Here is a 71,346-nt window from a genome sequence, read left to right on the forward strand (position 1 = left end):
CATGACAATATGGCAACATTCATCGAATACAATATTATTCTTGATCGATTTAGACCCGTTGAACTCTAAAGATAGATAGAACAATAAACAAAGACGTATTCATGATTTTAAAATCAGTACGTTGTGATATAGGTACACGTGAATTTAATAACTTATATATTTTTAAAATTTTACTAAATATCTATAAGTTTGATGATGAATCCAATTATTATTATAATATTAATATGAGATTCAAATCGTAATATTACAATTGATCTCTCAGTCATTAAATTGTTCTCTTTAAGATATTTCTATTCTGATGGTCTTTAATCATTTCGCCTGATCTAATCAAATTAAATTAATTAGATCACTGTTTATAACCACGTTGGTTTCCATACCATAAATTCACTCATCGATAATTAATTAACTGTAAACATGCTAATTTCAAATAATAGTACTAGATTCTAAAATTGCTAATTCTTTATGCTTCAACAAAAAGACATAGGATCTTTTATATACTGTTTCGCAAAATAATATGGTGTTTCTACTACTAGAAAAGATGTCCATATCAGTGTAGAAAGCATTTATTCTTTTATTTCGTCTTTATTTGGTATTTTAGTTGAACTTTTTCCCTGTCTCTTTTCCACATCCCATCGTAACATACTTAATATTCTTATTTCCTTTTTCTAAAATAAAGAATTTTTTCCCTAACAGATCTTTCCCACATCCCATCGCAACATACTTAATATTCTTATTTCCTTTTTCTTTTCATACCCCTTTGTCCCTTTTGAGTTTGGTAGATGTTCGCTTACGATCTTTGAGTCTCCGGGAAGCCTGTTGAGATACAAGAAGAAAGTGTTGTTACTTAGTTAGTTTTAATTGGGCTGTTACTTAGTTTTGGGTCATTTTTCTCTACATTTCATATTGGGCCTAGATTGTAGTTATTTATATCTGTATGTAGTGGACCAGCCCAATACATTTTATACAGAAGGGGATTATATTTTGTAACAGACGGTTGATTTTTTGATTCTCTCTCTAATGGAAAATATCTAGAAGTTTCCTCCTTTCTTCCTCTCTATTACTCTTTCTTCGATCTCATCGTTAATGGAGTTTTATCATGGTATCAGAGCCTAGCTCTGGATAGATTACGAGGTTATCCATCTTCTGAGGCTACAATCGTTTAGTTGTATCGGAGTTTTGTCGAGATTCCGCTGTTCTCTCCGATTTGGTTTTGGGTTTCTTCATTCCGGCGAATCTTCATCGGTATTTTGGGCTTCCTTCTTCCTTATTGATGAACATGATGGACAGCAAACATCTCCTGGCAATTGACCAATTTTTGGAGTTATTTGAGGTGCCGATTTCGACCTAGGGTTTTGCTGGTTCCGGTGACTTTTCTTTACAAGGCCGTTGTTCCTTCCGGTCGCGAAGGAAACTTGGTAACCCTAGATATCTTTGTTCTCTTGTTTCATTGTGAGTGTAGTTTTTTTTTCCTGATTAATTGCATGCAAAATGCCGAACAATGATGGTTCTGAACCTGTATTACCAACTGCTTCTTCTGTTTCTCGATCTGCTTTTCATGAGGACGATTATACGCATCCATGTCATCCTTTTTATGTTTATCCGTCCGATATTTTAGGATCTTCTTTAGTTTCTGTGCATTTTGATGGTACTGGGTACGAGAGTTGGAGACGAACCATTCTTGTGACTTTATCTGTTAGAAACAAACTGGATTTCATTAATGGAATCTCAGTTAAACCTCCTGATAGCTCTCCTTTAGCGAGACAATGGCAGAGGTGTAATGATTTGGTTGTCTCTTGGTTGATTAACTCCCTATCCAAAGATATTGCTCGTAGTGTTGAGTACTCTGAACTTGCCAAAGATATTTGGAGTGAGTTGGAGGAAAGATATGGTCAGGCAGATGTTGCAAGGGTTTTTGAACTCAAAAAGGAACTTGCTCACATCTCACAATGATCGCTTGATATTGCTTCTTATTTCAACAAAATCAAGCAATTGTGGGATGAAATTGATGCCTTGTCAATTAGTAGGGTCAGGTCCTGTAGTAACTGTGGTTTCAAATCTGACTATCAAAGGGATAATGATGTTCAAAAGGTGTACCAATTTTTGATGGGTCTCAATGATATATATGTGCAAACCAGAAGCAATATTTTCATGATTAAACCATTTCCATCTGTGAGTACTGTCTACAGCATATTATTGTCAGATGAGAAGCAGAGGCAGGTCTCTACCTCTCCTCAGTTTCTCCCTACATCTGCATCTTTCAATGCTGGAGTCTCTAAACAAGGTTTTCCTTCCAAAGTCAATTTTGACACACAAAGACCCCTTACATGCAAATATTGTAAGAAACCTGGTCACACTATTGACAAGTGCTACAAGTTACATGGGTATCCTTCAAATTTCAAGTTCACAAAAGGGACTGCCAGTAGGAAAGTTGCAGCTCATGTTGAACTAAGTTCTCCCTCTCCTCCTGTTAGTGTGATTTCTGATTCTGACAAGCCATCTGAGTCTAGTAATGCTCCAATGATTTCTGGTTTAACACAAGATCAAGTTTCCCAACTGATGATGTTACTGCAACATTCTCATGTATCTGTTGATTCCTCCTCCACTCCCACTCTTATGGCTTCTGCCAACTTTGCTGGTAAGCTGTTGTCAGAAAGTATTTCTCTCAAGTCATGCATGCTTTCACAAGTAGATAGTTTTATTTGGATAATAGATTCTGGAGCTTCTGATCATATGACTTCTCATAAAGAACTTCTATTCAATCTAAGGACACCGCCTATACCTTGTCTAGTTTCTCTTCCAAATGGTTACAAAGTAAAGGTCCATTTAATAGGATCCTTAAATTTGTTTCCAAATTTCACAATTCATCATGTTTTGTATGTTCCTTCTTTTCAATACAATCTTATTTCTATTCATAAGTTGTTGGAACAATACAATGGGGTTATCTTGTTTACCAGAACACTTTGTGCTATACAGGCCCCTTCTCTGAAGATGCCTTTGGTTCTTGGTAAATTGCACGACAATCTCTACAAGCTACTTCTTCCACCTGTTGTTTCTTCTAGTGCTGCCTCCAGCTATTCTTCTAGTGCTATTTCTCATGTTTCCTTTCCTGTTAATTCTCCTGCTTGTGTTTTTCCTGAGATACAAAATGATGCAAAAAATGTAAATGTTGCTGATGCTGGTGTAACACATGTTAGTACTGATGCAAATCTGAATAATATCAATAAAATGGATGTTGTTTGGCATTATAGACTTGGACATATTCCTTTTTCTAAAATGAAACATATATATGCTTGGGTCACATTTATCCTCCAAACAATCTTTTTCTTGTCCAATATGTCCTTTAGCCAGGCAAACTAGATTACCATTCCCTGATAGTAGCATACAATCCACAAAACCTTTTCAATTGATCCATTTTGACACCTAGGGTCCATATCATTCTCCCACTTATTCTGGCTCAAAATATTTTATGACTATTGTTGATGACTATTCAAGAGCCACTTGGACACACCTTATGGGAGCCAAAAGCAATGCTTTTGACCTCCTAAAAGCTTTTATTGCTATGACTGAAACTCAATTCTAGCTGAAAGTCCAGCAAGTCAGAAGTGACAATGCTTTAGAATTGGGGTCCAATATACTTGGTTCCAAGTTCTTTTCTGAAAAAGGAATATTGCATCAGACAACATGTCCTCACACTCCACAACAAAATGGAGCTGTAGAAAGAAAACACAGGCATCTTTTGAAAACTGCTAGGGCCCTACTTTTCCAATCTGGTCTCCCTATTAGATTTTGGGGAGACTGCATACTCACAGCCACCTACTTGATTAACAGATTTCCTTCTAGTGTCTTAAACAACAAAAGCCCTTATGAGATCTGTACAATAAGCACCCCACCTACTCCAATCTTAGAGCTTTTGGATGTTTGTGCTACTCTACTGTTCCAAAACCTCATAGGGACAAACTTCAGCCTAGGGCTACTCCTTGTGTATTCATTGGTTATCCCTTTGGAAAGAAGGGTTACAAGCTGTATGACTTACAAAACAAAACATGTCTTACCTCTGGAGATGTTGTATTTCATGAACATATTTTTCCCTTTGTCAAGTCTGGATCTTCTCCCTATTATGTCAAATTTGCCTTTTTCTACTTGCTTTGATCATTCTGTTCCACACATNGGATCAACGGATGATAGAGCAACAAAACGAAGAATCGAGTAGGCATATTACGCACTGTTCAGTAAAAGGCACATAACATTTTGCTCAGAACTCCATTTGGGCTTCACAATATTTCACACTTCAAGTGTAGACCAGCTTGCTGACATGTTTACTAAGCCCTTGGGAGGTGCTCTTCATCACTTGCATCTTCGCAAGTTAGGAGTTATCTCACCCTCCAACTTGCCGGGGGGTGTTGAGATACAAGAAGAAAGTGATGTTACTTAGTTAGTTTTAATTGGGCTGTTACTTAGTTTTGGGTCATTTTTCTCTACATGTCATATTGAGCCTAGATTGTAGTTATTTATATCTGTATGTAGTGGACCAGCCCAATACATTTTGTACAGAAGGGGATTATATTTTGTAACAGACGGTTGATTTTTTGATTCTCTCTCTAATGGAAAATATCTAGAAGTTTCCTCCTTTCTTCCTCTCTATTACTCTTTCTTCGATCTCATCGTTAATGGAGTTTTATCAAAGCCAAAGTTAATTCATACTATCCTAGTATGTTGTTTGCTACAACAAACATAAAAAATGGTACTTAATTAAATAATGAGTACTCCACATTCATAAATCATACTCCTTAAAAATTTTAAACAATAATCCCAACTTAAAGTGTTTCAGTTTCTTCAGAAAGATAGAAAGAACTTCAAAAATTTGGATGCTTCCTAGTGTTAACTACAATCTCTTCATCTTTGGGATGTGTCCTGTAGCGGTGGCGAAGTCAGAATTCGCGAAGGTGNGTTTGTGCTACTCTACTGTTCCAAAACCTCATAGGGACAAACTTCAGCCTAGGGCTACTCCTTGTGTATTCATTGGTTATCCCTTTGGAAAGAAGGGCTACAAGCTGTATGACTTACAAAATAAAACATGTCTTACCTCTAGAGATGTTGTATTTCATGAACATGTTTTTCCCTTTGTCAAGTCTGGATCTTCTTCCCCTATTATGTCAAATTTGCCTTTTTCTACTTGCTTTAATCATTCTGTTCCACAACATTCTTCAATGTATCGTGATTTATTTTTCCCTATTTCATCAGATCCTTCTTCTTCTTCTAATCCATCTCTTTCTACTTCTGAATTTCCTTCTCACAATGATCCTTCTGCTTCCCCTAGTCTCCCACTTCCTCTTCACTCTGAATCTAATTCTCCTCATCTCTTCTCTGAATCTGATTTTCCATCTTTAAGGAGGTCCTCTAGACCTCACAATCCTCCCTCCTATTTGCAGAATTATGTTTGTAACTTGCCAACTTCTAGCTCCAGATCTGCTAATTCAACAGTTATGTATACTTCTAGTGAACATGTTTTTGAGCCTAATCTTACTCTCAGGCAGCAGCTAACCCTGAGTGGCAGGCTGCTATGAGAAAGGAGTTTGAGGCATTGGAGACTAATGGTACTTGGGATATAGTTGAGTTACCCAAAGGCAAAAGGCCAATTGGCTGCAAATGGGTATACAAAATTAAGTACAAAGCTGATGGGAATATAGAAAGATATAAAGCTAGGCTTGTAATTAGAGGTGATACACAGGTTGAGGGAATAGATTTTCATGAAACTTTCTCTCCGGTGGTCAAACTTTCCACTGTTAAAGCTTTAATTGTTGTCACTGTTAAAAGACACTGGTCACTATTTCAATTAGATGTTAATAACGCTTTTTTGCATGGGGATTTAGATGAGGAAGTTTATATGAAAATTCTACCTGGTCTTTCTGTTTCCAATGCATCTGCTGATTCTGTTTCCCACAATTTGGTATGTCGATTGAAAAAATCTTTATATGGTCTACGCCAAGCTTCAAGGCAATGGTATGCAAAATTGTCCCAGTCCTTGGCATCTAGACGTTATTCACATTCATTCAATGATTATTCACTTTTTATGAAGGGTTCTGGTGATAACCTGGTACTCTTAGTTGTCTATGTTGACGGTATTATCATCACTGGGACAGATATGGTTGAAATTGATGCTGTAAAACATTTTCTTCATGATCAATTTAAGATTAAAGATCTAGGCCATCTTAACTACTTCTTGGGTATTGAAGTTCTGTACTCAAAGCATGGGGTGTTGTTACATCAGAAGAAATTTGTGAAAGATCTTCTCAAGGAGTTCCATTCTTTTGATTGCTCATCAGTTGTATCCCCCCTTGAAATGCATGACAAGTTACTGGCTGATCAGGGTGATCCTCTGCCTAATCCTGAGACTTATAGGTTCTTGGTGGGTAAGCTCAATTTTCTGACCCATACAAGACCTGATATTTGCTTTGCAGTCCAGCACTTGAGCCAATTCATGCAAAGGCCTTGCTCCCTCATATGCAAGCTGCCTTGCGACTGCTCAGGTATCTTAAGGGTACTCTTGATTTTGGGATTTTCTACAACAATTCTCCTGATCTTTCTCTTAGTGTATAATGTGATAGTGATTGGGGTTCATGCCCAGATAGTAGGAAGTCCATCAGTGGGTTCTGCATCTTGTTAGGGGGTTGTTTAATTGGTTGGAAATCCAAGAAACAATCTGTCGTTTCTTTATCATCTGCTGAAGCTGAATATAGATCCATGAGTAAGGCCACTGCTGAAATAACTTGGGTTTGCCGACTTTTATCTAATTTTGGTGTTGTTTCTTCTTCTCCTGTTACTTTGTTTTATGATAACCAGGCTGCCATCCATATTGCCAAGAACCCCGTCTTTCATGAACGCACCAAGCACATTGAACTGGATTGTCATTTTGTTCGCACAAAGCTGAATGAAGGATTGCTTCAGTTGCTTCACACTTCAAGTGTAGACCAGCTTGCTGACATGTTTACTAAGCCCTTGGGAGGTGCTCTTCATCACTTGCATCTTCGCAAGTTAGGAGTTATCTCACCCTCCAACTTGCCGGGGGGTGTTGAGATACAAGAAGAAAGTGATGTTACTTAGTTAGTTTTAATTGGGCTGTTACTTAGTTTTGGGTCATTTTTCTCTACATGTCATATTGAGCCTAGATTGTAGTTATTTATATCTGTATGTAGTGGACCAGCCCAATACATTTTGTACAGAAGGGGATTATATTTTGTAACAGACGGTTGATTTTTTGATTCTCTCTCTAATGGAAAATATCTAGAAGTTTCCTCCTTTCTTCCTCTCTATTACTCTTTCTTCGATCTCATCGTTAATGGAGTTTTATCAAAGCCAAAGTTAATTCATACTATCCTAGTATGTTGTTTGCTACAACAAACATAAAAAATGGTACTTAATTAAATAATGAGTACTCCACATTCATAAATCATACTCCTTAAAAATTTTAAACAATAATCCCAACTTAAAGTGTTTCAGTTTCTTCAGAAAGATAGAAAGAACTTCAAAATTTGGATGCTTCCTAGTGTTAACTACAATCTCTTCATCTTTGGGATGTGTCCCTGTAGCGGTGGCGAAGTCAGAAATTTCGCGAAGGGTGTTCAAAATTTAATATACACATATAAAAGATAATATTTGACCTATATACACAATATAAATTTCTATATATACAATAGAATTTTTCGATGAAGGGTGTTTGATTGACCACCCTTCAATATATGTTTTTACGCCACCGCCTTGTAGAAAAATTCAATATTGTAATGGTGGTGCCTGACCAACTTGCATGCATCTAAACCATTTCAACGGACACCTGCTACCTCTCACTATTATAAATATTAAGATAACTATGTCAATCAAAGCTTGGTCCTAATTTCAAAGGTCGTAATTTCATTATAGGAGCTCCTCATCTACCTCCGCTTTTATTATTAAGAGAAATACTAATCACGTACAGAGAGACGAGACCAGATTGATTAAATCTAGAATATAGAAGTTGAAGCATTATTGAAATCATCTTTAATCCGACAAAAGGTAATTAAAGACCTCTGCATCTTATCTACTCTTTAAGATCTACAACAAATAGTTGGCGATGAAAATCAGACGGCACACGTTCACTTCCATTCCCAACTACAAGTAGAATGAACATTCAACAATTCAAAACAGCACTACTCTTTGATATTTCATCGGGACTTATTAGTTATTACCAGCAAGTTGTAAGCGAACAGAGTAGACACGCTCATCTTTGTAACTCTCCAATTTCCGATAACGTTAATTGGTATTCCAAAAGTGTAAGAGACAATAGTGAAGCGACCTCATCAGTCTCAAGTCAGAGGAACTTCAGCGTAAGCACTTTGACTAAACACAAAAAATAACCATTATAAAAGATGTAATCTGTAGCCATTGATTATTGAACTGTGCATTTGAAGAAACTGGGTCTAGATTTCCAGTAGACCAAGCCATGTCTAGTGTATAAAATATTAAAGCAAAAAATATTCAACTTCACAGCTGCCACAGCAGCAACAATAAGAACAATTATCCAGTAAAGGCAAGGAAAGAACACAGAATTTTGAGTCACATCGTCTTAACCAAATTTATTCCGGCAAAAATTGTAAGAGACTTAGTGATGACCCTCGTCATCACTGCCATGTCCATCAGGAGGTCCTCCAGGTCCAACCACTTCCAACTGCAATAGAAGAAACCACTCCAGTATGAGAATAAGTACTTCACTAATGCATTTTTTTGACATATACAACAGCAAGGACAACTTCACATCTACAAACTTCCCTAACAGCCTCCAAATTAACCTAAATTTAGAAAAACTGGGAGTATGGGTTCACGTCTAGCTATTCTTCAACAGCCTACAAATTAACCTAGATTTAGTCAATAACATATCATACAGCTAACTCTGAGTTAAAGGCTATTCTGTACTTACTTCAAAATACTGTGAGCATACTGGGCATTCATGTGGCTTGCCCTTCTCAAGCCAGAACCAAACAACATCATGCTCATCTTCTGTAAAATTAGAAAAAGAAAACACGGGGGGACATTAATACAAACCAACTTAATAGACTGAAGACAACTGGCTAGAACAATGAATGTCTGATGGAGACACTATCAACTAATAATATATAATGGAGACTTGCCTCCTTCACCTCCCGGGCATCCAACAATTCTTCTGTCATAGTAAGATTTGACAACAGCTGGTGCTTCCTATAATACAACATATAGAATGATTTGATCAGGCTCGTATGCATCAAATTTGTAATAGAACTGATAACAAATAAGCAATCACAGAAACTAGATTTATTTAAAGAGTTGTAACTAGCAATTCATCATTAGGAGATAAACAATAGTGTGTACCAAGGTCAAAAAGAAACACAGAATTGAAGAGAAGATTACTGATCACATGAAAAAAAAATCGGCCAGTGGAGACTTAATAATTTGTTATATTAGTGATCTAAACCACCCGAAACAAGTTAAAATACTAAGATTAAATTAAGTTGCACATTCACAGTACTTAGATACACATAAGTACACTTCTTTTCATTGGCAGAGAATTACAAGATAATATTTTAAAGAGAAAAGAAGACGTCAATACTAATCAACTGCATTGATGAACGTTTACCAAAGAGACCATATGTTATATAAATGTACAAGTTAATTACAGAAGCAGATAAGACTGCTTTTTTAACAGCATTTCAAAGAGCATCAAAATATATGCTATGACCTGAACTACATCAATATTTGAAAGGAAATGGCCTCCATCATATAAGTGATAAGACCACCATTAGTTCAATGATCATCAAATGAGCAACAAACAAACCATTAAGCAACTGACTATACTCCACAGAATGAGCTAAAGAAGAATAGGCCCCAACAACTCAGAATTTCCATACTATGATATGGTGAAGTAACTAGGCACACAGTACACATCAAATTAAACAGGACGAAACTAGAACCTCATACATATTTACTCGTATCATATTCACAACGCATTTTCATAGAGTAAACCAAAAGCTTGAATTATGAAGAAACATTCTAGAAAGTATGAGGTCGCTTGGTTCAGACGCTACTTATAAGGGAATTATATAGCCCAGATTGTTTATGTGGTAAACGATAATGAAGGGAATGTTATACGAAGAATAATAATGTAGAGATTATTATGTAGTGAATAATAATATAGAGAATGTTAAGTAGGGTTTACCTACTTTAGCGGCATTTTCGTCTTAAAATTCTTTTATCTTTGTATTACTAATTATTGTATTCTTATTCCACTTTTATTCCTGTATAAAATAATACATAAAGTCCCGTATAACTCAGTGTAGGTACTATTTAATACGGCCAACCAATACCGCAGACCCAAAGATGATTATTTTATCTTATACAGACAACCAACCGCCACATTAGTTAGGAGGGGATAATCTTTTTCTAATCCCACCAACCAGATATTGGATTATTTTATGCAGGATTTTGTGTTGAGATTATTTTGTTAATCCCTCCAATTAAACGACTCTAGAGGTTTTAGGACAACTAGAAATAAGAACTGCAGGTTCAGCCCCATAAAATAATGAGATTGAAATAAGATTAAACAAGACCATGGTGCCCAAGTACAGACAATTGAGATATCTAGGCTCAGTATTCCACGAGAATGCTATGATACATATAAAATTAAAGTAGGATCTCTCAAAATGATAAGTGCTGCAAAAGTACTATAAATATAAAGATGCCTGCCAAAGTAAAAGGGTAGTGTGTTATAAAACGAGTATGAAACCAGCAATATCATAAAAGAGAGTTGAACTTATCCACAAGAAGGAAGTGTGCCTCACTCAAGATAATCTTTGCAAAAGGAGTATTCCCATAGTTAATAGATGCTACATGTGCCAGCAGGATTTTGAAACAAACAGACATCTATTTTTGCATTGTCCAGTTGCTACGGATATTTGGAATATGTTCCTTTCAGTTTTAGCACTCAATTGGGTGATGCCAGAGAGTATTGAAGATGCTTATAGTAGCTGGAGTCTATGGAAAGTTGGTAAATCCATGAGCAAGATCTGGAAAATGATTCCTGGATGTATTTTTTGGGCTATTTGGACAGAAAGGAATAGAAGATGTTTTGAGGGTTTAGCAACTCCAAATTACTCCTTGAAAGCTAATTGTATAGTTTTGTTATATAGCTAGAGTAACCTCTCCCCTATAAGCTCCTCCGAATTATTTTTGGATTTTTTTAGCTCCCTAACACTAGCATAGGACCATCTGTACAGAGCTAACATATCATCTTTTGTATTAGCACCTGGGCAGTGCTCTTTTGCATCTTCTTGATGCTTTTTATAATATTTCTTACTTCATCAAAAACAAACTTATCCACAAGAAGATTGTTAAAAATTTCAGATGTTGACATGGCCGTACAGTCATTTAAGATGAGATAAGGTTAATAAATGATTACATTGCACAGCAGGTATAAATGACACACACAGAATAAAATAAGTGAATGTTGCATATGATGATATGACATCTATATACACCAATCCTTAGGTGCGACACTATGATTTTGAGGTGTTAAAAGAGAAAGAGGTAGACCTAAAATCAATGGAGAAGGTTATCAAAATGGTCTACAATCTCTTGACTAGCATAGCGCATAACAGAACACGATAAACAGAACATAATGGTAGCAAAAGATCCATAACCAATAATAATTCCTTAGTCATGTTACACTAATGTTAGATTTGGTGCTAGGGGACTTTTTCATTGTTAGTGTAAAGATAAGTGTAAAATTTAGAGAACCTTTAGGTTTGGAGAACCCTTAATTTGCTATTCATTAGGTATCCTTATTAACTCGTCCCAATTGAGGAAACATTTATAGAAGGTTCATATAACTGACTCAATTAGTTTGGATTTAGGCATAGTTATTGTAATTCAAAACAAAGTTCACTAAGTTGTTGAAGCATGAAAAGGAAGGACCAGAAGGGATAAGGTCCTTTTTCCCTATTACATTAGGAATTGCAAATGGGGGGACTTTGCAGTTCCCGCTAATCTTTTTTAAAGCCTATCAACTTAAACTGAGAAGAGAGGTAAATCTCATTTACTTCTCTTGCACTCGTACAACCAACATGAATGGAAGTAAAAATAGTAAAATCAAGCATCCATCATACCACTTTCTCTTCTTAGTCCTCCCCTTCGTTGAAGGACACACATATTATGACTAGGAAGGAAGTGTGAAAAAGCAACATTGATCCAGCCCCCCCCCCCCCCCTCCGCCCTAATTCTTTTGGATAAAGGATACAGACGCCGTAAAGTTCAGTAAATAATGGGCCACCCTCTACCTTTCTCTTCTTAAACAAACTTAGTTTACCAGTAGAATTCAAAATTGTGACGAGTGCTTATAACACATCCCTTGTTGGGTTACATTTTATATTGAATTTGAACCAAAGCCCTGGGGCTAGATTGATCCAGGTTGTCTTTAGCTTAGTAAAACTCAATAATCCTTCTGGAGCAGTAGTTTCAAACTAAAACACATTCTCAGCATCAGATGTTAATATAAGAGAATAAACAGTAGGCTGCTCATTTTTATCTTCTTTGCTTTTGTCTTAAATTGGATTATCAGAAGAACCATAAACTCACAAGAAAACCTAAAAACAAGGGCTATTTCCAACATTTCCTACTCTAAATGCATGTTACCCATGTTAATAAGAGAACAATGAATTATGCCATATAATCATTATGCATCAGACGAGAATAACTAATCTGGATATAAGATAAAACAATTTTATTGATCAACAATACATTGCGACAAAAGCAACAAGCAATAACGAGTGTGTATTAGCACCAATCAGTAGTTGAAAATCCACACTGACCTTTGTACCAAAAGGACCCTCAGGAAAGTTAATGTCAAGAAGCTCTCTTCCCTAAAGCACACATCAAATGTAAATTTCAGTCACACGTAGTAACATCTATCAAAGACAATTGAATTAATATACCTAAATATCTCGGCTAAAAATGCTATAAATATGTAGAACATGGTAGATAACTCACTTGGAGTTCAGCTTCAAGCTCTTCGCGCTCATGGCCAGTTGCAATCGGCATTACATCCTCCACACTCTTCTTAACAACATTCTCTGTTCCAGACAACAAATCCAGCAAATTACATAAGGCACGTATATTAATCAATCAATCCATTAAGTATCCTCTATATCCATTCGACTTTATTTAAACACATAATTTTGTGTAAAAATGCGTGAGATCTGATGAAATCAGGGTTCAGAGTAGAGAGAAGTGTGAAAGTATACCGGATGCGGTAGTGAATTGGCGAGAGAAGGACGTGACCGATGACCGGAACGCCGCCGGAGACGGAGAAGAAGAAATCGACGTGGCGGCGAAGGCGGTTGGATTGGACTTAGGAGTGGATCGAATTAGGCGTAGGGTACGGAGCTGCGAAGAGAGTTTTCTCCACATAGTGTGTGTTCTTTCGTCAGGTCAGCCCCTTTTGCGTCTGCAGATCGAGAGACGAGAGCTTTTCTTTTCTTATCACTCTCTTTGTTTCGCTTCTGTTGTCTCCACAACTTTTTTGGAAAAGAAAATGGCAAATAAGGGTGGCACTGGCCGAAGGGCGACGGCTTCGGCCAAGGTTGACTCGCTCGTGCGAGAATTTCTCCCACGTGTCTATGATTTTTCTCTTTTTTCTTTAACTTTTTTGTAATCATATGGTTAAAATAAACGGAAAAGGGTCAAATATGCCCTTAGACTATTGAAAAAGGTTTAATATTACCCTCTGTTATACTATCAGTCCAAATATATCCCTAACGCCATACTATCGGTCCAAATATATCCCTGACATCATGAAAGTGGTACAAACCTACCCTTCCTCCGTTAACTGCCTTCCCTATGAACACATTTTATTGCTACCTCACCATTTCACCCTGTTTGCAGCTACCAAGTTCAATTACTTTGAAGTTCTATCATTATTTTGAAGACTTCACTGCCTCTACTTCCTCTTGCTTTTCAAAATACCTGTTGCTTCTCCGGCCGATACTGGAATTATACGTACCTTTCACTTGACCTTACAATTTTGTGTTTTGTTTTGCTTTTCCTTGTGTTGTCGCTGAATCTGTAAGACATATTTAGGGAAAATTTAGTAGCACTTTTATTTTAATATAAAACATAAAGAGAGAAAAAATGGTAGCCTTCCAGAAATGTGGTTGAAGAGAAAGAAACAAAAATGTTAAATTTACTCTCGTGTCTAGGTTGTTTTTCTTTCTTACCATGGTCAATTTTAAAACTTTAAACTAGTTTGTCTGTATCTTTGCTTAGTTTGTTATATAAAACAAAATGTATTTTTGTCTGTATAAGCATTAATTTTGAATAGCAAAATCAGAATTTTCTCGGTTCACATTGCTTCATATTATCTTTAGTTGTTAGCATTTCGTTTGATATAGTTTGTTTGTATATCTATGATCTGTGATTTTTTTTTCAAATGAACGGGAAAGAAAGGTTGTGGGGAAGGGATGAAAATGGGAGTATAATGTTGAGGTGGCAATGAAATGTTGCAATAGGGAGGCAGCTAACGGAGGAAGGGTAGGTTTGTACCACTTTTATGATGTCAGGGATATATTTGGACCGATAGTATGACGTTAGAGATATTTTTGGACTGATAGTATAACGGAGGGCAATATTAGACCTTTTTCAATAGTATAGGAGTGTATTTGACCCTTTTCCGTAAAATAAAACACTCTTTTATGGATATTAAAATTCAAAACATACTGATATGATAATTAAACTTTTTTGTTGAAAATATATATATCTACTAATAGTTTATAGGATTGGGATCAAGAGATTCAATTTGACTTAATGGTATAGCCCAAAGAAGGAAATAGGAGTATCAATTATTGAGCATTTATGGGAGTGAAAGCTAAACGAGTATAATTCGGATGAAACATGCTACACTTCATATAGGGATATAAAACGTAAATTCTTCCACAAAATAGAAGACGAAAAAGAGCTGGACTTATTCTCTGCTTAAAGTGGCATTAAGCAAAGATATATAGCGGTGTCCAGGCCTCGTTTGTGCGAACATCGACTAATTCCACGGGATACTTGCCACCTCCTACCAGTAACATATACGATATAATTCTATCTACCAGAGGTATGCCCCTTTCTCAATAATGTTAACTGATATTAGGCTATATAGATGATATTTACACCTTAATATTGCCATGCTTTATTGTTGTTTTATAGGCAAATTGCCAACAAAATGCTCTAAATGGTATTCTTTTGTTTCACAGGGAATATTCTAAGTGGGGAAGCACCACGGAGTGTTTTGGAGGCAATAATGTGAAGAAAAACGCCCACTCAAGAAGTACCCGAGCACAAAGAAGCAAGAAAATGGACTGAGCAAATTCCACCGCGACCGCGGTGGATCCGCAGCAGATCAAGCGTCGAGGCAGAATGCTCAACGTGCACCGCGGTCGATCCACGGACTTGCCGCGACCGCGGTGCACTGTTCACTCGCCAGGAATTTGGGGACCAAAGTGTAAATTCGAAAAAACTTGTTCCAAACCCTTATAAGCTTTAGAAACTCGCCCAAGATTGGTTTAAGCTTGTTTTTAGACTACTTTGGAGGCAAGAACACGGGTAACAAGAGTAACAAAACATTAGAATTCTTCTATCTTCTTTTGATTATTTTCAATTACCCGTTATAAATAATTTAGTAGTTTTATCTTGTTTTGTCATGAGTAGCTAATTTCCTAGTATCGGGTGTTGATGGAACCTATTGAAGGATGAACTTCTTGTTATGTTAATATAGTTTGCCAGTTTAATCTCTATTTGTTCAACTATGTGCTTGTTGTAGTTAATTGACAGGATCCTCAATTAGATGTGCCTATTTAGTGTGCATAACTCGGGAGAGAGTGCATATTTAGGTAATTGTTGAACAACATCACTCCCAAAGTATATGAGGGATCAATAACTGAGGGTTTAAAGGCGGGATTAGGGATAACGAAGCCTTGGGTGCAATCTAAAGTGAGCTGCAATAAATAAAGTCAGCTAGCGTAACTCGGGAGAGTGCGTCTAGTAAATTGTCGTGATTACTCGGGAGAGATTTACGGTAATAAGAGTGCTCATGATTGATAGAGAATATTTGGTGAATCTATGTGAAATATAACCGGAAGGGATTCCATCAATAGGGGAAATCATAACCTTAGAACCTTCTCTTAATTGTTTACAACTTAATCATAGTTAGTTTTCAGTTGCTTATTTACATTCATTCTTAGTTAGTAGAAACATCTTCAATTGTTATTCAAATGTTTGGGAAGTTGATTCCGTAGAATTTAGTAATTCCAACAAGAGTAATTGATAGGTTAATTCCTTGTGGGTTCGACTCTGGGCTAAATACTCAGATTATATTTGCAACGTCCGCGTGTCCTTTTATTAAGGCATAGTTGGGCGTGATCAAATTTTGGCGCCGTTGCCGGGGAATTAACGGTGTTATCAATTACAATTGAAAGAAATACAGAAATTTCTTAGTGTAGTCAGTTTTCTCTATACCCAATCTATACATTGAAATTTTAACGTTTGTTGACTTGGTTGTACAGGTGCATGCCTAGAAACTCAACGAGAACTGGTGAAGTATTCGAAGCTTTATCTGATCCCGAGAAAGTTTTTAAGGCCTTGAACCGGGCCAACCGGAAAAGCAAACAGTAACAAATAATTGAACAAATCAAACCGAACATGGGAGATCACGAAGAAAACCCACCGGTACCTCTTGTGCCAGAGGCTGCTCTCTATGACTGGGCACAACCCACAGCTGAAAATCTGGCCACAGCGATTGTAGTCCCGCAGATACAGGCTGAATCATTCCAAATCACGAATAACATGATGCACTTGTTGCAAAACAAGGGACTATTTTCGGGGTCACAAGTCGAAGATCCTCAACAGCACTTGAAGAATTTCCTGTCAATCTGCAAAACCCAAAGGCAGCCCAACGTAACTCCAGAAGCAATCAAGTTGTTATTGTTTCCATTCTCAGTGACAAGAGCTGCCCAGACCTGGCTAAACTCACTCCCCATAAATTCCATAACAACTTGGGAGGAGTTAGTCAAGCAATTCCATAACAAGTTCCACCCACCCAACAAGACTGCTCAACAAATTGATGAAATTTTAAGTTTTAAACAGAGACCAATGGAGACACTGCATGAAACATGGGAACGCTTCAAAGGGATGCTGGTTATATGTCCGCACCATGGTATTCCAGATCTGATGTTGGGACAACGGTTTTACATGGGATAGTCAGATAGCGTGAAGAACATAGTTGATGCTTCAGCTGGTGGAGCATTTTTGAGCAAAACATGGAGAGAAGGCCAGAGTCTGCTTGACAAGATGGCACAGAATTCGGGATGGACAACCAGGAATGCACCTATCACCCTAGTGGTTCACTCAGTGCCCTTAGATCCATCCANGATATTAGGTAGCCCTATCACCAAGTCTTTAGAGATTAATTTGTTGAGCTGATTTAGATTTGCATGACCAAGTCTTTTGTGCCACAAGAGGGGATCATTAACCAACACACTTAAACAAGTGAGTTCATTTTCTGAAAGAGTGGACAAATCTACAATGTAAATATTGTTAACTCTTTTTACCTGCAAAACAATCTTGTCAGTGATAAGGTTAATCACAAAGCATTTGGTGGAGGTAAAAGCCACAAGGTTACCTCTGTCACACAATTGTGACACACTTATTAGGCTATATTTCAAGCCATCTATCAGGTAGACATTCTCTATGGAATGAGAATCTGTTTTGCCTACCTTTCCAACCCCAATGACCTCACCTTTCTTCCCATTTCCAAAGGAGACATTACCTCCTTTGAAGTCCTCAAGTGAAAGGAACTGGTTCTTGCTTCCTGTCATATGCTTTGAGCAGCCACTATCAATGTACCATATTAGGCTGCTCCCCTTCACTTGAACCCGCAAAAGGAAATCAGGGGTTAGTCTTAGGAACCCAAACTAGTTTAGGTCCCTTTCTATAGGCAAAAGGGTAAATCAGATTCTTTTTAGCCCAACCTGGCAGCCTATTTTTCCCTTGAACAAATTCTTTGTTCTTTTGACTAGCCTTTTCTTTTGCAATACATTCACTTTTATAGTGACCAGTTTTACCACAGTGTGTGCAAATTTTGTTCTCAAGAAGTGTGAGGTACTTGCTTTGGGATCCCACTTAGGTGCAGGGGTCCCGTAGCCAAGTCCTCTCTTGTTGCTACTATGGTGTTCGTGTATCCATGAAAGTGCATCAAAGGACCTATTCCATTTACAGGTTCTGTCTAGCTCGTGCTTAACCTTGTTTAGATCCTCCTTAAAGACTCTTATTTGCTCATCTCTTTTGTACAACTCATCTTTCATTTTTCCTGCATTTTCTTCTAAAGTGAGTTGTGTGTGATCAACTTTCTTTTTACCTGTTCCTAATTTCAGTTTTAGATTTTCAGATCTTAGCTCTAGGACAGTGGTGTTAAGTTCATGGACCTGGTTCTTTAACTCAGCATTTTTACTATCACTTTCACTAGCCCTAAGTTCCAGATTTTTGCACTTAGCTTTCAAAATCACACTCCTTAGACAACTGTTTGTTTTCATTGTTTAGATCCTCAGATTCATCAATAAAATCCAGGAGTAACTCAGATAGCCTTTCTTTAGACAAAAATTTAATCTTGTCTTTGAGATGAATTATACTTACCTCAGATTCCTCATCGGATTCTCCAATTGCCATAAGTGCTTGTTCATCTCCATCTTCATCCTCTCAGTCCTCATTTGAGCTTTTTCCCCAGGCAGCAACCATAGCCTTTGTTGATCCTTTTTTCTTCTTGGGTTGAACCTGTTCCTTCTTCCTGTTCCTTCGTTCAGCTCTTTCCTTCTTCCGTTCAATTTCCCATTGAGGGCAATTTTTGATGCGGTGATCAGTCTTCCCACACTTGTAACAACCCTCATTGGTCTGTTTCTCAGGAGCTCTTGTCTTGTTGAAGATTGTACCTCTTGAAGAACCCTTTCCTCTCATCAGGTACTTTTTGAAATCTCTAGTGATCATAGCCATCTCATCATCTTCCAGATCTAAACCTTCAGCAATTCTGAGAGCTAAGCTTCTCTCCTTCTTGGGGGTATCCATCTTCATGGTTTGCCTTCTCATTTCATAAGCAGTCAGATTTCCAATCAGTTCATCCAGTCCGAGAGTAGCAATATTCTTGGATTCCTGAATAGCAGTGATTTTGCTTTCCCATGTGACTGGCAGAACCCTTGTCAGAATTTTCTCAACCTTGTCTTCTTCAAGAATAACCCTTCCAAGAGACTTAAGCTCATTTGTCAGTGTAGTGAACCTAGTATACATCTCCTGGATAGTTTCTCCTTCCTTCATAGTAAAATTCTCATATTGAGAATACAGTAGTGTTCTTCTTAATCTTTTCACTTGAGGTGTTCCTTCATGGGCCACTTGCAAGGTGTCCCATATCTCCTTAGCAGTAGTACAACTTTGGATCCTACTGTATTCATCTGGACCTAGTCCACACACAAGCCATTTCTTGGCCTTGGCATTTTTCTCCCACTTCCTCAGGTCTTCAGCAGTACAGTCAGCCCTTGTCTTTGGCACATCATATCCTTCAGCATTCTTCTTTGTGGTTGCTAGGGGACCATCAGTGACTATGTCCCAGAGTTCATAGTCTTCCCCTATGATGTGATCTCTCATCCTGTTCTTCCACCAAGAATAGTACTGACCATTGAAAAGTGGAGGCCTAGCAGTGGATTGCCCTTCCCAGTTCCCAGGTGGTGCACTCATGTTGATCTTCTCCTAAGGTGTTAGCCTCTTCAAGGATAACCTGCTCTGATACCAATTGATGTTCTAAACGTCAATACCACACAAGAGGGGGGGGGGTGATTTGTGTGGTACCCAATTTTCGCTCTAGAAGAACCTGGTTCTTCTAGGTGTACTTACTACTACTGTTTGCGGAATTAAGAGTACATAAAATAAAGAACACAGAGATTTTTACGTGGAAAACACTTGGCTCAAAAGGTGAAAAAACCACGACCTACTACTAAGTAGGATTTTCCCAAACTTCCACTAAAATCACTGAGCCAAAACAGCATTTACAAAACTCTTGTAAACCTAAGGATTAAACTCTAATCCCAGTGTGGCACACAACCTCAACTGTTGCGACACCTTCAAGTTAGCCTATAACTTGAATACTCAAAGTACCTATTAAAATTGCTTCTACAAAAGCTGGAAAGGTACAACTTTAAACCGCCTACTACAATTGAACTAGAATAAGAATAAACACAATGGAATTGGTTCCTCTATCTTGTCCAAGTAGCTTCAGGAATGCACACTTGAATCTCACATAAATTGCTTGCAAAATTGCCTCGCTCTTTTTCTCTCAATTTAGTTTCACTTCTGCGTTTGTGCAATGCCTGTAAAAGAGAACAATCACTGTTATTTAATGAGTTAGTAATCAGAGTTTGATTGAGACGCAATTACTGATCTTCCATCGAAGTTGAGTCCTTGAACAATACAAACTCCAACCCTATCCTTTATCCGGATTGTGTCCTCTTCCCATGAGGATACTTTCTTTCCTCATCCAATATGCAACCTTTTCGATCAGTTTAGGAGATATTGCTACTTTATCCTTGAGACTTATCTCATTCACGTGTATCTCACATGTATAGGCTGATAAACACTGTGTCTCACATGATGGACCTAGTCCATGACTGAGTTCATTTGTCATTTTTCAAAACTTCACTTGAACTTGGGCCAACAGGTATGCTACTCACCTCTCCCCTCTCTTTTCTTTTTGTATTTTGTTATAGTATATGCTCGCCTAGTGTTTGTTATGTTGTAGTAATTTTCAGTAGATTGTAGCTAGTTTTCTTCTTGTTTTTCTTTTGAAATTCGTTTTTTGTAGACTTGTTGGTGAAGGGGCTGTGTGTATAATGTGGTGGAAAGGTGTATGTTGTGGGTGTTGAATGAAGTGTTGTGGGGTGGGATGGTGTACTGGAGTTTTTGATTTGGGGGAGGAATTGACGTGTCCATGAGGGCTATATGTGTTAGGATAGTGCCTTGCCCACAAGGTGTTTGGGAAATTGCCCTAATGGAGTTATAAGGGCTAATGTGACATGGTTGTGGTGAAGTCTGAGTAACCACCCATAGTCACACATTTCACACACTCACTAATAGGCGTTTCTCTGTTTGCCAGGTAAAATGAGTTCATCTAGGAAGAGACGCAACACCGGATCCTCCGCGAGTGGACCAGGAAGCTCCTCGAGAGCTAGGAGCCAAGCCAGTGCGCCCCAGTTTGACAGCACTAGGTTTGTATCCAAACCGGCGGAGGACAGGTACAATGCAAAGGCAGCTAAGAAATTGCTACATGAGGTGCATATTGACCGGGCAACCTTAGAGGTGGAGTGCCCGAATATCTTCAATGAGTTGAGGAGGTGTCAGCTGGACATCTTCTTCGAGGTACCGGAGGAGGCCAATGTTCAGATGGTGAGGGAGTTCTATGCAAACTTGCCGGAACATGAGCATGGGTTTGTTACTGTGCGCAATACCCGGGTAAATGCCTCCCTCGAGACCATCCGCCGGGTGTATCGCCTCCCAGTATTCACGGGAGAGATGGATGCTTATATAGCTTATCATCGCCCGAAGGTTCAATGGGCACCAATTCTTGATGTCATCTATATCCCTGACAAGTCGTTTATATAGATAAAGCATCTAATAACATTGAACTCACAGTCTCTTAATTGGGAGGCGAAGTGCTGGCTCACCATTATCAACACCCGCTTTCTACCCTCCAGCAACACGATTGATGTCAATGGGCCACGAACAGCGGCTATCTACTGTCTTATGACACACCAAAATTTTGATGTCGCTCGGCTCATCCACGATGAGATGTTCATTCGCTCCCCTGAGATACTCAAAGGCTTTTACTTCCCTTCTCTGGTCACCAAACTGTGCCGTCTGGCTAGAGACCCTGCGAACCTTAGAGTTGACGGGAAATTACCCCTGAAATCCCCGTTCCTGGCTAGAAAAATTGGAATTGGAAGAGAGTCGGTGGTGAATGTTGATGAATCAGATGATGAATCTGATGATGATGATGCTGAGGCAGCTGAGGTCCCACCACCTCCAAGAGTGGAAGAGGCAGGCCCATCACAGCCCCGCCGGAGCACCCGCATGACAGCTTTGGAGCAGGAGATGGCTGGGTTGCGTACCTCAGTCACTAATTTGGGTGCCCGTGTAGACGCGGTGGCTGACATGCAGGTGAAGTCAGAGAAGAAATTCTTAGGATGGCTGAGAGCTCTGGGTCGTGCTTGCAATGTGAACCCAGACACTGTCTCCGATCAGGAGTGATCTTTCAGGGGAGTTCCTTTACCTCACTGTTCTTTAAATTTTTATGCCATGAGGACATGTCTACATTTTAAGTGTAGGGTGGGGGATACTTTAGTGTATGTATGTATTTGTAACAATTGACCGTTTGATTTTGTTTTTGTTGCTTTGCTTTGCTTGTTTTTGGTGTTTTGAGTAATAGTTCATTAGGTAAGTTAAAGTAGGCAAGTGACTTGTCCCAACAACGGAACTCTTTCGGCGGGGTTCTTGAGGGACTAAGTCGAGAAAAAAAAAAGGAATATGGAGACTCTTCCTGATGACGGATCCTTTAGACAACTTTCTTGAGGGAAGTAAGTCTAGAGAAAAGACAAAAAAAAGATTTTTTTTGTTATTTTTAGGTAGTGTAGTAACGCCCCCTTGGTTTTTCTTTGGGCCATCTTTTCCAAGGGTTTAGCTTGAACCGGGTGTAGGTAGTTTTTGTTTATTTTGTTTTTCTTGTAGTTAGGACTAATGGGCTACGAGCTAAAATGGAAGGAGAAACCCTTAGCGTGGATACACCTGAATACAATAGACACTAGAGTGTAACGCTTAGTCTCAGTGGTTGATTCTTGCTGAAGTGCCTTAAATTGCATGTTTGTCACTGACTTGAATACTCAGAAGAGAATGTCTTGATAAGCCAATCTGGAATGAGTCATATGCCATGTGGGTGCGAGTTTTACTGTATTCCATGATTCACATTTGATGCCTAGAACTTGCCCTGTGTGTTTGCAAAGCGAAATAGTAGTTTCATTCAGTTCTAGAAGTGATATAGGCATTTCTTTGTTGAGCCAGACATATAAAGTAAACCCACCTGAATGTAATACATCTTAGTTAACCCCATCGAGCCTATGAGCCTGATTCTTTGGCAACCACATTGCGAACCTTACCCAATTGTTTGAATAGCCTGTTGTTTGAACCCTTTTACCTCCCATAAGCACTTGAATGGCATTGAAATTATGCAAAAGCAAAAGTGTGGGGTGGTGGTTTGATTTTTGAGTGGAACCATTGAAATAGAGAAAATGTGCAGAATTTTGAAGGGTATAAGAATAAGAACCACAGGAAAAAAAAATGATGAGTAAAATGTAGTAATCAATAAGTGGTGGTTTGTTACAATTGCACCTAATGGATGGGGATGTTTTAAATAGAAAGTGGTGGAGTGTTTGGTTGGCATAAGTATGGTTTTAAAGGTTAATGTAATTGTATTAAAAGTGCTTAGGGAGGTTAGTCATTATATCCAAATATATCCTACCCGTCCCTTAGCCTACATTACAACCAAGTGAAGTCCTATTGATCTTAAACTGAGGGGGCTCGATTAGTAGAGTATTACACTACGGGCAAGCCTATGGTGCATCTTTGTGGCATGTGAATGTTCTTTTGGAGAGTGAGAGAATTTTGTCCATCTGAGTTCCTAATTGTTTTAATCATATTAAGTGTGGAACTACTCTCTTGTGTGATGTGAAGGCCATATGATTCACAAAGGAAGGGTAAGTCTTGACTCTTGTATAGAGTAGTTTGAGTAAGTACGAATGCTGCGTGGTACGAGAGATTCGACTTTTGAGGTAAAGGTTGCTCACTACTAGGTGCAACTTTGGTAAATTGTTCAAGGTGTGAGTCGTTAAGGGAAAAGCTTAGGGAAGGAACTTTGATAGAGTATGGTGGATTGCTAGAGGACTAGCAATGATTTAAGTGTGGGGTGTTGATATTAGACTATATAGATAATATTTACACCTTAATATTGCCATGCTTTATTGTTGTTTTATAGGCAAATTGCCAACAAAATGCTATAAATGGTGTTCTTTTGTTTCACAGGGAATATTCTAAGTGAGGAAGCACCACGGAGTGTTTTGGAGGCAATAATGTGAAGAAAAACGCCCACTCAGAAGTACCCGAGCACAAAGAAGCAAGAAAATGGACTGAGTAAATTCCACCGCGACCGCGGTGGAACCGCAGTGGAACCGCGGTGGAACCGCGACAGATCAAGCGTCGAGGCAGAATGCTCAGCGTGCACCGCGGTCGAGCCGCGGTCTTGCCGCGACCGCGGTGCACTGTTCACTCGCTAGGAATTTGGGGACCAAAGTGTAAATTCGGAAAAACTTGCTCCAAACCCTTATAAGCTTTAGAAACTCGCCCAAGATTGGTTTAAGCTTGTTTTTAGACTACTTTGGGGCAAGAACACGGGTGACAAGAGTAACAAAACATTAGAATTCTTCTATCTTCTTTTGATTATTTTCAATTACCCGTTATAAATAATTTAGTAGTTTTATCTTCTTTTGTCATGAGTAGCTAATTTCCTAGTATCGGGTGTTGATGGAACCTATTGAAGGATGAACTTCCTGTTATGTTAATATAGTTTGCCGGTTTAATCTCTATTTGTTCAACTATGTGCTTGTTGTAGTTAATTGACAGGATCCTCAATTAGATGTGCCTATTTAGTGTGCATAACTCGGGAGAGAGTGCATATTTAGGTAATTATTGAACAACATCACTCCTAAAGTATATCAGGGATCAATAACTGAGGGTTTGAAGGCGGGATTAGGGATAACGAAGCCTTGGGTGCAAACTAAAGTGAGCTGCAATAAATAAAGTCAGCTAGCGTAACTCGGGAGAGTGCATCTAGTAAATTGTCGTGATTACTCCGGAGAGATTTACGGTAATAAGAGTGATCATGATTGATAAAGAATATTTGGTGAATCTATGTGAAATATAACCGGAAGGGATTCCATCAATAGGGGAAATCATAACCTTAGAACCTTCTCTTAATTGTTTACAACTTAATCATAGTTAGTTTTCAGTTGCTTATTTACATTCATTCTTAGTTAGTAGAAATATCTTCAATTGTTATTCAAACGTTTGGGAAGGTTATTCCGTAGAATTTAGTAATTCCAACAATAGTAATTGATAGGTTAATTCCTTGTGGGTTCGACTCTGGGCTAAATACTCAGATTATATTTGCAACGTCCGCGTGTCCTTTTATTAAGGCATAATTGGACGTGATCATTAACTATAATCTCCTGGCATATAGAAGATACAAAGGATTCCTACATTTGAACACACTTGGAATCATTTTTATGGAGTGTAATTGAAGGAGAATGTTTCCTTTGTAGTTCCTATAATTGCTGGTGCACCTTGCTGCAAATCTCGTAGAAACCTGACTATGGCTTGGATGATGCAATCTTAGCAAATTAACTTCTGTTTCTTCTTCCTGGAAATGGAATCCACAATTGTAGATTCATTGTCGTACTTTCTTCTTAACTTGTTCAAGTCTTCCTCACTGACCCGGCCATTCAGCTTTTTGTTCAATTCATACGCTTCACCAAGTCTCATCCGACATTCTTTGCTTGCAGAATCATGGGAAACAACTAGAACAAATGAAACACTGAATCAATATATGCATAGTTACATATTTTACCACTCATTCCTACAAAGTGAACTATAGATCTATCGATTAGGAAATGTAACTATAGTTGCTTCAAGCGGGTAAAATATGACATAGCAGGGAGACAGGAAATCAAGAATAAATACCAGAATGAGCAAAATCCATCACAAAAACTAGCTAGGACTAAAAAAATTCAAGATCTAGAAACCAAAAGTCTATGAGAATTCAATTTCATTATATGCAAGATGATGCCGAAATAACCATGAGTGAATCAGTTACTATAATGTGGAACTTTGGGATACAGTGTTGTTTTAGGCATGTTTGAATTACCAAAATGAAAGAAATAATAGTCCAATCTATGTTGCTGAATCAAAATGCATGTGCATCCTTCTGAAAAAAATAAACTGTGTACCATATGAAAGAGCATATGATTCCACACAATATAAATATAATGGGCGTCGAACATAACAAGTTTGAATGTCAGATGGATAGCCCGACTGCAAGAAGCAGAAATAACTGACCTGGGTTTGGATAATCTAAGCCAATGATGCATCTTGCTTTACGCTGGACGCTTAAGGGAGCAGTCCAAGGCTCATATATGTACTCCTTTGGCATATCTGTCATTGAATTTAGAGTTGCCAATAAGAGAGACAAAAGGAGAAGGAATTGCAGCATAAGAAAATCAGTTCAACGTACCCTTTAAAACAGGGAGAAAATGCCTGATGTAGTTCCCGGCAGGATCATATTTCTTCCCAAATGAGGTTGGTGAATAAATTCGATGGTACTGAAAAGTAGATAACCCCAATGGTCAGAATATTTGAGGTCATCCAGGACAACTGGTCGAGAAAACTATGCACTTCCTAGGATAAACACTTAGGATCGCCTGATTAAATTTACTCAACATTAAGAACCACCTGATTCTTTTTAAAGTCTTATACTGGAACAAATAAAAGACCAGTATATCATTCAACTGCTTAATTTCGTATAATGTGATCTTTGGGATAACAATATTCTCAACATAGTGAATCTAATTGATGCATTTTTGTGACCAATGGTAAAAAATATTAAAACACCAGCGCAAATGTAGAAAAGCAATCCTCATAAACAACATATATGATTCACCAAATAGCATGCACCTGGTAGAAAAACGAAGAGCATGATAGCCATAACCAGTTTCCGTTGTTGATTGCCCAATCAGAGTCAATAAGCAGTCTATCGAAAACATCACGCCCTTTCTCCCAATGCACAAACTATCAACACAACACTAACTAGTAAAAAAGGAAGAAATTATTCAAAAAATTAACTTTTACCCTAGAGTTGAACTGATTTACCAGATCCCCACGAGTTAAAAAGCAAGCAACACTGTGTCGAGCAAGATGGTGCATCCAACCACATTTCCGGAGCTGAAACATTGAGAACAAAGATCAGATAGACTGACGATATCAAATCAGACAAAGAACCTCCAATAAGTATCTCTCAAGTATACACAAAATAGCAAGGTCCAGCGATCTAACCTGGGCCATTATGGCATCAATCCAAGGAAAACCGGTTCTGGAATCTCTCCAAGCAGCAAGCAGTTCATCATCATTCTTCCAAGGGATCTGTTGGAAGGTAGACAATTATATATACATATTCCCACTATAGTTTAACAAGGAAAACTCAGGCCAGAATGAGACAAGTCAAGTATAGTAAAACATCAATTACTACAACATTAGAAATTGTTTATGAAATTGAAACAATAACTAAAAGATTCGGTGAACAGACCAATATATAAACCAATAACCAAATAAATTTCATCAACAAAATCATCAAGCTTCCACTTTCCATAAGAAAGGTAGAACACATAAGTACCAAAGAATAAGCTCAGTCATCGTCAAAGTACTCTTGAAAGCACAATAGAATTTTATAGATGCTGTTGTAATTATAGATAAGGGACCAAACTAAGAGCGAAACAAAAAATGGAGAAGGCAACATCCTAGAGATAGTTCACTCTTAAACTTCAGAGACTGAATCATTAAATCAGAAAAAACAAGAACATAGAAATTCACATGATAGGAACCTAGCATTATATAGAGGAATATGCAACAGCACAAAAAAACGGATATGAGGAACATGCACCAAGTCAAAGAAAAAGATTGCTGTCATCACCTGCTTGCATATTCTGTTACCCTTCATCTGATCAAAATTAGGAGTCCCGAAGGAAACTGTGTAGAAAAAGTCACGCCATAACAACTGCAGTAGTTGATGAAATTGTAAGTTACTTGGGCGTATAAGAGCTCTGAACACGAAACAACAGGCAATCTACCTGTCCAAGAAGAGAAACAGGCGGAGATGTATGTTTTTTTACGCTTTTCTGAATGTCCTGAATGCACTGGTAGAAATACCTGGAAGAGAGACAACCAAACTTCGAAAGGAATGTGAGGGTAAGAGATTAGAATATTTCAGAATAGCAAGTACTAATTCTATTAGCCTGTGTCCAGCTCACCTTTAAGTAAGGTGATAAAACTGTTGTAGCTGGTTTCATAAATGCAGATGGATCACCCTTGGGTTTCTCAAAATTTGCCACCCATTCCTGCAGCAGGAAATAAGTAGTTCCATTGTATTAGCAAATTGGTACAAAAGCCAAGGAGAATACATAAAACAACGGAGAGATTTGAGCTATCTATTGCATAAGGCTAAATTATGTATGCTAAACATTGAGACACCTTGTTTGCAATTGATTCTCTCAATCTCTTCAGTGCTTCTGATTCTCCACCTTTAAAAGGAGTCCATTCGTCCTGCAAACAGAATTTGTTATATGATGTACACCAAAAGGACTTCACCAAAAATCCCGTAATACATACCTCGTTTAAATCTTCATAACCAAGTTCTTTGACAGTTGGAACTCCTGACACCGCAAAATTTCCAGTATTTCCAATAGGAGGAAGAGAAGATATTGTTGTTGCAAGAGGGGTTGATGCCCAAGATGGTTGCCCAGCCAGTTTAAGGAAAGACTGATAAGTCAGAGGTGGGGATCCCCCATTCTTTGTAGAGAATCAAATAAAATTGATCAATATGGAATATAGACCTAATGTCATTCCACACTAATTGCTTTCTTCAACAAGAAAACAGAAGACCACCCTTTTCTCCATAAACGTCTTTTCCCAGAAAATAAGCAAACCGGTCCTCTGAGATTTCTGAAGCTAGTTTTTAACTCATATGTTGTGTACATACCTTATTTATTATATCAGCAGGATTGTAGAGGGTGTGACTCACAGGAGAGAAAATCTCTACACCAGCTACAGAAGCGTGGTTCTGTGGAGCAAAAGTAAATGTTCTTTAGCCAAGAACCAAATCATTCATTATGTGACCAAAAAGCTTCTAATTTAAAACTTATGTAACCCACCAAGAAACACCATTTGGGATCTGACTAAGCTTGCCTTTAGGAAATCTGACTAAGCTTGCCTTTAGGAAATTAAACCTTTCCTCAATTGGAAAGAAATTTTACCTTGACTTTTACATCCAAAGCTTGATAGTAGGGCTCCGTGTCGTACTCAAAGCAAAGGTTTCCTATGCTCCACTGAAAGTTATGCAAAGATTATACAAATCAATGGCTAGTAAAAGTACTGGTGCTCCAACGAAGAAAAATATGCTTACAAAGTTACATTGGTACAATGCAATTTGAAAGAGGAAACAAACCCCCTGAAAGGAACCAGTGTCTTTCGTAGCGTATAGCGCGGATTCAATCAACAGTTTTTTACTCTAGTTTCAACGTTTCATGGTTCTCCAAGACATCAAAGCATACACATAACTGACTTTCTTAAGTAATATAGATCAATTGTATAACTAAACAATGGAGTATAAGTAGATCTATTGAATTAGCCATAGCTGAATGGATCAAAGTGCTTAAAAAGAACAACTGTGTAACTGGAAAAGTAAAAGATATAAAATTATAAGTTGATCTAAACTGTCATGTCCAGACTTATGATGTAAAACTTCGACAGATAAACATCTCTTAAATTTCGATCCATAAATGACTACTCCAACGCTTAGCAATCAGCATGCAAACCACTGACAACACACTTTCATCAAATATAGACCCAGAATCACATGGCAAGAACACACTTTGGTAACTCAAAAAAGTCAGAGAAATCACTTCTCTTTTTCACTTCTCTTAATTAACTTATTTTCCATGTGTTGGTAACTAATTTAACTATTAACTTTTACGTATGTGCTTCACCTGGACAATCATGCCCATATCCTAGACTAAAACAGTTAACTTGCTCGACACTTAGCAAACAATAATTAACTTCCAACTTAAACAGAGTTAAAAACCCTAGAAGTAGGAGCTAGGGAATTGATTGGTACCTCCTTCAAGCAGCGAATCAAGACCTCGCCCGGGTCACCCTTGAGCACCAATAAGCGTGAACCAAGCTTCTTGAGACTCAAGTCAAGATCAACTAGGCTTTCAAGCAAGAACTGGATCCGGTTCAACCCGGATTTGGAAGAACCGGGAGAGAATGCAGTCGGGTCGGGCTCCATGTAGTGTGGATCAATCACGAAAACCGGGTATAGAAACTTCGACCCTTTAGCTGCGTACTCCAGAGCTGGATTATCATGGAGTCTCAATCCCTTCCTGAACCACATCAAAGAGTTCGACCCAGAAGCCATGTTTGAGATAAAGTTGCTTGAAAACAGAGACGAATTCAGCATTTAAATTATAATTGAGCGTACATTTGCCGTCTCGAATTGAACTTATATTTATGTTACATATTATGAAACACTAATTTAACTTTATGTTTTAGGTAGTGTTTAATGGACAAAGATGGGTGATCTTTATTTAAACGGTTAACGAGTTTCCCGCCATAAATGGGTTCTGGTACTTTTACAAGAAGGGTGTTAACTAACGTGAGCCGGGTGCTATGTATTGGCGAAATGGCGAGCATTTGTTCATTTTTCATGAGGATGTTAGGGCCAGTACGCAACAAGCGTAAGTTAACATAGAACAGGGAAACATTGGCTGTGAAGATGCCACGTCGTTTGTTGGTAGTTCTAACGCTTTGGGCTACCTGATGAGGTGGATTAATTTGGACCGACAATTCCCGCCTTGCAGAGTTATTTACTCCATTGTTTCAAAAAAAAAAAAAAAAAAAGAGAGAGAGAGAAAATTCTAATGTTTGGCTTCCATTAAAACTTTTTATATATATAATAAAAACAAAGACTAGGAGTTACATTACATAGTAGTGTCTATGCTGGGGTACCGAAGTTCCCCTAAGACGGCCATATTTTGTTCAATTGTATCAATATTATATGCCCAAAAATTCCTAACAACTTCTATTCATAGGATGTCTGTCCAAAATACATCATTTGCAAGCATCGGAGGAACTGCTAGTATGGTGGTTCTACCCAAAAAACTTGAATTTGCTGCCTCATTTGCCAATGCATCGTCCACCATATTCTGCTCCCTGTAGGTGTGCCTAACCATCATCTTGTCCAGCATTTGCATTAATAGCCTGCATTTACAAATCATAGGATTGTAAGTTGTGTTTCTTGTGAGTAGCATTTTTATTACTTCAGTTAAAAAAAATTTTTATGTCTAGCGGGATCCGGCTATTTTGTTCTGCTAGTTGGAGTCGTTTCAGTAGAGATTTCAGTTCTGCCATGATATTGGTGGTATGTGGTATATTTTTCATATACCCCATAATCCAATCCACGTTATGATTCCTGAATACTCCATCAATTCCCCCAGTGCCTGGGTTACACTTGGCGGCCCCATCTGTGTTGAGTTTATAGTGACCCCTCATGGGGTTCCCATTTAACTCTGGTATGGAATGGCCTCCTGATAGCATCATTTTTTGCCAACATATAGTACTATGTTGCTTTGGAGATGGTGTTATTAGTACTAATGTTAGCTCTTTTATTATTGAAGAGGTTATGGTTTCTAGCTAACCAATGTGCCAAAAACAAAAAGGAATGATGTTCTCCCAAGGAATGATGTTGTTGAAGGATAGCTTTTTAAGCTTGTTCCATGTTAATGGCCATAGCTGGGCAGAGAGAGTAGGATTTAACTGTTGATTTGCAGTAGATCCCTTGGATAACATTTCTTGCCAGAAGTAGGTTGCATTGGGGCATTCAAAGAAGATGTGGTCACTGGTTTCAGGTTTTGCTAAGCAAAAACAACATTGGAGGTTACAGTTAACCCCAATTCTGTGCAGGAAGGCCCCAGTAGGCAGTCTATCTTGAGTAAGGAGCCAGGTAAAGTTTTTGATTTTGTTAGGGACTTTTAACTTCCATATCCAAGTGAAGTTGCCTTCCCCACCTTTCCACAAAGACTCATTATTGCTTCTAAGGAAGGTATATGTTGATTTGTTGGAGAAGGAGCCGTTTAGAGTTAACACCCATATTAGCCTGTCCTCTTTGGCAGAGTTGGAAGGAATGAAGGTTGATTTGATTAGGTTAGTGATTTTCTCGGGGATGTCCATAGAGATGGAAGAGAGATCCCAATTCCCAAAATTGTAGACTGAGTCCACTTTGGTAGCTATGTTATTAGGGGTTAGAGGGCCCTCAATCATGTCCCTAATAGCTACATGGTATAGGATCCAAGCATCATTCATGAAGCTCACCCTTTACCTTTGTGGACAACCCATCTACTGGCCTTGTTGCATATATCCCAACCCTTGAGGATACATTGCCAGATAGGAGATTTTGGCTTCTTGGGGGTATGGTTCCAGTTACAGTGTTTAGAGATCAGAACTCTAACCCATAATCTGGAGGTGTTATGTAGATCCTCCAAGACAGCGCAGCATGTGAAGCTTTATTTTTAAGCTCGGATTTATGCAAGCCCAGCCCACCATAAGACTTCTGCCTAGTGACTTTGTCCCATCTAACCAGGTGCAATTTTTTATTGTTTGGAGTTGTGCCCCAGATAAAGTTTATCTGAATTCTATCAATTTGTTTGGTAGTCTTGGTAGGCAATTTGATGTATTGCGTGACATGTCTTGGGATACTACTGAGAGAGTCCTTGCCAAGAATAATCCTTCCGGTCATATTAAGGCAATTTATTTTCCAACTAGCTAGTTTGGATTGCATATTATCAATTATGAACTGGAAGTCATTACTAGTAGGTCTCTTATGGAACATAGGAAAACCAAGGTACTTCCCAAAGGATGTTGTAGCTTGGATTGACAGTGCATTTTTAAGGCATTCCATCGTATCTTGCCTTGTGTCAGGGGAGAAAAGGACCCTGGATTTTGTGAGATTAATTTTTTGGCCAGAATCCTCATTGAATGCCTGCAGGATAGAGTAGATTGTGTGCAGTTCCTAGTGTTGGATTTTGCAAAGAGAGTAAGGTCATCAGCAATGAATAGATGAGAAATTTTTGAGCCAGACCTGCTGATACTGATAGGGTGCCATTGTTTGTCCTGGACAACTTTATCAATAGACTTGGAGAGCCTCTCCATACACAGAACGAACAAGTAAGGGGAGATTGGGTCCCCTTGTCTGATGCCCCTAGAGGGCTCCAAGGAACTTGTTTTGCCCCCATTCACTAGGATTGAGATGTTGGATGAGCTAATGCATGACAAGATTAACTTAGTCAGCCCAGGAGGGAAGTTGAAGACATGCAGTGTGTCCCTAATGAAAGACCACTCTAGCCTGTCAAAAGCCTTCTCTAAGTCAATTTTGAGAATCATATGAGCCTGGCTCCCTTTCATTTTCCAATATGAGTAATGTATTATTGGACAATGATTGCATTATTAGAAGCCCTCCTATTTGATAGGAAACTACCCTGGCTAAGTCCAATAATTTCCGGTAGCAAGGGCTTGATCCTGTTGACAATGATCTTAGTGATGGTCTTGTAGATGGTGTTACAAAGCCCAATTGGCCTGAAGCTTTTGAGCATGTTGGCTTGGGGACACTTGGGGATGAGACAGAGATGAGTTTGATTCATGGTCTCATCCACGGAGAGAGTGTTGAAGCATTGGTTGCAGAAGTCAATTACTGAGTTCCCCACAATGCTCCAGTGAGTGTTGAAGCAGTGGTTGATTTCACTAACCTCAAGGGGCCTATCCATGCTATCTCTTTGATAGTCTGATAGGATATGAGTCATGTCCAAATGGCTGATAGTGGAGGTGGGAGCTTGGGTGTGTGAGGAAGTATAGAGGCTCTTGAAGAAAAATATTATGGAGGCCTTAATGTCCCCTTGGTCATAGAGCTAGTTTCCATTTTCCTCTTTGAGGGGCAGGATCCCGTTTCTTCTTCTCCTATTAAGAGTGGAGGTGTGGAAGAATCTAGTATTGACATCCCCTTCAGTTAGCCAATTAACCCTTGACTTGAGTTTCCAGAAGTCTTCCTCATTCTTGAGGAATGAGTCAAGTTCTCTGGTCAGGTTGCTTTCTAAGTTTAACAGGTAATTGCTGGCTAGGATCCGTCTCTTTTTGTGGAAGATGTTGCCAAATGCGTGCATGCTCCACTGGGTCACAATGCTTTTGAATGTTTCAGTTGATTGAATTAGGGGGGAGTTATTGGTGAAAGCCTCATTGATGATACTAGGGAAGGAGGGGTGGCTAGTCCACATGGATTCAAACCTGAAAGGTCTGTTGGAATTATTGAGAGAGTCACCCTTTAGCACTATTTGAACATGGCAGTGATCTGAGTGGGTCCTATGGAGGTGTATAACAGTAGCCTCAAGGTACTGGGAAATCCAGAAATCGTTAGCAAAGCACCTATTTATCCTTTCTAGAATCAGACTACTCATATTTTTGTATCTTTTGTTTGTCCAGGTGAATTTGCTGCCTTTGTACCCTAAGTTGACTAGCTTGCATTCATTAAGGCAGTTCCAAAATAAATTATTACGACTTGATTTAATGGGGTTGCCCCCAAATTTGTCCCTAGTTTTTGAAACTTCATTGAAGTATCCACCTACAAACTAGTTGTTAGGATTGCTTTAGGAGATTGTAACCAGACTTTCCCATAGCAACTTCCTATCAGCTAAAAAATTGCTAGCATAAATGGCTGAAAATAACCAAGGGGTGTGGGATGTGAGTACCCTAACCATGGCATGGATGTCCTGAGGGGTAGTGGAGACCTCATAAATAGTGATACAATCTTCTTTCCACATTATCACTATCCCACCAGACAAGCCATCAGCCGGAGATTGGATAAGCATATCAAAATGCAGCTCCTCCGTCAGCTTTTTGTGATTAGCCATCTTTGTTTTTAGTAAGACCAGCAGTGCTAGCTTGTGGAGCGGAACCATGTCCATGTAGTGCCTCCTGAACTTCGCACTGTTTCCACCCATAACATTTCATATGATGTAGTTCATCAGGGGTGGTCGGCGGTTTGGGGATTGGTTTATGTGAGGCTTCTTCATTCCCTAAGGAGACCTCATTAGTTTCTTTTGGTTCTTTTTCTGCATGCTTAGGACTGGGGTCAAGTTGAGGAGTGGTTTGGTCCCACCCTGGGTGTGGTGAGAGACTAGGCTCAGACCACACTTGGTCATGGTTCTGGGACACAACAGCACAAGCACTTCGCTAGTCTCCATACTGAACTCGATTGCTCTGATTGAGTCTAGTAGGAGAGAGTCTGTGCGAAGGGGGCCGTAGGCTGTTCCTTCCATTTCCGGTGGGGTTTTCCTTTTTAAAAGATCTAAGGCTTTGTTGATTTTCCTTGTGATATTTCCCATCGGTAGTGACTGGTTCTTCTCTACTGGAGCAGAAGGTGACAGAGTTTGGTGGTTTTAGGGTTCGATGGTTACAGATACCGGAGACACTGCTGGGTCCTCCATTCCCGGGTTTGGGAAGAAGGGGATCGATTGGAACGCTTGAGAGATTAGGGTGTTGAGTATTGGTGGGTCCAAATTGGGTTGCATGTTGCCATTGCTTGTCATCGCCTGCCACAAGCATGGACCAAAGGCCGCCAAGGCCCTGTTTAGGGCTTCTACCGTTACCCTCTCCAGATGCGCAGGGTTTTGGACAATCAGGGTTACTAGTTGATTTTCCAGGGTGAACTTGTAAGCTAGTCCCTATCCTTGAAGCGCCACTTCCAGGCAGGATGCCGATGACTGGTCTGGTGGTAGTGGTAGCGACGTCACAATGGCGGGGGATGGCTGATCTTTTTCATTTTTATGCTTTTTTGTTTTGCTACTTTGGGTAATGGTGGGGGTTATGTTAACGAGCAGGCTCATAATGGCGTCATTTGGTGTCAAATCTAGGTCAGTAGAAAGGTCATCGGTTAATGCATATGGAGAAGTGGATTCAGATCTAATGTGGTATTTGTTTGAGTGGACGGAAGGTGTCATGTCACCGGAGATTGGGTGGGTTCTCAGGTGAGGCACTTGAGTGTTCATGGAGTGTGTTGAGTTTTTCCCATTAAGGTAGTCCGCTGAGATAAGAGTAGGGGACGCGTAGGTATTTGGGTAGGGGTGATTATTTGGGCTGGGTGGTTCCAATTGGGTATGGACCCTAATTGTTGATTTTGTATTGGCTTGGTGGCCCAATGCCACATCTTGAGCAGTGTTTGCGTCTGAGGTTGGGCTATGGGTAGGGTCCTCCTTGTAGGCATCACTAAAGGGCCCAATGGAATTTTTGGTGTCATCTCTATCAAGCCCCATTCCCGCCTTGCGTTTGGCACTGTACTTAGATTGGGGCCGTGTGTATTGGGCTACTGGGGAGAGGGGGGGGTGGCATTTTGTTTATTGACAGGGCCGCTGGGCCTATTGTAATTTTTGGGTAACGACAAAAATATTACTCTACCTCCTTTGTCTCATTTATGTGATGCAATTTTCTTTTTAGTATGTCCCAAAAAAAATATACTTTTACACTTAAAAAATAATTAAATTTGAAACTATTCCATTTAGTTTTAATGAAATTATTTATAAATACACATTACATCCATATGAGTGCGGCCCTTCCCCAGATCCTGCACGAATGCGAAATACTTTGTGCACTGGCTACACATACATTTATAATAGAGAGAATATTCCAAAGAGTAATAGGAGAAAGAGAATAAAAATATGATAGAATAAAAAAGAAAAGAAGTATATCGTAAAAAGAGAAAAAGAGAATAGAAGTATTAAAGTAATGAGAATTTAAAAAATATAAATTTAATGTAAGGCTATTTATGTCTTGATTAATTAATTTCTGCTTCTGCTTCTACTTCTTGGAAGAAGATAGAATTTGTAACTTTTCTCAAAAATCAACAAAACTGTTTTTGTTGTTGCTTAAAAGTATTTTATTTATTTGGTTAAATATCTTAAGTTTTTTAAAAAGTACTTTTTTAACATTTTTTTTTTTTTTTTTTTTTGCTTTCCACAAGCTTAGCCAACACATGCTCTTACTAGCAAACCCGAATTTGACTCGAGCTAGGCGGCCCAAGGCCTGACTCCACGAATTCCTGATTGTTTTAATTCTCAATATGGTCTGAGCCACACGCGCCTCTCCCTCCCACACACGAAGCGAAAAAATCATCTCGTTCCTAAACAAAGTGCAGTCATTCCAACGCCACACCATTTTCCTCTCCACTATTCATCTGCACAACGTTGCCCCTCTCTCTCTCTGTCTCCTTGAATAATGAGTACGTCCTCTATCCTATCTCGATTTGTATTTTATTGGCGTCCAATAAATATGCGTCCGACAGCGAAATGAACAATATAGATCTTAATTAGTCTTAAAGTTTATTGATTGAGTAGAAATGAGCTAAATCTTTTGATTTTTTACACAGGTTTGGGAAAGAAGATCGGGATAGGGCTCGAAGGTATCAACTCATCTCTATTCATAGATTTTGTAAACATTTTATCAGTTATCAGTTTTTGCTTATCATTTCCACCTGAAACTGTCAAGTTTATTTTTTTTCGTTTGGAAATTCAGGATTTGGAAGAATTAATCGTTTTATTACGAGAGCAGCTCGCCCCAGAGACGAAACCAAGCTTTCAAATGCCAGTGATGTGCTTAAGACCTCCACTACTAAGGTATTTATTTATTCTTCCCAGGTGTTGGTGTAAATTAAATTGCAATAAAAGTTACGATTAGGGAATTTCCCTATGAAGTTAAATTGTTTATGGTGTCGCGACTAGAGTGGAATAGATATAGAGGATTCATATTGCGGACCTCAAGTAGTTTATAAATGAGATATAGTTGATTGACTGTGCTGACTTTCCTATTTCTCAGAATGTTTTTTTCTCCGCGCCTTAAGGTAGTAAGGACCTTCCACATTTTCCATCAGAAATAGCTTCAGGTTGATTGGAACAGTAAAAATGATTCCACGTTTTCCATACAGAAATAGCTTCAGGTTGATTGGAACAGTAAAAATGATTAGGTGCTTGTATCTGTCACCATGTTGGTCTTTAGAATTAGCCGACTGTACCAGTGCCAGACTTGGCAGAATGTCTTTGTCGAGATTCTGATGTTAATACTTGTACGTTCTCGAGAACCAAAAACTATATGACAAAGTAGGAAGAGAGAACTTATAGGTTCATATGTTCACCTGTCATGGGGCAATATGTTTTAGATTATTTTTCTTTTCCTTCTGCGGGTGCTTTTTGATTCATCAAATTCTGCTATATGTAAGGTTGGACTTCCATTGTAAGAGGATGATCAATTAAAGATTTTAGTTGAATTTGCATAGAGGAATTAGTCATAGTCAGTTCTTTTTTGACCTGTAGCTAAATAGTGCTGTTCATTAGAGTTTCCGTAATGGAAACATGGATAAAAGCCAACTTCAGTTGCAAACTAGCTTGTGTTAATTGTTAAACGAGCTTAGATTAACTTCCTCAGTCGTAGTTGTTCTTGGTCTCTCCTTTAACTGACTGACCTGTGCAAAGTGCACCATAATTCGAAGACTTCTTGGGGCCTAAGCACGAGGGATAAAGAGAGTTGTATGCTTTATAGAATTGCCACAAGCATTTTTAACACAATGCTGTGATTTTTTGGGACATGAAGTTTCACTTTGGTATATGTGACAAGCAGAGACCTAAGATATTCAAAATTTAAAAAAGATAAATTGCTTTACGTCTCCATTTCACCCAAACTCGAGAGAGATTATCCTATGTATCTTACTAGGTCATCTATCCCTTTTTCTAGATGGGTGTACATAGGAACAACTTAGCATTAGATGCTATCAAGGTTCTGCTATTGGTCTTAGTAATGGTGGCAGTTGGGCAACAGCCACCAACCCCGAGGAAACCCTTTTAGCTTTGACTAACCTTATCAACTGGTAAACTTGGAGCTCTTTAACCCAAAACACTAATGTAGCTACAATATCAAAATTCCCATGTACTTTCTATCTAGAATAAATCATGCATAAGAGGTGAAATATGCTTCATTCTAGTGTCATAGTCTTCACGAAGGCAGAGCACATTTCATGCCTTTCCATTCCAGGTTGAATTTATCACCAAGATAATCCTTCAGGTTCCTCAATGAACCTGATATTTGGCTAGATCAGCATATGGCATATTCTACTGACGCTACAGGATATTTGATGCATTTCTATAGTTAGAGCAAGCAATGGCTCTCGATACAGGGTAGAGAGCTACTTGACGTCTTGACCATGTTTCCATGTCCCCGAGTGAAACTAAAGAATTTGAACTTTGTATTCTTTTTGGTGGTTCTGTCACAAGAATAAACGTCAAGTCAGCACTGTATTTACCCACTGGCAGATACTAGTACTACTTGTCTTACAATCCGTGCGCCCTTTGTTTCACAAGCAAAGAATAGAACTGCAGAGTGGTTCATCACCAAAAGCGTGCCCTTTGACATTTCAAAATTTGCATTATCAGTTTTGTGAATCTCTTGGAAGACTTATCGTTGCCCAGTGTTTGAAATTTAATTTGATTCTTGAGATCCCATATTTCCTTGACATATAAATTAAGAGTATCATTCATATTACTAACTCTTGTATGTATGAGAATGTAACCTATGCAAAGTTAGTTTTTCCGACCCTTTGTGATGGTTTCCTTCCCCTGAGGGGCAATATTGCTTCTTGGATGAACCATTTTAGTTGAACCTCTATAAGAGAGTGAAAATAGTTATGTATCCTAGTGGTTCAGAGTCATTAAAATTTGTAATATGCCCTATAATTGCCCTTTTTATAGTATTATGTTCATGCATTTGCTTACTCTGAGCCAGTGAAGTTTTTATCACTAAGATATAAAGCAGGAGTGGTTTATACACTATTGTTATTTTTTTCAACAAGCGATGATGTGACTATGCTTCCCCTGAACCGAGGATCTATCTGAAACAGCCTCTCTATCTTCACAAGGTAGGGGTAAGGCTGCGTATACACTACCCTCCCTAGACCCCATTTGTGCGATTACACTGGGTTTTTGTTGTTGTTGTTGTTGTTGTCATATAAATCATGAATATCCTGAGATGAGCAATTTCTTATCTGTAAAGGATGTACACACCGTGCATTATCCATACAATATACTGCTTGTTTCTTTACTTCTGTCGATCGTTACAGCTGTTGGTGTGTTCTGTTGAATCCTTTAGATTAGCAATGGATGATCCATAAATTATTGTAACTGACTAAATGCCTTCTGTTATTTATTCCAAAGCATGACTCGGATGGGTTTGGATCTGCTGGCTTAAAGTCTTTCAGAGCATTAGCAGTCATTGGTGCTGGAGTCTCTGGGCTCCTTAGCTTCACAAGTGTTGCTTATTCTGATGAAGCAGAACATGGGTTAGAGTGTCCCAGCTATCCTTGGCCTCACCAAGGCATCCTCAGTTCTTATGACCATGCTTCGTAAGTATATGCTATGCTGCCACATGGAAAAGTTTATTGGAGGCCATATCAATCTGCTGTTTATCCACAACTAAATTTAACCTTGTGTTAAGTGAAACGGAGACACCCATTTATTTTCAATGCATTTATTTGCGTGACAGGATACGTCGAGGTCACCAGGTTTACCAGCAGGTGTGTGCGTCGTGCCACTCGATGTCACTAATTTCGTACCGTGATCTTGTTGGTGTGGCATACACTGAAGAAGAAACTAAGGCCATGGCAGCAGAAATTGAGGTGGTTGATGGCCCTAATGACGAGGGCGAGATGTTCACCCGCCCTGGGAAGTTGAGTGATCGTTTTCCACAGCCTTATGCAAATGAAGCAGCTGCAAGGTTTGCTAATGGCGGAGCCTATCCTCCTGATCTAAGTCTTATCACTAAGGTACTGTCTTGGTCTTTTACTTTCAGCTATATTATATCTGCATTGCTTGATTTTTTCTTTCTGATTTCAGGCCCGACATAATGGTCAAAACTATGTTTTTGCTCTTCTAACTGGCTATCGGGACCCTCCTGCTGGTGTCTCGGTAATTTCTGTCTCTCAAACTCCTTTTGGTTTGTGACTAGATTTTGTTTGTTTAGAATAGGGAAGCAGCAAAAACAAAAATTCTGCAAATCTGAAGATATTGTTGTGAAGGGATATGGATGTGCTCCAGTTTAATTGGTTGTTACCTGCTAGTGACCACTGTTTCAGTACTCATTTATTGTTATCACATTTTTCTTGTGGAAGTTTGAGAACCATAATACTTTTCAACTCTGATTATAGATTAGGGAAGGTCTTCACTATAACCCTTACTTCCCTGGTGGAGCTATAGCGATGCCTAAAATGCTTAATGATGGTGCTGTTGAGTATGAAGACGGTACACCTGCTACTGAGGCACAAGTAATATGTCTTGTTCTCTTTCTGCTTTATTTATTGACCCCCTTTTGAGAGATGGAAGTAATATTTCTCACTGTGCAGATGGGAAAAGATGTTGTGTCGTTCTTGTCATGGGCTGCTGAACCAGAAATGGAAGAGAGAAAGCTGGTGAGTTGCAATCTTCCATTTGGTCCTTCCCCTGCATTATGTTAGTATGCACAAGGCAGAGGTTTTGGGCGTCATTTTTGTATTGAAGTTCATTCAATAAAGTCTCTGTATACTCAACCTCAGCCTTGTGCATGCTGAACTGATATGCTCAACCTCTGCCTTGTGCATACTGATCTGATATTGGATCCTCATTGACAGTTAGAATGTGCCATGAAATGAATTTTCTGACCACTTGGGTATTGTAATTCCTACAGATGGGTTTCAAATGGATATTTGTTTTGTCACTTGCACTTCTCCAAGCTGCTTACTACCGTCGCCTGAGATGGTCTGTCCTGAAATCTCGCAAATTGGTCCTTGATGTTGTCAACTGATCTTATTCACTTCTCGCAAATGTGAATTGAGAACATTTCTTTCTGTGTACTGTAAGTGTACGGGGCATAAGGTATAATAAAATACTGCCCAGTGATTTGAATTGTAAGTGTTATACGACAGAATCTAGACAATAGATCTGTCATTGGAGCTATTCTTTTTGAGGGGGAATAAATATCTGCTGTACTATTTACAGTATCGTCTATATGAAAGCTTTATTATTTGGAATTGAAGTGTGAATAGTTTTGATGGGCACCTTTGTTCTGAAGTCACCCAGGAGATGGGATTTTTGCCTGTTTTGGATGGAAGCTTTACTTCAAGTTTTATCCCTACTAATGGAAGCTAAATGAGATCTTCTCTCTAAAGTTTAATGGATTTAGATGAAATGGTTAAAATAATTCAAACATATAATCAGACGTACTATATTAGGTAAAGGCTCTAGATTGGAGTTTCATTGTTTTTCAAATAACAAAATAATTTAACTGGTAAGGTAAATTGTTTGGTTTGATGTAAATGCCGGGCACGGAAAAGTATTTACCAATGCAATTTGTACCCAATGAATTCCTAAGTCAGCTCAACCGTGATGATCTTATAACTTACTTGAAAGTTCTACACTTTTTGAATTGTCATCTACACTTCTCCCCAAGAAGATTTCTGCTTTGGCACTCGGAAGGAGGAGAAAGGAAATGTTAGCTTCAACTTCTTCTGGGAATAAAGAACCAATAAAGATTGTTTGGGATAAAGAGAACATATTTTATAAGGTGCAGCCAAATTAATTTAAACTTCTGGAGGTTCAAGGTTGTTGAGCTCTATTTATTTCATATTAGATATTGTAAGACCTTTCAAAGGGATTTATGAAGATCTTAGGGGTATTTGGTAAGAGGATATCCCATGAGATTAGCTATCCCACCTTCCGCATGGGATAACTAATCCCACCATTGGAAAACACACTATCAAAGGATTAATTATCCAGGGATTGGTTATCCAGGGATTGTTATCCCATCCTCTCATAGTGACAAAAATAACAATACAATCTCGGGATAACTAATCTCAGGATTAGTTATACCGCGATTTTATCCCAACCAAACATGGGATAAACTCATCTCAAATTTAATTTCGGGATTAATTATCCCTTATTCCTCGTACCAAACGATCTATTATCCCGAATTAACTAATACCCCAAACCAAACATGGGATAAAGTGTAAGTCCCCGTAAAATTTTACCAAAAACCCGAAATTTCGTAGTGCCGAAGTAGTCTTCGCGGTACAGACTTTTTGGGTTAAACAGTGTGTTGGGGATTTGAAGAAAACTTTTGGAAGAATAGGGCATTTCTGCGGTCCACTATGCAGCCGCAGAATCACTTTGTGAGCCGCAGAATGGCCGCAGAGTGAAGCAGAAACTTGAGCAAAAATTGTGGACCATTATGCAGTCCATCATGCGGTCGTAGAATTACTTTACGGGCCGTAGATTGCATCGCAGAATCGATGTGAGGAATTTCGGGAGGAGATTCTGAGTCCCGTTTTGCGACCGCAGAACGACCGCATACCCAGGCAGAGGTGCCCAGCTCCGGAGGGCCATTTTGCAGCCCATTTCGCGGACCGCAGAAGCATATGCGATCGCAGATTATGTTTCGGGGCTTCATTTTTCTGGTTTTTATAACCCGACCCTATTCCTTAGGTAAAAATTTGATATTTTGAAAGTGAGGGGATGCTCTAGAGTGGGAGAGGGTTCCTCAATAATTTGTTCTCCAATTATTGCTCAAATCTTGGAAGATTAACAAGGGAAACTCACTAGGTCTTCATCCTAGAGGTAAGATTCTACATCCTAACCCTCAATTTCAAAATTTAACTAAAAATGGTAAATTAGTAAGGAAATTCTTGGGTGTGTGAGTTGTTCATCTTGCATGCACGTGCTATCAAGGGTGGTAGGAAGGTTGTTGACCTAAATATGGTAGATAATGGGTTGTGGGATGATGGAATCAACCATAGGAGGACCTTGAAACCTTAATGCACACCTAGTGTTTGATAAAATGCTCAAATGAGCTAGAACCATAATCATCTTCCTAATTTTTGGTTCAGCTTGTTATATTTCTAAAATAGATCGAAGCTGCTAAGATTTACGGAACATTTTAGAGTTTAAGGAAGCTCAAGTGAGGTATGTTGGTAAACTCTTCTCGCAGAATTGAACCCCACATTACCCTTATAAGTTCCGAGTTGTTCATCATAAATCGATTATTCTGAATAAGCTTTGTGACAAAAGATATATGTTCAATACTTGTTCCAAATGTCATCGTTATGTTGTATTACTATTTGAGAATGTGTTCAAAGTATGGATTGTATATCTAAATGTTATAACTTCAAGTCGTGTTTCAAATGAAAGCTATGATACCAAATTGTGTAGAGATTTGTGATTGTGATTGCACCTCCACCCGCATACATTGGGGTGAGGCGGCAGGGCCGCTTTGTGTAGAGTTTGTGGTATTGTGGTTGCACCTCCACCCGCATACATTGGGGTGAGGCGGCAGGGCCACTTTGTGTAGAGTTTGTGGTATTATGATTGCATCTGCATCCGCATACATTGGGGTGAGGCGGCATGGCCGCTTTGTGTAGAGTTTGTGGTATTGTGATTGCACCTCCACCCGCATACATTGGGGTGAGGTGTCAAGGCCGCTTTGTGTAAAGGTGGTTATAGAGGATCTCGACTTAAAATTTATGAATGTTATGGAAAGCTCTTGATAAATTTGCTTTGGCTTTAATGGCTATCTATGTTTTTCTATTGTCACCCTGATTCATCATATTCATGTTGTATTTCCAAGTTCTTGATTAGGTGTTTGGCTTTCATACTAGTATTCGACATGTACTAACGTCCCTTTTGCCGGGAGTGCTGCATCTTTAATGGATGCAGGTGGTTCCACAGCGGAGGACATTGACTAGTGATAGCGGTACTTATTCTTCCCAGCTGACTTGGTGAGCCCTATTTCATTCCGGGGTAGTGCATCTTTTGTTCCGTGTGTATTACTATGTTGTGAGGTATAACCGGAGCCTTGTTGCCGGCACCATCGTTGTACTCTTTGTATCTATTAGAGGCTCCATAGACATAGTGTGGGTTGTGTAGTGGTGTTGGGAAGGTTAAACTAAAAATGTTGTAATTGTACCATATGCTTCCACTATTAACCTATGGTTGTGAAATGTATTATGTTGGAGACTTGTAAATGATGCAACTAATGGTACTGAACTGGAGTGGTACACATGACTCTCATTGTCTAAAATGTATCCATTCTGTATTTATGGGTGAGTTGGGTAGAAAGAAATCTAGCAGGCTTGCTCGGTCGGGTTATCTCGGTTGAGCGCTGGTCGCGTTCCCCGAGGTCGGGGCACCATGGCCGTTCTCATTGATTGGGGATGGTTGATTTTGATGTAATAATGGGGATGGACTGGCTTTATTCATGTTTTACCAAGCTTGATTGTCGAACCAGAACCGTTAGGTTTGAATTTCCAAATGAGTCAGTGATTGAATGTAAGGGGGATAACATGGTGCCGAAGGGTAGGTTTATTTTCTACCTTAAGGCCACGAAGATGATTAACAAGGGGTGTATCTACTATTTGGTCCGTGTTACAGACACCGATGCCGAGGCACCTACACTCGAGTTTGTGCCGGTTGTGAATGAGTTTCCAGAGGTCTTTCCGGATGAGCTCCCTGGGATCCCACCAGACAGGGAGATTGATTTGGGATTGATGTGATGTTGGGTACGCAACCCATATCTATTCCACCTTACAGAATGGCACCGATAGAATTGAAGGAACTAAAGGAACAATTGAAGGACTTGCTCGAGAAGGGTTTCATCCGGCCAAGTGTGTCGCCTTAGGGTGCACCATTTCTCTTTGTAAGAAAGAAATATGGGTCACTGAGGATGTGTATTGACTATCGGCAGCTCAACAAGGTAACAATCAAAAATAAGTACCCACTACCAAGTATATATGACTTGTTTGATCAATTGCAGGGTTCTAAGTACTTCTCCAAAATTGATTTAAGATCCAGGTATCACCAATTGAAGATCAGGGAGCAACATATTCTGAAAATAGCTTTCAGGACTCGGTATGGGCACTTTGAGTTTCTGGTAATGTCCTTTGGGCTAACAAATTTCCTGGCAGCTTTCATGGATCTTATGAATCGAGTCTTCAAGCCCTTTTCTTGACTCCTTTGTGATAGTGTTCATTGACGATATTCTGGTATATTCACGCAGTCGAGAGGACCATGCCGATCATCTCAGGGCAGTTTTGCGGACTCTATATCAGCACCAGTTGTATGCAAAGTTTTCAAAATGTGAATTTTAGCTGGAATCTGTCACATTCTTGGGTCATGTCGTCTCCAGGGAAGGAATTAAGGTTGATCCTCAGAAGATTGCAGATGTGAAGAATTGGCCTAGACCTACAACTCCAACAGAGATTCGTAGTTTCTTGGGATTAGTGGGGTATTACAGGAAGTTTGTGGAGGGGTTATCTACCCTTGCCTCTCTGTTGACTAAATTGACGCAGAAGGCGAGTAAGTTTCAATGGTCTGATGCTTGTGAAAAGAGTTTCCAGGAGTTGAAATCAAGATTGACTACAGCACCGGTGTTGACCCTACCAGAGGGTACAAATGGGTTTGTGGTGTATTGTGATGCTTCAAGAATCGGGCTTGGGTGTGTATTGATGCAACATGGCAAGGTGATATCTTATGCTTCTAAGCAACTCAAGAATCATGAAAAGAACTACCCAACACATGACTTAGAACTTGCAGTAGTGGTATTTGTGTTGAAGATTTAACGTCATTATCTGTATGGGGTCAATGTAGATATATTCACGGACCATAAGAGCCTTCAATACATTTTCAAACAGAAGGAATTGAATCTGAGGCAGAGAAGATTGCTTGAGTTACTCAAAGATTACGAGATCGATATCCTATATCATCGGGGGAAGGCTAATGTTGTGGTGGATGCTCTTTGCCGGAAGTCTATGGGTAGTTTGGCTCACTTGGAAGCATATCAAAGGCCATTGGCCAAGGAAGTTCATTGGTTGGCTAGTTTGGGAGTTCGTCTTGCGGACTCTAGTGAAGGAGGGGTGATTGTGCAAAATAGGGCTGAATCATCGCTCATTGTTAAAGTCAAGGAGAAGCAATACAACGACCTATTGTTGGTACAATTGAAGGAGGGGATTCATAAACATAAGACTGTGGATTTTTCTATTGGCATGGATGATGGTACATCAAGGTACCAAGGGCGACTATGTGTTCCAAATGTAGATGGTCTCCGGGAAAGAATCATGACCGAGGCTCACACTTCTAGGTATTCCGCGCACCCGGGCTCTACAAAGATGTATCATGATCTCAAGGAAGTCTACTAGTGGAATGATATGAAGAGGAACGTGGCAGACTTTGTGGCAAGATGTCCAAGTTGTTAGCAAGTGAAGGCCGAACACCAACGGCCCGATGGGTTGGCACAGAACATAGAAGTTCCAATGTGGAAGTGGGAAATGATTAATATGGACTCTATGGTAGGACTACCGCGCACTCCGCGCAAGTTTAAATCCATTTGGGTAATTGTGGACCAACTCACGAAATCAACACACTTCTTTCCTGTTAAGGCTACCGACATAGCAGAACAATATGCTCAGTTGTATATCAAGGAAATAGTCATGTTGCATGGCACTCCAATTTCTATTATCTCAGATCGAGGGGCACAATTCACAGCTAACTTTTGGAAGAAATTTCAGCAAGGTTTGGGTACTCAGGTGAATCTTAGTACAACCTTTCACCCACAGACTGACGGGAAGGCAGAGCGGACTATTCAGACGCTTGAGGACATATTGCGCGCTTGTGTTCTTGACTTCAAGAGTAGCTGGGACGATCATTTGCCACTCATAGAATTTGCCAACAACAACAATTATCATGCTAGTATCCAAGCGGCACCATTCAAGGCTTTATATGTTAGCAGATGTAGATCTCCCATTGGGTGGTTCGAGATTGGGGAAGCAGAATTGATAGGACCATACCTCGTGCATCAGGCTATGGAGAAGGTTAAGATTATTAAGGAGCGGTTGAAAACTGCTCAGAGCCGTCAGAAGTCCTATTCGGGCGTTCGTTGTAGAGATTTGGAGTTCAAAGAAGATGATTTGGTATTCTTGAAGGTTCCCCCCATGAAAAGTATAATGCGGTTTGGTAAGAAAAGGGAAATTGAGTCCAAGGTATGTCGGGCCATACACAATCATTCAGAGGATTGGTCGGGTGGCGTACAAGCTTGAATTACCCCCTGAGATGTCATTAGTGCACCCGGTATTCCATGTGTCTATGTTGAAGAAGGTAGTTGGGGATCCGTCATTCATTGTTCCGGTTGAGACTATTGAGGTTAATGAAGAACTAACTTATGAAGAAATTACAGTTTCCATTCTTGATAGGCAAGTCCGAAAACTAAGAAATAAGGAAATTGCCTCCGTGAAAGTACTATGGCGAAACCAACAAGTTGAAGAGACCACCTAGGAGGCCGAGGAAGAAATGAAGAAGAAGTACCCTCAGTTGTTTGAATAGCTATGTAATCATTTTTATGAAATTTTTTCCTATGAACTATGTATCACTTGTACAGTTTAAGCTCAAGATGTTCCATTTCTAGTAATATATTGCTTATGAGGCCACGGTTGGTGTTGTTTCATATTATGTTGCGTCGTTGGTTTATGTATATGCTGTTAGGATTGGTTTTTGGGATTGTCTAGCAGGTGGATAGGCCCAATTCAAGGGGAGACAATGGCGAAATTTTAGGAAATTTAGGGAGTTAGAAAAAATTTGGAACTACTGGTGTGTGGTGTAGCAGCTGAGTCACATTGGGTGCTAGTGGTAAACTGTGACCCTCGAATACCCTCATTCGAGGACGAATGACCTTAGGGGGGGGGATGTAAGACCCCGTAAAATTTTACCAAAACACCGGGATTTCGTGGTGCCGAGGAAGTCTTCGTGGTACGGACTTTTTGGGTTGAACAGTGTGTTGGGAGTTGAAGAAAACTTTTGGCAGAATAGGGCATTTCTGCGGTCCATTATGCGGCCGCAGAATTACTCCATGAGCCGCAGAATGGCCGCAAAGTGAAGCAGAAACTTGAGAAAAACTTATGGACCATTATGTGGTCCATCATACGGCCGCAGAATTACTTTGCGAACCGCAGATTGCATCGCAGAATCGACGTGAGGAATTTCGGGAGGAGATTCTGAGTCCCGTTTTGCAACCGCAGAACGGCTGAATACCCAGGCAGAGGTGCCCAATTCCCGAGGGCCATTTCGCGGCCCGCAGAAGCATTATGTGGTCGCATATGTGACCGCATATTGTGTTTCGGGGCTTCATTTTTCTGATTATTATAACCCGGCCCTATCCGTTAGATAGACGCTATGGACCATTTCTTAAGTAAAAATCAGTTAGAGGGTGCTCTAGAGTGGGAGAGGATTCCTCAACAATTTGTTCTTCAATTCTTGCTCAAACCTTGGAAGATTAACAAGGAAAACTCATTAGGTCTTCATCCTAGAGGTAAGATTCTACACCCTAACCCTCAATTTTGAAATTTAACTAAAAATGGGTAATTAGTAAGGAAATTCTTGGGTGTGGGAGTTGTTCATCTTGCAATCATGTGCTATCAAGGGGTGGTAGGAAGGTTGTTGACCTAAATATGGTAGATAATGGGTTGTGGGATAATGGAATCCATCATAGGAGGACCTTGAAACCTTAATGCACACCTAGTGTTTGATAAAATGCTCAAATGAGCTAGAACCATAATCATCTTCCTAATTTTTGGTTCAGCTTGTTATATTTCTAAAATAGATCGAAGTTGCTAAGATTTATGGAACATTTTAGAGTTTAAGGAAGCTCAAATGAGGTATGTTGACTAAACTCTTCTCTTAGAATTGAACCCCACATTACTCTTATAAGTTCCGAGTCGTTCATCATAAATCGGTTATTCTTAATAAGCTTTGTGACAAATGATATATGTTCAATACTTGTTCCAAATGTCATCATTATGTTGTATTACTATTTGAGAATGTGTTCAAAGTATGGATTGCATATCTAAATGTTAAAATTTCGAGTCGAGTTTCAAATGAAAGCTATGATACCAAATTGTGTAGATATTTGTGATTGTGATTACACCTCCACCCGCATACTTTGGGGTGAGGCGGCAGGGCCGCTTTGTGTAGAGTGTGGTATTGTGATTGCACCTTCACCCGCATACATTGGGGTGAGGCGGCATGGCCGCTTTGTATATAGTTTATGGTATTGTGATTGTACCTCCACCCACATACATTGGGGTGAGGCGGCATGGCCGCTTTGTATATAGTTTATGGTATTGTGATTGTACCTCCACCCGCATACATTGGGGTGAGGCGGTAAGGCCTCTTTGTGTAGAGTTAGTGATATTGTGATTGCACCTCCATCCGCATACATTGGGGTAAGGCGGTGGGGCCGCTTTGTGTAAATGTGGTTACAGAGGATCTCGATTTAAAATTTATGAATGTTATTGAAAGCTCTTGATAAATTTGCTTTGGCTTTGATGGCTATCTATGCTATTCTATTGTCACCCTGATTCATCATATTCATGTTGTATTTCCAAGTTCTTGATTAGGTGTTTGGTTTTCATACTAATACTATTCGACATGTCTAACGTCCCTCTTGCCGGGGGCCCTGCATCTTTAATGGATGCAGGTGGTTCCACAACGGAGGATATTGACCAGTGATAGCGGTACTTATTCTTCCTAGCTGACTTGGTGAGCCCCATCTCATTCCGGGGTTGTGCATCTTTTGTTCCGTGTGTATTACTATGTTTTGAGGTATAGCCGGAGCCTTGTTGCCGGCAGTATCATTGTACTCTTTGTATCTATTAGAGGCTACGAAGATATAGTGTGGGTTGTGTAGTGGGGTTGGGAAGGTTAAACTAAAAATGTCGTAATTGTACCATATACTTCCACTGTTAAACTATGGTTGTGAAATGTATTATGTTGGAGACTTGTAAATGATGCAACTGATGGTACTGAACTAGAGTGGTACACATGACTATCTCATTGTCCAATTAATGAAATGTATCCATTCTGTATTTATGGGTGAGTTGGGTAGAAGGAAATCTAGTAGGCTTGCTCGACCGGCTTATCTCGGTTGAGCGCCGGTTGCGCTCCCCGAGGTCGGGGCGTAACATAAAGTTAATCCTAAATTTTATCATCATTATGCTTATCCCATGTACCAAACAACCCCTTTAGTTTCTGGTTTGATGCTCAAACTCTTACATAGAGCATCAGTATTGAGCCCTCTAATGTATTGATGAACACAGTGTAGCCTTGTAAGATATATGCTCAAGTTCTTACAATGGTATCAGAATAAATGTTAGTTATGTGAGTCCCACATATATATAAAAAATAGAGATAAAGAGATATAATGTACCAAATTAAAGGGGGAACAGAAAGTGAGATAAACAAACATAATTTCATTTAATTCTTGAAATTTCGATAGGTACATGTAAAACGAACACTTTAACACTAGATAATTTAAACCTCTTACTTGTGTAACATATAAAAGCAACAGTTGTGCTATAGTAAAGCTTACACTGAATATATAATATAGGAGTAGCTCATTTCTGTAAAACAATGTAACCAAACAACCAGATAAAAAAGAGACATAACATAGTAAGTTGTTTCCGTATTAATTAAGAGTTATACACTAGTGTCAGTGCATAGAACATAAACTCATTAATTAATTAATCGATCTACGGAATGCGTGGATTGCGAACGCTGACTAACCTAACATCATCAATCACAGGACCACACAAGGAGCCAGAATTATCACTCTTCATATGATAATTTGTGCTCAAGAACCTAACCCTTGTGCGTCTAGAAATTGCAGTAAACCTAAGTTTTGCACGTTTGAAACCACCTTTACCTTTGGACATATAGGGAACTTGTAATGCAACTTTTCCAGCAAATGCCTCAATTAGCATAGACCCTTCACAAGAATTGTTAGCATCTCCAACAGTGAAAATCAGATCATAAATCTTGCCTGCTTTGGTTATGACTTGTTGTGCTAATGCACTTTCTCTTCCGGCGACTAACTCGACGGCGCGCTTGCCCTCTGGCACGGTGAAGTGTTCAGCATCAACGTATTTTACGGCCTTGAGAGATTCAATTATCCATCCAGGTAATGGACAATGATCATCTTCTATGTTGGGAGGAATTAGAATGCCCCAGTTCGTGTTTGGGAAAATATATGGACCCTCCTCAAAGTTTCCGTTCTTCAACATGTTGCCTGTATACATTTATGTAATTAGAGCTTAATTTCCATGCACTAACAATATTTATACAATCCGGTTATTTCATTAAAAGGTTATTATGAGTAACTTTATTTAATAAAAACCGATATGATAACCTAGATTAAGTGTGAATTCTTTTTTACTATGAAAAGTGTAAATATTTCTTTTATACTGTTTGCATATAAGTCATGTATGTGTATGGTTTTAGTTTTTTTTTTTACACTTCATAGTCTCCGCAAACGGATCTAAATAATTTAACTAGTTTAACTCAACTATATATGTGTCTAAAAGATAAAAAATATGGAGTATTACATATACGACAAGGTGCGTGCATTCTATATTCGCTTACTAAGCTAGCGTTTGGATATACATTTTGTAGAAACTTGAAAAAAGAAAAAACTAAAGTTGTGTTGAAAAATAATTTTTTAAAGTTGAAGTTGTGTTTGGATATGCATATTATTTAAAAAAAAACTTGAAGTTTTGTGAGTGGAAGAAAATTTTCACCCAAAAACTGCCCTAAACTAGTTTTTCGTAACTTAGAATTTTTTTAAAATTTTTTTCCAAAACTGATCATGTTCCATGGACAGTGCATGTTTTCATATTTTTTTTTTTTTTTTGAAAAGAAGTACCTAAAATTCATGACCAAACGGGTGCTAAATCTTGGACCCGACTAGAGTAAGCAAGTCAATACGTTGAAATGTGTCAACAATCTCTATCATAAATAAGGTGATTCTTGGTCCAATTGAAATATCTTCTCAACGATTTTGATCGTGTAAAACATATTAGTGTAAACAAGTTTATATTTGGACAAATATTGCTTAAGACAATTAAAAACCTTTCTTATAAGGAAGGTATAAAAACCTTAAAAGACAGATAATATGGATGGTACCTTTTGGTCTGTGAGGGGTTTTCAAAGCTTTGAGCGCGACGAAATCAATAAGGGGGCCACAAGCAGGGTCCTTCTCACGTGCAGGATTATGGAGCACAAGTTCAATCACATTGGCCTCAGCCAAGAAACCCCAAGAATAAGTATCCCAACCATCACTACTATACATTGTCTGCAATGGCAACATTCCCCAGTCTTTGGGTTCTTTACTAGGTGTTACAGACACATTGAGTCTCTCTTCTTGAGCACAAGTCCTAGCAAAGACAAAAGAAAGAGCATAGAATGTTCCCTTTGTGACATTCACAACTTTGGTTTTAAGGGAAGCATCTTCACCTAGCCTAACAGCAAAATCACCTTGTGGCACTGGAAGTAACATGTCACCTTGCATTTGGCCTGATTTTATGTATTCCACATAACCTGATAATTCCCAATGGGGTATTGCGTGAGGATCCATCACTCTTGTGTGCTTCATTTGTGATGGTTTTGGACCTTGCTCGAAGTTGCCGTTTGGCAATAATCCTATTGAAAGAAGAAAATAAATTAGACTTTACTACTCGTATTATCACCCGTAGTTACTAAAAATAGCTGTCTCAAATTATTTGTCAATTTAGAAGTTCAAGAAAAATTAATTCTTTTTTTCCTTTTTTACCCTTAGTAATAATCCTTGAAGACTACAAAACACCTAAATTATGGATAACTTTGTTCAAATACCCATGAAGAAAGACTAAATAATATGAGACTGAGGTATTTCATGAATAAGGATAAAGTAGTCAAAATTTTATCCTAAACAATTGTTTTGTTAAGGAACGTGTACAAGAGAATCATGACAAATAATATGAGACTGAGGGAGTAACTTCTAACACTATCATGCCAATTTTTTTATTACAGTCGATGCATATAAATTGCCGGCAGCAAAGCAATATTAGTGACACATGCGAACTCGGTGCGGAGAAATCGCTCACAAAGATAGATCATGCATACTTTATGGTACCAAAAACAAGAAAGCTAATGTATTGTCCTTTGGAGTAGGAAAAATAATTTATTGTCCTTCAGTTGATGATCAGCTTCCAAATGAAAAAGAATAACAAACGTCGTCATAAAGTCAGTTGAGTACTTTTTCTCGGAAAATAAATTTTGTACACGATTTAATTAATACCCTTAACTAAGGTTCTTGATCTAGCTGCAACATATTTGACGATAATCGTAATTTTTATCTGAGAAATTTGACCGATGTGCTACGCGTGTTGAGACAAACTTTGTGGTGAAGCTTTGTAGATGCGACCCTGTTGAAGACTATGCGAAGAAGGTGGATCAACTTTATTTTGTCAGAAAATTCAGGCCAAGGGGAGAATTGTTAGGTGTTTGTCCAGATTTTCTTACCATAATTGGTTTTTCTATCTCATGAAGGAAATCACAACATATTTACCATAATTGGGTTTTTCTTTTCCTAGAAGGAAAATATAATTTTTCATATTTGGCTAGTCCCTTTTCTTCTAGGAAAAGTTTTGGAGTTATACAAATTGAAGATCCGTCCTTCTCATTCAGTAGCATCCACAATGTAGCCATAGGGGGTTTGAGAGTCGTGTTTAGGGGAGAATTTTACGGGATAAGTGTTAGTGTATCACTTGTGTTTGCCTCTTCGTGAGGTTATTCTCTCGATATTTTCTACTCTCTTTTTATATAGTGGATTGCTCATCTCCGCTCGTGGACGTAGGTCGGTTGACCGAACCACGTTAAATGTTTGTGTCTCTTTTGGTATATTTCTCTTTTGTTGTATGATTTATTGTCTTTCAAGGTTTGTTTTGCTAGCTTCCGCATGACACCTGAATTTTTCGATCCTAACAACCACTGACAAAAAATTGTATGTTCTCGTATTGGGGTTCTATTTCGTATTATACATCTAGCTAAAGAACACTTCCTCATCATAAATTTGTTAAAACATCGTTAGACAATTCTGCACCAATTTTAAATGATTTGTAATCTTATTAATGGCATGCTTGAGTCATCTAATTAAGAGGTTCTTCCAATCTCCCGAGATCTCATAATATATAAGCTAACTTCAAAAACAGTAAAATATACATATTGCAGTTGAACATTATTGGATACTACATATGGTCTAGGAGAAGCAGAAGTTCATATTGCACAGAAGTTGAAATGCACCATAAAATATAGTAGTAGATGACAATTAAAAAGATAAAGATTTACCATCTATTAGAGATGAACCGATTTGGAGGGTGGCACATAGTAGCACCAACAATAAGACTGCCTTCATTTTCATAGGTTCTTGCATTATACACTCAGAGATAAAAAGAGATAGAGAGAGAAGAGAAAGAGATACAGAATGAAAATTCTCAAACTGTCGATGGGTTTTTATGAATATCTATTCGCCAAAATGCCCCTAGAGAAGAAGGAAATAACAGGCCATGGCCTCTAGTCTACTGCTCTTTCGCAGCAGCTACAAGGGAACACGGGCTGCACGTGCAATCCTCATGTTGAGGAACAACTTAACATAGACAATTAATAAAACATTTCATTTATATACACTATTAATAGTAAATTAATAATTTTTATACTGATGTTGTTTTTAATAATTCTTTGCCTCCCAATGCCTATTGTATCGGCTTGGCCTTTCATAAATGGAATATAGCATAAAGCATCCGCATTTACTGTCTTCAACACACTTTCAGTTCTACACACGTCTTTCTTTCGGAGGTCTGTAGACACTTACACCTCAACCTGAGTCGAACCTCCGACTTAAGAAAAAACCTAAATATTGTTAGAAGAAGTTTAATTTGTAAAATAAAGAAATTTTATTAACGTACATCGCCTAATCTTAATGGTCTGGGGTGGTCGGCGTTTCTCTCTGATCAGCAATTGGTTAAGTATTAAGCATATTGCCTGGCTGAGTGACATGATCCGAGATGCATGGAATTATTTTTATGTAGATTATACTATATTAGTATTGTTGCGTGTTTTAATTCCTTGGCATTAAGCAACATATAAAGATTTGAATTGCTTCAAATTCAACTAAGAAGATGCATAAACCATAGAGTCAATGAGAGGTCTTATCTGGTGTAGGTTGTTGACTATCAGCCATTCATATTAATTTAATGTCTCCTTCATGTTCTTCTCATTGTCAACCTGAGGGTAATCTTGTCATTCATACTCCTTTAGCTTCGTCTACCTACTGGCATTGACTCGAATCATTATGTTTAAAAATATTTCATGGCACGATATCTATATCGAATCAATAAATGTACCACATATATTTGTACGAAAACTTTTACATCAATTAAGTACATACAGTAGTTAAATTTTTTCAACTACATTATTTCAGTTAACTACTTCTCGTGTATATTCTCACCTCATTTTATCATTTATGCATATATAGGTTTAGAAAGTTGCTCTAATAAACTAATTATACTCCAACGGACATAATTAGAGAAGAAAAATTACCATATATACGACTATGTTGTTCGGACCTTCCAAAAATGTTGCCGCACCCGTGTCGGATCCTCCAAAAATGCACTACTTTTGGAGGATCCGACACGCAGCCGTCCGCTATTTTGAAGAGTTCGAGCAACATAGCCATAAGACAGGGATATATTACTAGAGCGTGGGTTATCCAATATATATAGAGTTGGTCTCTTTCTGACCAAAAAGGAGCTAGGTTTATGCCGAGGGAAGCTCAAGAATATATCCACATGAAATCTGGAAGGATTTGAGTAATTAGTTCCGTTGCATTTCATGAATTTTAGCAGAGAATGACAGCGGTATCTATCTCATAGAAATGTAGATATGTCAAAAATAATGCAAAAAAGGAACCATGAGAACTGAATACTAAAATCAATATACTATGGATGTGTCAACATTCTAGAGAGAGAACGGGAAACAGGAGACATTGAATCTCTGATACTGAGGTAAGTGTTTGGCTCAAAGGATACTAGATACCTTATAAGTGAGAACAATCAAAATGAATCAAGGATCAATCGTAATCGAAGATAATAAGACCTAGATATGTGTATTATATTTGTTATAGCTTCCAATAGATTGGATATTCAAGAGAGAGAGAGAGAGAGAGCTTGTTCAATAATCAATCCTCCTTTTACAACATTGGGATCCTCCTTTATATAATAGGAGACCCTCCTTAAAATAATAAAATAATACAGAGATTGGTCGCGTTCCTTAGAGAGAGAGACGACGGAACCGATGACACACTTCATGCCGACATTCTTAGGTCGTGCCCTCACTTTGGTTAGCGTATATTCGTTGGTCGTTCCTACCAACGTGGAGACGTAATGGGCAGAATTTGACCCTATACAGTTAGTCCCTTCGTTCGTCGGCGACGCATCGAGGTGCGTCCCCGATGGACGGAACCGCGAACCTTATTTTGGGAGAATTTGACCATGCTTGAAGACGGCTGCATGAATGAGAGGGAACGAGTGAACATTTGAGTTTATTGAAATGCTGACGCGCGGTTTCTTTCTCAAAGTGACGTCATCACACGCAGGCGTCATCATTGCGCGTCTTCCCGAGGAAGCACAAAAGGTATTCTGATGCTCGGTTTTCCGCGCCCGTTTGAATTCCGCCTCTTCAATTTCAACGCCACCCAACCCTATAAATAGGGGAAGGGTTTAACTTGATCCAACTTTCAATCATTTGCAAGCATTTTCTGACCTTCTAAGAAGGCACTTCCTTTCTTCGAAACCCCACCGTTTCTCAGAAATCACACATTTCGTTGTGTCATACACCGTTTCCTGGACAAAAATTATGGCAAAGCCCCGAAAGGATAATAATCCGAAGGCTCTTGATAATACGCCGTCCGATGTACCGCCTCCATCTGGCGGTGATGAGGGAGACGGAGAAGAGGAACTCACCCCCCTTACCGTGGACAACGTGTTACCGAAGTAACTTCTTGTTAGGAGAGACTTCCAAAAGGATTCCCTCGCGCAACCCTCGGAGAATTCTGAGTTAACGCAGGATGACTTAGATGACCTTCGTACGTCGTTCGGCATACCTGTCATGCGGAGATGGTCCCGGCGGGGACGGATTATGCGAACATCCACAGACCGGGATATTCCTCGTTCTATGAATATCCTTTTTTAATTGGTTATGGTCTTCCCATCTTTCCTTTGGCGGAGGAGCTTTGCCGCTTTTACAACATGTGTCCATCCCAACTCACTCCGTACACCTTAAAAGTATGCAGGATAACGTCTACATACGCAGAGCTGGCTAGGTGTGAGGTCTCTGTCCACCACCTTTTGCACTTGTTCAGCGCCAGTTATCTAAGGGGTACCATGCTGCATTTGAAGAGCCGTGGTTCGAAGGGGCTGCTCATCAAGACCGATGACCGACCCAGCCGCGGTTATTGGCGTAGGTACTTCTTTATTAAAACGGAGCACCTGGTGTTTGACCCTGTCGGGTTCCCAGAGAGGTGGAACTCGAAACGTAAGCGTTCCCATCTGTCGAATTCTTCATCATACGTAACCTCATCGGTTCTAGTCGCACCATCGTTATGACTTTTTCTTTTTATTTTGCAGCAATGGCTCACGCACCCCGGTTCATCACCGATATCAAGCAATGGGTGGCCGGTTTGCTGCCTTACGCGGAAGAAACCCGCACATGGTCCGCATTCCTTCAACGCTACGGCCCCGTAGGACCTTCACGTAATTCTTTGGCTTTAATCGGTTGTTTCCACAAACTTCATCAACTGAACTATTTGTGTCGACAGGTCGAAGCGTTCCCAAGAAGAAGGCGACGGTATCTACCCTCGCTCGATCGGATATCGGCCCGGCTGCTCGGGAGATACTTTGCGCATCTGTCAGGGAGGGTGTTCCCGTAGTTCCTTTACAAGGGGTTGCACCTATAGAGGCGACTACGAATGAGGCGACGCCTTCGACACCATTTCCGCAGCCTGCGGATGAGCCTTCCGAGGGCGGGGAGCCTGAGGAGAGAAAAAGGCGGAGGCTTGAAACGGGCAAGGCAGTCGCGACCGAGGATGAGAGGAGTAACGTGCCTCGTCAAACGCCTAGACCCGTCTTCATGGCCGACGCTATTCGTTCGGGGAGGCCGAGTCATCAGGCGAGTGCGGTTGCCGATGTTAGCTCAATTCATGCTGCCGAGGTTGGCTCGACATCCGCCGTTGGCGGGGATGCTGAGGGATCGGACCCTGAGATCGCCCAAGAAGATATGGACGGACTGGCGGAAGGCCTCACGCATGTGGAGATGTCGGCGGACGGGTCCGATCACCGAATCGTGATTCCGGGGGCTTATAACTTATTGCAACACAGCGAGCAGGCGGCGTTGGAGATGGCTTTGTTATGTGCCGCCCCCGAGTGTAAAATGCTAAGAGCTGTCAGTGATGCAGAGCTATCTCGAAGGGTCGCCGGCATGACTTTACAGGTAAATTTCTGTTCTTTCGCGTGTTGTGAGGTTGACTTTGATGTGTACTAACTCATGTTTTCTCCTTAGACCCTTGTTTTGGAGGCGGAGAGGAGGCGTCGCGAGCAGAAGAAAGCGACCATTTTCAATAAAATGGTGAAGAAGTATAAGAGGTGCCGCTCCAAGCATCAGGAGGCGGTGGACCTTTTCCAACAGGACCCCAAATTTCGAGTGTTCCGGGAAGGTCTTGAACAGAAGGAGGTGCAATTGAAGCGCAGGGTGGCCGAGTTGGAGAAGACTGATGAGGAGTAGGTGAAGGCTGTGGCTCGTAACAGTGAGCTAGAATCACTCTTCAAATCGAGGGAAAAGGAGTTGGAGCTTAGTCGTGGGGTGGCGGTAGAGGTTGCCGATTTGCACCGTAGGGTGGAGGCCTTGACTGCCGAACTCGAAGTCAAGGCGGCAGAGGTCGACGCTCTTAGGCGTACTGTCCCACCAAGGCCTGGAGACGTGGCTCGACCTTCTTTTTCCCCGCTCTTGTTTGACGAGGATGCGCGTCGCGATGCACATGAGATGTGGGTTTATGCGGAGGCCCGACTGAATGTATACAAGAAACTTCTCGTTGCGGGTCGTGCCACTGAGGAGGAGGTTCAGGAGCAGTGGCGTGAGGCTCGTGCCGCTCGGGCAGTCTGCGGACATAGTTCCGACTCCCCTGACCGGGAGGGCTATGCTTTAGAGGACATTAATCGGCTCGATTCTGACTCCTGGTTCGATGAAGCTTACCGCCTTGGTGGTGACGGCCGAAATGGCGAACAGACGGGGGGCGATGGGCATGATGGCGAGGCTCCTTAGAATCTGTATATGTTTTGCTTTTTTGTAGAATGTAATGGGGGCCCTTTGCGGAACAGAATGTATATTTTTTTTTGTCACAATGTATGAATCATACCTTTGCTATTAATTCTTTTTGTGTGATTCTTTGTTTTTCGGACCTTCACCTTCGCAGAGCCGGTATCTGTTTGTTTGTAGAAGATTCGTCGCCTCTCTGGGTAACGCCGACATGGTACAGGCGGTCTCGGGGGTGGTCCCTTGGGGCCAACCGCCGTCGTAGATAAGTCGAAACCCGATCCTAGTGAATAAAACAAGACGAAATCTTAACCGTTGCTTGAATGTTTTTCATCGTAATCGAGCTTGACTGACGCTTAATGGCGATGGCTTTTGCCAAGGGGATGTTACTTTGGCTGTCGTCGAAGTGCCATCCGTCGTCGTTAAGCGGGGTCAGCGTTTATTGGTGGTGGCCTTAGCCGATAGGATGTAACTTCAACTGTCGTTGAAGTGCTATCCGTCATCGTCGAGCAAGGTCGACGTTTAATGGCGATTGCCTTAGCCAATAGGATGTAACTTCAACTGTCGTTGGTGTTATCCGTTGTCGTCGAGCAAGGTCGATGTTTAATGGCGATGGCCTTAGCCAATAGGATGTAACTTCAACTGTCGTTGAAGTGCTATCCGTCGTCGTCGAGCAAGGTCGACGTTTAATGGAGATGGTGGCCTTAGCCGTTTACACAATGGAGATGGTGGCCTTAGCCGTTTACACAATGGAGATGGTGGCCTTAGCCGTTTACATAATGGAGATGGTGGCCTTAGCCGTTTACATAATGGAGATGGTGGCCTTAGCCGTTTACATAATGGAGATGGTGGCCTTAGCCGTTTACACAATGGAGATGGTGGCCTTAGCCGTTTACACAATGGAGATGGTAGCCTTAGCCGTTTACATAATGGAGATGGTGGCCTTAGCCGTTTACATAATGGAGATGGTGGCCTTAGCCGCTTACATAATGGAGATTCAACTAGGGTAGTCCCTTTATTATATCGGCCTGGAGATCATGTCGAGTGGGTGATATGATAAACTTGTCCTCAGATACCTCCGGGTGTCCCCTCTGCTGCCTCGTTAAAAACCTCCCCGAGAAAACCCAATTGGGACAAAACTCGGGTAAGGGAAAAAGAGTACGACTCGGGAAACGCCTTTTAGAAATGGAAGTACTTGAGGTGGGCGACGTTCCAGTTGTTTTGGAGTGTTTTGCCTTCCATTCTTTCCAACTGGAATGCTCCTTTGCTCGCTGCTGCTGTGATTTCATATGGTCCGTCCCAATTGGCGCCCAGTTTCCCTTCGCTCGGGTCTTTTGATGCCAACGTTTTGGCTTTGAGGACGTAATCGCCCACTTTGAGTGGTCTTATTTTGGCTTTTTTGTTGTAATACCTTTCGACCTGTTGTTTTTGGGCCGCCATTCTTATGTGGGCCATGTCCCTTCGTTCTTCGGCCTCGTCGAGGTCTTGAAGTGTATTCATGTCGTTATCTGCTCCGCTGGTATGTGAATACCTTAGGTTCGGTTCTCCGATTTCGACGGGTATAACCGCGTCGGTTCCGTAGACCAGTGAGTATGGCATTTCTCCCGTGCTGGATTTGGGGGTGGTCCGATGTGCCCACAACACTTCCGGTAGTAGTTCGGGCCACAGCCCTTTGGCTTTTTCGAGTTTCTTTTTCAGTATGTTCAGTATCGTTTTGTTGGAAGACTCTGCTAAGCCGTTGGCGGCGGGGTGATATGGCGCGGAGAGTATTCGCTTGATGTGCCATTTCTCGAAGAACTCGGTTATCTTTTTGCCAATGAATTGGGGGCCATTGTCGCAGCTGATTTCCTTGGGGATGCCGAAACGGCATATGACGTTTTTCCATATGAAGGTGATGACTTCCTGTTCGAGTATCTGGGCGTACGCACCTGCTTCCACCCACGTGGAGAAATAGTCAGTTAAAACTAACAGAAATCGTACCTTTCCTCGTCCCGTTGGTAGGGGACCGATTATGTCCATTCCCCACTTGATGAAGGGCCAAGGTGAGGTTACTGAGTGGAGAGGCTCCCCCGGTTGATCTATCATGGGGGCATACTTTTGGCACTGTTCGCACCTGCGAACGTACTCTGCTGCCTCTTTTTTCATAGTGGGCCAGTAGTAACCGGCTCGGATGATGCAACGGACGAGGGTGCGATTACCTGTATGGGCACCGCAGTGACCCTCGTGCACCTCTTCGAGTACTTGCCTCGTTTGGTGCAGCCCTAGGCACTTAGCGAGGGGTCCGCCAAACGTCCTTTTGTAGAGATCGTGATTTATCAGGCTGTATCGGGCGGCTTGTACGCGGAGCTTCTTGGCTTCTTTTTTTTCGAGTGGGAGTGTCCCGTCCTGCAGATAGGAGACAAACTGGTTGCGCCAGTCCCAAGTCAGATTTAAAGAGAGTACCTCAGCGTGATCGATGGCTGAATGGAGGAGGGTGACTACATTTTCCCTGTTGATATTTTTTTTGTTTCTGCGGCCAGTTTCGCTAAGCCGTCTGCTTCGACATTTTGTGCCCTAGGGATCTGCTCAAAGCGGCACTCGTCGAACTCGGGCATCAACTTGTGGATTTTTGATCGGTATTTTTGTAGTCTCTGCTCCTTAATTTGGTAAGTCCCGGTGACCTGGTTTACCACGAGTTGGGAATCGCAATAGAGGATGAGTCGTCGAGCCCCGTATTTGATGGCTAACCTCATTCCTACAACCACAACCTCATACTCGGCCTCATTGTTAGTCATCTCGGGGCATCGTATGGACTGACAAATTATTTCGCCCGTGGGGACTCTGAGAACGAGTCCCGGTCCCGATCCCGAGGCATTAGTGGCGCCGTCAGTGTAGAGGGTCCAAAGGTCGGTACTAGGGGAGGCACGAATGGCCTCCAGTTCTGCCTCCGGCAATATCTCTGTACTGAAGTCGGCGACAAAGTCGGCAAGTACCTGCGACTTGATGGCGTTTCTTGGGTGATAGGATATGTCGTGCTCGCTGAGCTCTATGGCCTATCGGGCGAGCCTGCCCGATAGCTCAGGCTTGTGTAGGATGCTTCTCAGAGGGAAGGTCGTTATTACTTTTATGGGGTGGCACTGAAAATAGGGTCTAAGCTTTCGTGAAGCTACGACCAGTGCCAGGGCCAACTTCTCGAGGTGTGGGTACCACGTTTCGGCATCCACTAGGGTTTTGCTGATATAATAAATAGGAGATTGCGTACCTTTGTTTTCACGGACCAAGACTGCGCTGACAGCGACTTCTAACACCGCCAGATATACCAGCAAAGATTCGCCTGGGTTCGCTTTGACTAGCAACAGTGGCGAAGATAAGTATGCTTTTAATTTTCTCAAGGCCTCGACGCATTCCTCGTTCCACTGCAGCCCGTGATCTTTTCTCAACACGTTGAAAAACTTATGACACCTGTCGGAGGATCACGAGATGAATCTGGATAGGGCGGCTATGCGTCCTGTCAACTTTTGTACCTGCTTTTTGCTGCTCAAAGTTTCGGATATTGCGTCTATTGCCTTTATTTGGTCCGGGTTGACCTCGATACCTCATTGTGATACGAGGAAACCCAAAAACTTCCCCGAGGCCACGCCGAAGGCGCACTTTTCCGGGTTCAACTTCATCCCGTATCGTTTTAGTATCTCGAAGGCTTCTTTCAGATGGTCGATGTGGTCTTCTTTCTTTGCTGACTTCACTAGCATATCGTCGATATAGACCTCCTGGTCTTGCCCAGCTGTTCCTTGAACATTTTGGTAACCAGTCTCTGATATGTTGCCCCTGCGTTTTTGAGTCCGAAGGGCATCACCTTATAGCAATACGTCCCTTGGTGGGTGATAAAAGTTGTCTTTTCTTGGTCCTCCTCGGCCATCAGGATCTGGTTGTAGCCAGAGTAGGCATCTAAGAAGCTTAGCAGTTCATGTCCTGCTGTGGCGTCGATCAACTGATCGATGTGGGGTAATGGGAACGAATCTTTCGGGCATGCCTTGTTAAGGTCGGTGAAATCCACACACATTCTCCATTTCCGTTTTTCTTTTTGACCATGACAACATTGGCGACCCATTGGGGCTACTTTGATTCCCTGATGGACCCGTTGGCTAGTAGCTTGTCTACTTCTTCACTGACCGCCTCGTTGATTGCGGCGTTGAACTTTCTTCTAATTTGCCACACGGGCGGATATAGTGGGTCGACGTTCAGCTTATGAGCGGCGATCTCTCTCGGGATTCCCGGCATATCTGAATGAGAAAAGGCAAATAAGTCTGCGTAGTTAGTTAGAAATTCATGGTACTTACTTGGATCGCAGAGGCTGTGCCCAATGTAGGCTTTCTTTGTGTGGTCGGTGCTATCCAATTGGACTGGGTCGAGATCTTCGACCGTCGCTTTGTAGGCTTCTACGACGTCAGTATCTTTGATGGCTTCCATCGTCAGGTCGACCTTAGTCCCCGACATGGCTGATTGCTATGCCTTCTCACTTGCTCCTTTCAACTGTTTAGTGTGAGTACAGTCTTGAGCGATTCGGTAGCATTCTTGTGCGGTGCGCGGCTCGCCCCGAATGCTAGATACCCCCCATGGGGTAGGAAACTTGATCACTTGGTAGAAGCTTGAAGGGACTGCTCTCATGGCATGTATCCAAGGGCGTCCTATGATGGCGTTGTAGGCCGTCTCCTGGTCCATGACGTGGAAAGTGGTTTCCAGCGTGACTCCCCCCACTAAAACTTGCAACGATATCTCCCCGGAGGTCCGTTCTACTGCATTGTTAAAACCTGTTAGTGTTATGCAATGCGGTATTATCTTATCTTCGAGCCTCATTTGCACGAGGACTCTTGGATGGATAATACAAGTGCCGCTTCCGTCGTCAACCATGATTCTCTTAACATCAGTATCGACAATACGTAAAGTTATGACCAAAGCATCATAATGAGGAAAAGACAAACCGTCGGCATCAGACTTATCGAAGGAGATACTTTCTTCGAAGTCGTCATACCGTTCGTGGGCAATTATTCGTTTCAATTTGTGCGTGGTTGTGAAATTTACGTGGTTGATTGTTGAGTCATCGTCGCCTCCGACGATCATGTTTATGGTGCGTGCTGGCGAAGGTGGCTTTGGCGGCCCCTGAGGTTGTTCCCGCCCTCGTGCGAAGTTGGTCTTTCCCTTGTCGCTAAGCAGCTCCCTCAGGTATCCTTGGTTTAGCATCCTGACTACCTCTTGTCGTAGACCTTTGCAGTCTTCGGTTTTGTGTCCCCTTTCCTGATGGAACTCGCACAGGACGTTCGACCTCCTTGCGGTAGGATCTGATTTCATTTTCTGCGGCCATTGCACCTTGGTGCCCAACTTCACCAGTGCGTACACTATTTCTGAAGGAGACACGCAAAAGTTATGGGCAGATAGTAGAGGGGGCATACCTTTTTGATTCCGGAGTGTATCGACATGTCATTGCAATGCCTCCGTGTGCCTTGGCTGCTGTGGATGGGAAGACCTTACGTAGGGCTGATGCCTTTCTTTGTTGAAGTGCAGGAGTTGTTCCCGTCGCCCGTCGTTACGTCGATCCCTGCTTGTTTCCGATTGTATCGCCGTTAGCCATTGGGTCGGTCCGTTGAGGTCGTCCTCATCCATTCGTACTTCGGCACAGTAGGCGTTGTGGATCTCTTCCCATGTGGTGGGGGGATATTTCATGAGTCGGCTTAGTAGCTTTTTGGTCGCCCTCGAGCCATCTCTGTTCATCCCATTTTGGAAAGCTGCGACTGCCATGCCTTCCGATACATTTGGTAGGCTCATCCTTACTCTGTTGAATCTGGCCAGGAAGTCCCTGAGTCCTTCTCCTACGGTTTGTCTGACAACGAAGATATCGTTGACCCTGGCCTCTGCTTTCTTCGCTCTTGCATGGGCGGTGGCGAACTTATCCGCCATTTCTTCGAATGTTGATATTGTCTTAGCTGGTAGCTGAGAGTACCATGTTAGGGCCCCCCTGTCAACGTTTTCCCGAACTTTTTCAGCAAACGGATGGTACTTGTTCTTTTGACAGATCGTTACCCTTCACAGTGGTTACATAATGGATCAGGTGGTCTTCGGGATCCGTGGTCGCGTCATATATCCTCAAGTAAGGTGGCATCTTGAAGGTCTTCAGGATTGGGTGAGGGGCGGCTTCCTCGCTGTACGGCTGCTCGACGAATCTTCATACGTCGCGTTTTGGCAATAATTTCGGAGCATCGGAAATTTGTCCACTCTTTCCTGGTGCTTTTTCATTTGATCTCGAAGTGCCTTGTTCTCATTTTCCATTTCTTCCATCTTCTTAAGGATGGCTGCGAGTGCACCATCGTTGGCTTGGACATCGATGTGGGTGTTATTTGCTGGTACAATATCGGGTTCACTGGTGGTAGTGGCGATATCTGCCACCGACGGATTTCTAATGTTGCTTTGGGGTGAGTTTTCAAGCATGCTACCCAAAGTGTTCATCAACCACTCTTCCAGCAGTTTCTTGACCCTCGGAGGTGGTGTTTCTTTGACTGCGGATGTAGAGGCTCCTTTTTCGTGCAAGATTGTCAAGTCTTTAGATGAAGAGGGTGAGATCTCTCCATCCGGCGCACTACCAGGTGTTGTACTCAGGATGTTTTCTCTACCGGCCTCGTTAAGAGGGCCTATGAGATTGGTTGTGACGCATGCTACTGCTTTCATTCTTGCGTCATTTTCCGCCATTTTTGGCTTCTCTATGGTGTGAAGAACGATGGTTCGCTGTTTTTTTTTCTAGGTGCAAACTATGATTTCGATTGCCGAAATCCCCACAGACGGCGTCAAATTGTTTGACTCAAAAGATACTAGATACCTTATAAGTAAGAACAATCGAAATGAATCAAGGATCATCGTAATCGAAGATAATAAGACCTAGATATGTGTGTTATGTTTGTTATAGCTTCCAACAGATTGGATATTCAAGAGAGAGAGAGAGAGAGAGAGAGAGAGAGAGAGAGAGAGAGAGAGAGAGAGAGAGAGAGAGAGAGAGAGAAAGAGAGATATAGAGAGCTTGTTCAATAAAAATCCGTCCTCTTTTACAACATTGGGATCCCCTTTTATATAATAGGAGACCCTCCTTTAAATAATAAAATAATACAGAGAATGGTCGCGTTCCTTAGAGAGACGACGGAACCGATGACACACTTCACGCCGATATTCTTTAGGTCGTGCCCTCACTTCGGTTAGCGTATATTCGTTGGTCGTTCCTATCAACGTGGAGACGTAATGGGTAGAATTTGACCCTATACAGTAAGAATCATCCATTGGAGAATGGTATGGACGGGATGTTATTCATCATGATAGTTTGATCTGCCTCTCCTCAGAGAGGTTCAGGATCTTACATTTTTCTTGTTCATCGCCCCGTTCATGGAGCATATACTACTATTTTTCTGCTTTCTGGCCCAGACGAAGAAGAAGACCCCCCCTTCATGGTTCTCTTTCTTGGTATTTATAGCTTCAAGCCCGGTGAACTGGTCATGGGCCGTCGCAATTTAGTCGAGGAGGCGTCCTCCTGTCGCGAAAGGGCCGTGACCCCCTTGTCCGCCTAAAGAACAGCTGTCATGAGTTTTAAGTCAGTTGCGTCGACCATTCGTTATATGTTGATTAGGATGGGGCCGGCTCCGTGACTGTCGTATGGTCAAATTTTTACCAATACACATATGAAGCTTTGAAGTATCGAGTTCATATGCATCCGTTACTTTTGATGCAAAGTATAAATTTATGTGAAAAATTCACTAAATTACAATAAACAGCAAATATAAATCCATCACTTAAATATATAATACATTCAATTGTAAAAATCTTAAAAATTAAATCCATAGAACTTAAATTCTGAACCGCCCTTTGCTTTTATGTTCTTAGGACAATTGACAACAAAATAATTGAAATTTGTATTCGTGTATGGAACAAACACCTCCTTATATATCCAGCTATGCCGAAACTTGAACGTCAAATAGCATCTGCGGATAAGGGTGTACATAGGCCGGGTTGGCTCGGGTTTTTCAATTACCAAACTAAACTAATTGTCTCGGATTCTTAAATGTGTAAACCAAATCAAACCAACAAAACTCAGATTTTTCAATCTAGATTTTTCTCGAATTTTTCGGATTTTTTCGGATAAAATCTTCATAGCATAAAATATGTAATTTGTGCTCTAATATTTCTTAGGTCCTAGTAGAATAAAACTATATAAGGTTTTCAAAGAAAATAATACAAAATAATGTAAGATGAGTCATGATTATACATAAATACTCAACAAGTCACATAAAATAAATATTGCTAATTAAGAACCCATAATAAAAATAAATATAATCTAAAATTACTAAGTCGTCATGCTAAAATAAATGCTAAGTATTAGTTACATGACTAAATAATGATAAAACATAAGTTATGCATTTTCACTACTTAAACCAATGCAATACTAAAAGAATAAATATACAATCCTATTGTCGTTCCTACTTCCTAGTATTGATAGACTTTTTTTAGCATTAGTATTGACTTAATTTTGTTTTGGGCTTTATTTGAGTTACTAACTTTGGCTTGAAATAATACATTAAAAGACAGAACTATGAAAAAGTTTAAAAAATATTTATAAATTACATTACAATAATTATTTTTATGTATAAAATATTTTTAAAACTTATATACATGTAATGTCGGGTTGGTTTGGTTTCGGTTTGACTTTTTCCAGTTAAAACCAAACCAAACCAATTATGGTCGAGTTTTTTTTTTTCCTAACACCAAACCAAATCATAGTCGGATTTTTTTTCTCGTTTGACCCAGATCGGTTTGGTGCGGTTTGTCGGTTTCCTTTATACACACTTATCTGCGGATTAGCGTCTGAGTTTTGACAAACTTGTGAGGTGGTCTCTGTGTGATGGTAAAAATTTATTTACGCTCAATTAATTTACCATAGTTAAATAGTAAATTGAGGGAAGAATCTGTATTAATTAACTATGATTAGTGGTAATCATGTATGTAAAGAAATATCTTATTTATTTATTTATTGAGTTGATGTACACATTTGATGCGGGCAAGTATTTACTCTCGTGTAAGAAATCTTTAGTTTATATCTTTATGTTTTCAACTTTTTCCACTTATATGTACTTCTTTCAAAATTCATATATCTTCCTCAGTTCGTCAAAATGCATTTTGCTACTCTCATTTGTTCGGATATACTGAATAGACGAGTTATAGTAGATTTAATTGCTTACCTTGAAAATGGTAACTATAATTATACTTAATTTTGTGATTCTAAAAATACGTGATTTATTTTAATACTAGTTGTTAAGCAATAAATGCTAAGTATAAGTAAAGAGAATAAGATATGCAAACCAATAGGGTTACAAGGCTGAGCCTCGAGATGGCTGGAGCAAGACCTCGTGGTATAGATGGGGTTAATAACGATGAGTTATTGACAAAGAATCAATGGTAATGAGGGCCTTAAAGATGACCTTTTATGATTAATAATGAGCATGAGGAACAATGAATGAACAATGTAAAAATAAGCAATAAATGTGTAGGACAATCGTGTTAGCAAAGAGAGCAGAGAATGTTGTGTTATATTCAATATCAAGGTGTCCCACAAAATGACAAAGGTCCCCTTTATATAGGAGGGGTGAATCCCAACACAGTACATGTCTAATAAATAAAGAATTAAAGCTACTAGTACAGCTGTGCAACGACTCAGTATGGATTTGTACTATTTTTGTAGACTCTGTCAGTCCTCATCGTGTGCCCTCGGGGGTTTTTCCGTCTTTCCATGACGACCACCGACTCGTACTGCTCCGAGATCGACCTTCGATGTGCCCCTCGAGGGGAGCCATTCGGGGTCCGCCCTCAAGTTCCACTTCGAACCCCTCGAGGCCGGGCGTGAAGTGGCACAGTAGCCTCAAAGTCGGATTCTTCGATTTTGACCGCATACAACTATAATTAGCAAAAGAAAAAAAAATTACTATAAAAACGTTATTGAACATCAGTTACATTGAAGCAATAATTCTTTCTTCTCATTTTCGAATTCTTTGACGCCTTGAATAGCAGTACTCGGAAATTACAAATTAACTCACCTCGTTAAGGATAATTTGTTCAATCTCTTTAATTTTTGTTGTATCTGTTGGTATTACTGTGTTCAAAATCAGAAAAGAAAACAAACGTTAGTTCAATAAACAAAACGTAAAATAATTCCGAGCTCACTGAATACACAGTGTGTCCTTAAGGAATTTAATCCCCTCACTATTGCCCAAGGTATACGGATTAATTCCTCCCAGGATAGAACGGAATAACTATTCTGTGAAGCGGCACTTCAAATCGCAAAACTTCAGCGAACTCAACAAACGGAGCAAATCACACTTGACACTTATGTTTATTAAGAAAATAATGCAACAATGTAGAAAAGAGGGGAGAAGATTTCAGATTTTCCATGTCTGATTTCATATCTAAAAAATGAGGCCAAGCCTCTAAGTTTATAGACAAAGGAAGGGTGATATGGAGAGGTGCAATCTAAAAGGTGCCTCTTCCATTTCCCATTCACACCCCTTAATAAAAACGCAACAATCCCCCACATGAATGAGGAATTGTCATATGAGGAAAAACATGCATGAAAATACTGTGTGATTCACAAATAAGGATTAATCACATCTGGATAAGTAGGTTTCCCTTTGAACTTTCCGTAGTGAACTTATGTCGGATATACTCGGTCAATCGGTAGATTTGATATCTTTGAACCGTTGAACTTTGATGTATACCTAGACAACTATAAGTCACACAATTAACCCTTAACCGTCTTTGGTTCTCACGGCTGTGTTTGTTTCAGCCATGAACACCGCCTGGTTTCATGAGTGCTTAGCGAATGGGCCTTTACTTTCATTCCCCTTAAAGCGGCTTACACTTAACACTCACATAGGTGATTTCTAAACGTGTAATCCTATAGACACACTATCTTGTCATATCCTGCCAGACTTAGAAAATCATTAAAAAGCTTTAAGCTTTATTGACT

General features: G+C 40.2%; 4 protein-coding genes across 5 annotated transcripts; 1 reads left to right on the forward strand and 3 right to left on the reverse strand.

Annotated features, from left to right (window-relative positions):
• Positions 1–8,384: 8,384 nt before the first annotated feature.
• On the reverse strand, positions 8,385–13,709 carry LOC109242906 (putative cytochrome c oxidase subunit 5b-like). Its single transcript, XM_019409780.1, has 6 exons — positions 13,299–13,709; positions 13,045–13,127; positions 12,867–12,917; positions 9,159–9,225; positions 8,948–9,027; positions 8,385–8,698 (listed from the first exon to the last, which is right to left on the reverse strand). The coding sequence occupies exons 1-6, from the start codon at positions 13,462–13,464 to the stop codon at positions 8,633–8,635; spliced, it is 513 nt and encodes a 170-aa protein (XP_019265325.1). The 5' UTR covers positions 13,465–13,709; the 3' UTR covers positions 8,385–8,632.
• Positions 13,710–25,357: 11,648 nt separating this feature from the next.
• On the reverse strand, positions 25,358–30,707 carry LOC109242907 ((6-4)DNA photolyase). 2 transcript variants are annotated; one of them, XM_019409782.1, is made up of 14 exons: positions 30,113–30,707; positions 29,253–29,324; positions 28,979–29,059; positions 28,609–28,758; positions 28,471–28,542; positions 28,251–28,337; positions 28,071–28,169; positions 27,914–27,997; positions 27,280–27,366; positions 27,097–27,168; positions 26,902–27,015; positions 26,462–26,549; positions 26,287–26,382; positions 25,358–25,748 (listed from the first exon to the last, which is right to left on the reverse strand). In XM_019409782.1, exons 1-14 carry the CDS (start codon positions 30,455–30,457, stop codon positions 25,564–25,566), a joined length of 1,632 nt encoding a protein of 543 aa, XP_019265327.1. In that variant the 5' UTR covers positions 30,458–30,707; the 3' UTR covers positions 25,358–25,563. The 2 variants fall into 2 exon arrangements, with proteins under 2 accessions (XP_019265327.1, XP_019265326.1); XM_019409781.1 differs by having other exon boundaries at positions 28,609–28,788.
• A 6,428-nt stretch (positions 30,708–37,135) lies between these two features.
• On the forward strand, positions 37,136–42,144 carry LOC109242908 (cytochrome c1-2, heme protein, mitochondrial-like). Its single transcript, XM_019409783.1, has 9 exons — positions 37,136–37,315; positions 37,463–37,495; positions 37,609–37,709; positions 40,293–40,480; positions 40,621–40,900; positions 40,971–41,042; positions 41,282–41,398; positions 41,477–41,542; positions 41,797–42,144. The coding sequence occupies exons 1-9, from the start codon at positions 37,312–37,314 to the stop codon at positions 41,911–41,913; spliced, it is 978 nt and encodes a 325-aa protein (XP_019265328.1). The 5' UTR covers positions 37,136–37,311; the 3' UTR covers positions 41,914–42,144.
• A 9,230-nt stretch (positions 42,145–51,374) lies between these two features.
• Positions 51,375–55,455, reverse strand: LOC109242909. Its single transcript, XM_019409784.1, has 3 exons — positions 55,305–55,455; positions 53,103–53,618; positions 51,375–52,209 (listed from the first exon to the last, which is right to left on the reverse strand). Exons 1-3 carry the CDS (start codon positions 55,387–55,389, stop codon positions 51,674–51,676), a joined length of 1,137 nt encoding a protein of 378 aa, XP_019265329.1. The 5' UTR covers positions 55,390–55,455; the 3' UTR covers positions 51,375–51,673.
• Between the last annotated feature and the right edge of the window lie 15,891 nt (positions 55,456–71,346).

This window comes from Nicotiana attenuata, unplaced genomic scaffold, assembly GCF_001879085.1.
Source record: "Nicotiana attenuata strain UT unplaced genomic scaffold, NIATTr2, whole genome shotgun sequence".
In the NCBI taxonomy this organism is placed as follows: domain Eukaryota; kingdom Viridiplantae; phylum Streptophyta; class Magnoliopsida; order Solanales; family Solanaceae; genus Nicotiana; species Nicotiana attenuata.

What these genes read in the sequence shown, in the direction of transcription:
- LOC109242906 (XM_019409780.1), bottom strand. Translation starts at nt 13,464, where the DNA reads ATGTGGAGAAAACTCTCTTCGCAGCTCCGTACCCTACGCCTAATTCGA. An exon ending in CCAATTCACTACCGCATCCG is followed by an intron (nt 13,128 to 13,298) that starts GTATACTTTCAC and finishes TGTCTGGAACAG; the next exon opens with AGAATGTTGTTAAGAAGAGT. An exon ending in AGGGTCCTTTTGGTACAAAG is followed by an intron (nt 9,226 to 12,866) that starts GTCAGTGTGGAT and finishes GTTGTATTATAG; the next exon opens with GAAGCACCAGCTGTTGTCAA.
- LOC109242907 (XM_019409781.1), bottom strand. Translation starts at nt 30,457, where the DNA reads ATGCTGAATTCGTCTCTGTTTTCAAGCAACTTTATCTCAAACATGGCT. An exon ending in GCTCTTCGTTTTTCTACCAG is followed by an intron (nt 26,550 to 26,901) that starts GTGCATGCTATT and finishes TCTACTTTTCAG; the next exon opens with TACCATCGAATTTATTCACC. An exon ending in CTTAGATTATCCAAACCCAG is followed by an intron (nt 25,749 to 26,286) that starts GTCAGTTATTTC and finishes CATTTGTTCTAG; the next exon opens with TTGTTTCCCATGATTCTGCA.
- LOC109242908 (XM_019409783.1), top strand. An exon ending in ACCCTCCTGCTGGTGTCTCG is followed by an intron (nt 41,043 to 41,281) that starts GTAATTTCTGTC and finishes CTCTGATTATAG; the next exon opens with ATTAGGGAAGGTCTTCACTA. An exon ending in CACCTGCTACTGAGGCACAA is followed by an intron (nt 41,399 to 41,476) that starts GTAATATGTCTT and finishes CTCACTGTGCAG; the next exon opens with ATGGGAAAAGATGTTGTGTC.
- LOC109242909 (XM_019409784.1), bottom strand. Translation starts at nt 55,389, where the DNA reads ATGCAAGAACCTATGAAAATGAAGGCAGTCTTATTGTTGGTGCTACTA. An exon ending in CGGTTCATCTCTAATAGATG is followed by an intron (nt 53,619 to 55,304) that starts GTAAATCTTTAT and finishes TTCTTTCAATAG; the next exon opens with GATTATTGCCAAACGGCAAC. An exon ending in AACCCCTCACAGACCAAAAG is followed by an intron (nt 52,210 to 53,102) that starts GTACCATCCATA and finishes AAATGTATACAG; the next exon opens with GCAACATGTTGAAGAACGGA.